We start from the raw sequence: 57,022 nt of genomic DNA, 5'->3' as shown, positions 1-57,022 counted from the left end.
AAGTTATCTTCCATGTGAATAAGGAAGAAAAAGACACTCTATAAGACCAAACCACCGACATTGTGAAGAATTTTTCGAAGGTCCATGGACGTACCATTATGGCTCACAACTGGGGATTTTTAACGCACAGAGGGTCCACCCGGAACAAACCTGTGGACAGGAAACAATATAGCACCCAGACAGTTTCTAGTACTATTTGGGTTTGTCATTAAAAAAATTGGACAAATATTTAAACTTTTTTTTTAAAAGATAATTAGGGTTGTTTTGAATAGTTTGTGCATAACATACGTTGTCTCTCATGAACAATGTTCCCTGTCCATGAAATTGAACATAAATTTTTTACTTGCCAAGTATGGGTCCACCAACTTACCAAGATGGATGATCAATCAGCAGATTATGCTTGAGCGCCTCAAAACCTGTGACCCAATTTAAGGAATTAAGAAACAAGTCGTTCTAAACTGACAACACTGCATTGACGTAGAGGTCTTGAGAGAACCACAGATTTTTTCATCTAGATACAAGGAGGAAAATCTATGGTCTTCCCAACAGTGCCACATCAGCAGTGTCGAAGGAAGACAGTTAAGCAATTTCCTTACGAAATCGGGTTAATTTCTCTCATAATTCAATGGAAAGACTTGGCTACTCTCTTTTTTTTTTTTCCTTTTTTCAAGCCAATTAGTAGAATCTTTTCAAACACGTTAACCATGTTCTTTTTAGCTGCCTCAATTGCTTTCTCCAGATGGTTTACTTTTTTGACTCCAAACCAAAAAAGGGAACCCATGTTAAACAACTTAAATTGAGGCATGGGTGGGCATTATTATAAGGTGAATGCATCATTAAGACGGATAGCATCACATTCTAAGTAATAGATTCTGTATTCTCCAATATTCTTAGAACATCAAATAAACTAAAATAAAGAAAAGTATAGTTTGTACTTGTACATACACTTCTCGATATCTAGGCAGTTCAGGTTTCTCATAAAAGATAGTCACAGATGTTAAATAATACACTACTTAGAAATATATAAGGCCCAAGTCAAAATTTTGTTAAAATTATAGAATGAAAAAACGTTACAGAGATCAATCAGCTCCTCCATCTCTGAATTTTATGTTTTTGTCTACTTTGGCCACTGAACCAAATATCTTTGTTTTTTGTTCAATTTAATTTATCTTATATAGGTCAAAAATACAATAATCTCCTTCAAACAATCAAAAGGAGTTTATTCAGGATACCTCCTCTTACATAAATTCAGGGCAGAAACCTTGAAAACAGCTCGCTGGAATCTGTCACTACTCACATGGAGCGAAGTGCATGGAATTACCTCAAGTTAAGCTGCTTGAGCCACACTTTCGGACACATTGGAAGTTTCCGTCCTGCAGATTACCACAATCTTCAGAATAATATAGCATTAACGTCAAACCTTATGCCTGAGATATTACTATATTAGTAATGCAACCTTTGAGAATTCGAACTTCACCTCCCACCGCCAGCTGGCGAGATAAAGAAATAAAAAGAATATTTACATGGTGGTCCATAAAAACTGGATTTGCCAAAATGTCCAAACATTTCTGTGAAAAAATTATGTAGTGAGGGGTTCATTATTGTAGGAATTAGTATGATATAGTGTCCCTAAATAGATCAAATAACATGACACAATCTGATTTATGTATGAGATGCCAGAAAAAAAGGGCTTGTTTTTCTCCATAGCTCATATCTATGTGATCCACAAGAGAGTTCAATGTAGGTATGGAAATGAGCAACATACCATGAAGTGTGCCCATTGCAACCACAAAACCTAGAAATTAATATTGGGGAGACCAAGATGATCATGTCGTAAGCAACAAACTGTCTCTTAGAGAACACAACGAAATGAGGAAGCTTTTATTGAGTTGGCATAAGTACCGTGACTGTACTGTCAGGGTTTTGTGTTCTGCAATTTTCAACTCCGGAGCAAGGAATGTCTCTTCTAATGAAGTACAAGAAGTAATGTATCCATTTTCCATGGAAAATGATTCAGATAAAGAGATTGATTAAAAAATGATCAATTTAACTGTGTTTTGCTGGTATAATGGTAGTACTGGTGACAGGTGCTACAAGATATTCACATGTAGGAGGTAGGAATCATCAGAAGTCACAGCTCATTGAAATATTACAGTTTTTTAAGAGCAACAGAGAACAACGGAGGTCTCTCAAATTCAGTATTTCAAATACCATACCACTGGATAGTATTAGTAAAGAGTGAATTAAATCATATGCTTACCTTTGAATTCCTTCTCCAACTTCCATCCTGAAAAATTTGCCAATCTTTACAGGCGAGCCCACTTCCTTTGATAGATCATTTAACAGTGACTGCAGAAGTTTCACAGAGTCAACAATCTATAACTGCATTTCTTAAAAAAGGGTCTGTTTGGATCCCAGTTTCTAAACTTGTAAACATTTACGACTTTTTTGGGCAAAAATATTTTTCAGACAAAAAAGCTACTCAAACAGACCCTTAAAATATGTAAAGAGGATTATAGGATGATGGTGGTCACTGTAGATGGGACCCATAGCCCACCTACTTGTCAACCACGGTCATCCACTCTATTGCCAACCTTCAACATTTTTTTTCTTTTTTTGATAAGTGCCAACCTTCAACATATGGACTTTTTAGCTTTCCAAGTTATGTCTTTTGCTCAGATTTCAGATCGGATGATGAGGTGTGACTTTTGGGTGAGTCACCACCATAGAAAGGCTCAAAGCCCTGGTTAATAAGCCAGCCAGCCAGGGAACCATAATCCATTGTGCAACATGACGCTGATCACGGGGTTTCCCCCATCATATATGTCCTCAAATTTAAATAAGCTAAATTTCACTAACTTTTTATACAAATCAACAATGCAGTGGTTTGATTGGCAGGTTATGGAGGAAGGAAAAAAAACAAATAAGAAATCCAATCACAAGAGGAAACTGCCACCTCGCATACCTTGACATTAATAGCGTCATTCACAACAAATTTTTGCTCCATGAGAACTACTTCCTCCAAGTATTTCCGCAAACGACCTTCCACCATTTTTTCTATGGCCATCTGAGGCTTCCCTGAAGTTTCTGCCTGGCAGAGAAAACCAAATGAACACAACTCAAACAGCAAGCATCAGCAACACTGCTAGAAGGGGTCATTTTATTAGAACGAGCAATTAATTTCCTTCTACCAAAAGAACTGACGAGTCAAAACTGACCCATACAATGATACAATCATCTTTTAACATATAGTATTCTAATGTAGCCTATACTATTCTTAATAGCTAGCATTCTTGTGCTTCTTTCATCATGAATGATTGTGGATGACACATCTTGGGTCTCGTACTACGTAATGTAAAGTGTCATATGTACACCTATTTAGGGTACTGAAACATGATTCAGATGGCCGCATGAACCATTGAATCAAACAACTCGATGAACAATAGAAGGTGCTACATATGATGATATAATATTACCTGTATATAAATCGAGTCCATTTGCTCCATACATGATATATACTCTACACGTGATTGGTCACATTGCATACCATGCATTCTCTCATATCATAAGTTTTGCTAGCTTAGAAACTTGTGAGAAGAGAGCAATCGATACATGAGATAAGAAAGTGGGCAAGTATAATTTGATGGCTGGGAAGGAGACAAAAGAGCACCTTAATAATATTGCAAGATGTATTTTGCCACCAAAAAAATTATTCATGCGAAAAAGCTCACAGGGAAGGAGCAGATGAGCATTTAGATTTTGGAAAACTAGGCTAATACATTTACCACATGTCACCCCATTATGGTACATGTCAATGCCAATTATGTTAGTTATAATGAACCACCAAAGACACTATTGTTAATACCATGCTTAAATATCCATTCATCAGCTAAGCTGTCAAGATATGGATACCACAGGCGAGTAGAGACGTCGTACAATTAAGGCTATGGTTTTTTTATCTCTTAAATTCCAAGGCATAAATACAAATACTACATGATGTCCAATAAGTTGATACCATGCTTTAACTTTTATTTCGTTTTTTAAGATAATCATCATTTGTATGTACCTCATACAAAATAAATTGGATATTCCTTTCCGTACTCAAACCCTCGTTTTTGTTCCTCACATTCCCACCAGAAACTCCTCTCCCCAAACCTCCATAACCATCTCCCCAATAGTACCACATTTATTTCTTTGAACTTAAGGATACTCAAACCTCTTTGCTCTTTTTGGGTTTACAAATAACTTTTCACTTCGCCGAGTGGAACTTACTTTCTGGCAAGCGTGACCAAGAATCCAATCAAGTTCTTTTAAAGACCCTCAAGCAGTCAACTAAAGAAGTGGGAATCATGAGGAATCTAATTCATGAATCATTTCAAATTTAGATTTGAGTACCTGAGATTTGAGTATGTCACGTTCACCTTCTAGTGCTTCAAAAGAAACTAGTTCCTTCGATAAGAACAATGGCTTTGCAGCCACTATGTGCATTGCCAATTGTGAGCCAACTAGCTGGAGAGAATCCATTGGAGCATTATCATCCTCTACCTCTAGAGTTAGAATTCCAGTGAGACGACCCAAACCTGCATTCATAAAAATGTAAAAATGACAAATCTTGCCGAATATAAGAATTTGGATAGAAACTTGAAAAGGAAAACATTTTTCATGCTTTATAGTATATGTACAAATTTCTTCCAAAATGGAAACTCACTTATCTACACAAACATAAAAAAATAGTTCAGAATGGCACTATTACAGGACCTGGTCGGGGACTCATATGAAGGTAGGAAGAGATAACGCCATGTGAAGATTTTGACACTGCAAAACCCCTTCGGAGCTTTACATTTTCCCCCACCATAGCGGCAACTTCAGCAATTGCACTTTTTACCGTTGTTTCCCCACTTAGTTTTGGATGATCTAAATTTATCTTCAACTCCTATTGAAGAAATTTTCAAAATGAATTAGTATAGGCTTGTAGATCCGAAAAGGATAGGTCTCTACTTCAAAAACAAGTAAGACATAGTTAGCATAAAAATTTGAAGACCTGAAACTTATTTTAGCATCATTGTGGTCCTCCCACTTTGTCCAATCCCATATAGATGATTGTTGCAACAAGGAACCAAAAACAGCTTATTTGTAATTAGTTTGAGGATATGGCTCATATATTCAGTCAAGATTCAGGAACCATGTTTGAAGGTATTGAAAATAAAAATCAGCATGCACTAGGATTGATAATTGATCCTGCAATTTCTACAAAAAATAGCATCTAAGAGGAAAGAGGTTAAATGCATCCTAGTCACAGTACAGGTGCAAAGAGCAATCTGTGAGGTCTTGCGTAATACAAGCACTGAATTAGATCCCCTCAGCTATCGTTTGAAATTAGAATATAAAGAAACACTGAGAGAAGGAAATTAAAGAAAAGGTTTCGTAAGGATAGAAGTTTCTGATGCATGATCTACTGCTTTGTTGACAATTATGGAAAAATAATTACCAATACATAAAGTGAATGACCAAAGATACTCAAATAATGTATCTTGATTCTGTAATGCAAAGAATTTGAAATTATTGGGCATTTATTTAACACAAAGATACTTGCATTTGTATCGGATGCCTCACCTGCAAGTATTCCGGGCTAAGAGGAACGGCTGTAGAAATCTGCTCGGCTGAACTTTCAACTGACAAAGCTATCTTGGCCAAAGATAAGGCCTGCAGGAATAATAATTGATGAAACATAAGTCAAACCAATTTTTTCTATCATTGGAAAAGATACTAGGAAGTCTTCACTTATAAAACAAAGGCAGCAAGAAGGCGGCATAGAACTGCATGTTATAATTACCAAGTTACAAAGAGAAATATAGTTATACAAAGTATCAAACTGAACTAGGATGCTAAACCTGACACCTTGACTGCTTAAAGGATGAGCACCAAGAATATTGATTATCTTTGTTGATTAGATTGCATGACCTCAAGATTTGCAATTGCCAACAGAGATAACTTGTAACTTTTCCTAGTACTCCATAAAAGGGTTAAGCTTAAGACTCTTGCATTAGGGAAACAAAAAAAACCTCTTCCTACCTGTCGTCACCATATCTTGACAGCCCTCTACATATAATTCAGTTAAAATTTCCCTAATCAGAATTTCACTACAGTTAAATTCGTAGAAATCCAACACACCAACTGATTTAGTATATAATATTACCAGAATCCAAAGGAAATAGTACCATATACTAACCAAGCACTGAAATATCTCATTCCTTGCAACAAAGTCTGTCTCACAGTTAAGTTCAACAACAGCAGCCTTGTTTTCATTTTGTGCTAGTGCAAGCAAACCCTCGGCGGCAGTTCTTGATGACTTTTTCGATGCTAGAACCACACCTCTTTTCCTCAGGTCCTTCTGTGCAGCCTCTACATTAAGCAAAGATGAATGAATATCTACCAACAAAATACACAAAAATACAATGAACTGGGAAAACAACATACACGGGCTTACCAATGTCCCAGTTGCAATCAACGAGAGAAGATTTGACATCCTTTATGGGTGCACTTGTTCTTTCTCTCAATTGCTTGATGAGATTCATCTGTTCTGAAGAGGAAACTTCAACACTAAATGATCTCAAAAATGTTTGCCTTGTAGAAGAAAAATGAGAATAGTCATGACTTGAAGCAAATGAGCTTCTGATTTCTCTAATTTCTGCTATGGGTGGCTGTCTATATGCCCAAGAAGAATAACTATGCCCGAACTGCCTAAGAGTAATCAATCGGTTGAAAAGGAACTCAATAGGGCGCTTTGTTCCTTGACAGAAAGCCATTCTAATTTGCAATTATTAATCTGCAAAAACAAAAAAGAAATATAAAACTAAAAATAATCTTTAATCTTCCACCTTTCTTCTATATTGTATCAACATAAACATCAATTTCTCTGCCACTAAAAATATATATCTATCACATATCTTTACTATTATAATGAGAAAAGGCAGAGCAGAAACCAAAATTTTAAATTTCAAAAGTGCCTGCACGATACATTCAAACTTACTAATTATCAGAGTATTTCTTTGTCAAAACAAACAAAATTACAAACTCAGGAATCTTTTAACCACGTTATTTAAATTACAAAAATATCCTTTTAATCTTCACTATTATAATGAGATAAGGGTCTGATGCAAAATCAAAATTACCTTAATTAATATTTTAAAAGACAAAAATGTCTTTATAATGTAGTAAATAATAACTTCTGATATGAAATTAGATCATCTATTTGAAAATTTTTAAATAATCAATTTAAATATTATATAAATCCTAATATTTGTAATACATGTGTGTCGCACACATTACCAACTAGTAACTTATGATAATATCTCTATTTTACCTTTGAGATATATAAGATTTAATTTAAAACATACACAAATTGGTATAAATTTTAGTTCAATGATTTATTCAAAATGCATTCTTCGACATCTCATTCTCTAATTAAGTTTGAATCACAGACAACAATGATTCGGGTTTTAAGTGGCAGCTAAATACAAAATAAATAACTAAAAATTATGCCCTAAACAATGTGTAGAAAAAAAATCTGAGAATTGGATGTGGCTGATCCAAACAGAACATGTAATTTATACCTAAAATCTCACATCCAATTCCTATAACCAAATCATTAAATTTTCTGAATAAAATCTAAGAAAGAACATTTCTCCACAAATCGCCAAAATCAAGTTAAATTTTTTTTTATCGAAACTCCATTGGAACACTTAAAAGTGGAAAAATAAAGTTAAAAAAATATGATAAATCGGAGAAATGTTGCGAATGTTTAACCTAATTACAACAAAAATAAGTAAAGAAATTAAAGGGATTTAGTGAGTCCATTAACTAATCACGCATAGATTACAGCAACAGGAGAAAAAGGAAGAAGAAAGAAACAAAAACTTCGGGCGAAGAAAAATGAAAATCAAGAATTAGAGAAAGAGTAGAAGAACTCACACACTCTTCTTGAAAGAGAAGATCTGAATGGTCTGCGAGTTTCCACCAGTTTGAGAATATCGCCAGCAATTCTTTATGTGAGAACTGAGAACCTCAAAACCCTGGCGAAGCCGTAAGGGGTTGACGGAGGTTTTAGGTATAAAAGGGTGCGTATTATGCACTCATTGACACATCGGTTTGACACGTACATGTAGAGTTACTTAGTGTGTTTAGCGTGTGTTTGGTAATCCAACTTTAAAATTCAGACTTCAAAAATTTTAATTCTATCTGTTTTAGTTTAGATTTCAAATTTCAGAATCGAAATTCAAAAGTTTTGAATCAGTAATGGGGTATGTTGGATGACACTTTTCAATTTTAATTTCTAATTTCTAGACTTCAGAAGTGTTACCAAACATAACCTTATACTGCATTTGAAAAGAAAAGATGATTTATAATTGCTCTTGTGTTTTAACCAATATTAGAGATATCCTCGTTTTTTCAAAATATGCTTGTTAACCTAGGTTTTGTTCGAGACACTAACAAAAAATGACCTAATTTCCATCATCTTCAACATCAAACCAAAAACTTTGAATTTCTCTTTAGGAAAATATTTTATTTTCAATTTATTATGAATAAAATACATTTAGAGTATGTATGATTGCACTTGAAAAATAAAGTGAAAAATCATTTTCCATATGTTTGATTTCACTTATTAGAATTTCATCCAACTCACATCCATGGAAAAATGGAATTCATCCAGATTTTCTATCCCCAAATCAAAATTATAATTTCATCTCTTCTTCTTCTTCTCCACCATCACCATCATCATATTCACCTTCTTCGTCGTTGGTCACCTTTCTCTCTCCTCTTTTTAGATTTTTTTTCTAATGAAATCAAACAATAGAATTTAATCTTCCAACCCTACCTATTTTTCACCACTGTATTTTTTTATTTTATAGATTTCAAATTTCATAAAAATCACTTTCCATGCAATTAAACATACCCTTAGAAAATTGAACAACTTAGTGTTGACAGGCATCAAACCCACGCCTTAGGCATTGTTACCTACTAAAACTTTTTTGACTTGGCATTCATCTCAATCAAATAATCTTAGAGTGATTTTCTGACATCCCTCTAACATATCCTCTTATATGCTCCCTGATATGGCATGGATCAAATCATAGATTTCATCGGGATACACAATTATACATTCCTGTAAACATTTATAATTATGTATCCCAAGCAAAAAAATCTATGGTTCTAGCACATGCCACGCCAAGGAACGAATGCTAGAGGGGGTGTCAAAAATCCTTATTCAAATCTTCTAATTTATATTAGATTACATACATATAAATCATTAAAAATTATAAAACTAAATTGATTCCAAATGATATACACTTTGATGAATTTGCTTAATTTGACAAGTAATATGGTTTATTGTGCCATATCACCGAAATCTACTAAAAGTATGCACATCGATGCTCATTCCTTGTAAGCATCAGTCCACCACCCTTAGTAGAATCATAATTCTATATTAATTGGGTCTTGTTAGGGCGCACTTTAAGGTGCAATAAATACACCTTGCAATTGAATTTTGAGAGAAAACGCCCTTAAAAATAACTTTTTTGCACTTTAACTGTGCCCCAAGGGCACACCTTAACAAATCCATATTAATTTATAAAATGAAGCTCGGTCCCACCATTATGTTTATCTGATTATCCATTCTCTTAGCCAGTTAGCCTATGTAGCAGTGGAATCGCACGTGTGAATGTCTACAAAAGACGAAAGAAATGAGATTATACAGAGAGAGCTCAAAAACACAATGAATGCTACTCTCTGCCATTCCTCTCTCTCTACCAAAACCTTCCCCTCCTCTCTTCTTCCCCCTAGTCTCTCTTTCCGCTTCAGAAGCCCCAGCCGTTCCTCCTCTCGATCACTCGTAATTGAGACCAACGAAGGCGAAATAGCCGAAGAAACTGCAAAAAAATCGGTTTCTCGTCGTCTGATTCTGCTTCGTCACGCTAAGAGTTCATGGGAAGATCGTTCACTAAGAGGTACAGAGTCAGAGAACCTAGATTGATTCCATTCGAGTCTCTCAGTAAAAATGGGAACAAAATCGTTTTTTTTTTTTTAATGTTTGAATTGGCTGTGGAGATCTATGATTATGTAGCATTTGATGTGGTCATATTCTTAGACTTTGATTTCTGAAACTTTATTTGAGTGTAATTGTGTTTTATAATGTATTTCTTGATAAATCTGATGGGATTTCAGTTTGATTTCATGCAAAGGGACGACTGATTTGGTGGATGTTTGGTTAGAATTTTATTTTAGGCTTGTTTCATGCAAAAGTAGAGGAATTCATCATCATTAACGCCTTAACTAAAAAAATTAACCAATCTTATTCATCCATTCTATTTTGTATAAAACCATCTCTTCTGTTAGTTCTAATGTGAACATATCCACTCTCATTGTGTGCACATTCCTTCTAATGTACATTTTTTTAATATTTTGTATAGATCATGATCGTCCTCTAAGTAAAGGTGGACGCACTGATGCTATAAATGTTTCTCGCAAACTTCAACAGCTGGATTGGGTACCTCAGCTTATATTATGTAGGTCAGGTTTCAACTCCATTTGTTTTTTTCTTGATTTTACTTGGGCGTTATTCTTTAAGTTTGGTTCACTAATTTGCTGATGCTTTAATTGGGCATGTATGGTGCAGCAATGCAGCTCGAACAAGGGAAACACTTAAAATTATGCAGGAGCAAGTGCGAATCTTTTCGGAAGCTGAGGTGTATTTCATTTCAAGCTTCTATTCCATTGCAGCAATGGATGGGCAAACTGCGGAGCATCTTCAAAAGGCAATCTGTGAATATTCGAGAGATGAGATACTTACAGTGATGTGAGTCACTTCTATCGGTTTTCGTTACTTCTCTTGTTGTTTCTTTGCACTACCGAAGGACATGAATCCCCTGCTATAAATAGTTGGACTTGGTGATTACTTGAGCCCACTCAAAATTCTGTTAAGTATTCGAACAAGGTTTAAGTTTGCAAAGCTTGAATTGTTCAACTTTCAGGCTTTTAGTAGTGATGGTCTAGAATTGGATCCAGAAACTAACAAATGGTCTATAAATAGCATAGGTGTGCATCTTGGGGACTGGGTTATAGCATTCCATGGGTTCCGACTGTAAAATCTCTCATGAAAAAGTATACTTGATTGGATCAACATAGGCATCCAATTTATAGCATTTTTTTATGGACAAAGAACCATGGTGAAAGGGTCCAAAATAATTCAATCAAATCATGAATGGTGTGTCCCTCCTCGCATGAAGATGTGCTGTATTCACATGTTAGGTTTGAGCTAGAAACGGAGTGAAATGAAGCATTTTTGAAGGACTTAATTAGTATGTAAGAGTAGTAAATAAAAAGGAAAGCGAAAGAATGTGGAATCCACGTTGGCATGGGAATTGGATGGCAATTCACATGCCTGGTCTGATACCATGACGTTTACTCAAGTTTCATGAATCTTCATAGATCCTAAACCAATTTTTGGGCATAGCTTTTTAGTATAATGCTATTAAGGATGCTACACAAGTTGTTGGATAAAAATTTAAGTATCAGACGTGTGTCGTTGCTTGTTAGACTAGAATGCTCTCTCTGTTCTGATTTGAATGCCGTAAAATGGCAGATATGATCATCAGCGCAGAATGTCCATATATTAGATCACATTAGATTATCCTCTGCCCAATTCACAACATTTAGATGTTTCAAGCCATTCAATTTGTCCAGTAGATGGGACAGTAAGGATAACCACTTGAAGGGTGGCACAACATTTGGGACATTTTCAATAGATAACCTTAAAAAACTTCTGCTCATTGATTTGGATTTTAATATTTAATTTTAAGTGACGTCTCTTGACTGGACCTCAACAGTTCTTTGTGTTTATAAGTAGGAGTTACCTCAAATATGAGGGTGGGAAACACGAGTCCCTTTCCTTCATTCAACTCTTATCTTGAGCCATATCTTCAATCTAGGCACGTGTCTTCGTATCTTTCTTGGTAAATCAATCCACTTCATTTCGGCCTTACTCCCACCCTTTCAAGTCTTCAATTTGACTTGCATTGAGGCTCTCCTGATGGTGTTGTTATTGGTCTTTGTTGTGTATACCCAAACTATTGCAATCAACTTTTCTTTTTCCGACTAAAGCTATTCCTTAATTCTCAGAATACTCATTTCCAATTTTGTTTTTCCTCCCTCTTAAGAGACACTGCCTATATCAAAAACCAACTTGATTGAATTATATACTTCTCCAATCCTAGCATTTTATTTTGTATACTTATATTTTTTAGAATCAAAGAGGATGTGATAGATTGGATGGCTGTTATCATCCAATCAAGTTGATCTTGATCTACTAGGTCTACCTGGTGGGTCCCAATCCTCCTTTGTGCACCCCACATGCCTTCATATACCTAATGAAATACACTATTATCATATTGGTTTGCATATTTATGGAGAGTGAACACTGCCAAATGTATGTCAAGAAAATGCAATTCTTAAATGCTTCAATCTATGGGCATCCTGAACTCCCAGTATGTGCTTATTTGCCAAACAATAATATAATTGGAATACTTCCAGATAATCGGTGCAATGGTACAGGTGTATGGGACATAACAGGGGCTGGGAGGAGGCAGCCTCAATGTTTTCTGGTGCCTCAATAGAATTGAAGACATGCAACGCTGCGTTGCTTGAAGCTAGTGGGAAATCTTGGGGCGAGGTTAGGCATCTATTACTCTACCATAAATACTTTGATATAGTTATATAGCATCCATTCTGTGTGTATTTTAGACATAGACATGCTGGTGGAAATGACAACCAGATGTTGACTTGTCCACATTGCCGGTCATCTCGACCACCTTATTGAAATGATATTTTACCTATCAAAAAAAAAAAAAAACACACCAATTCATATCAAAAGTATTGTACAAGCGGATAGATCCCAATGAGAGTTTTATATTATCGCAGTAAATTTTATAACTAGAGGTGGGCCATATTCCATACAGCACTCCTTGGTCATCTAGGTTGAGAGAGGGCATGATGTTCAACTGAAACATTTCTAAACTTGTCACATTAAAATATCCTTGTAAATCACGGAATTGGTTCATTATTTCTAAAATTGTTCTGTTTTTTCTGGACAGATGAGCTTTGAAAGGAGTCTTGCTATCTGTGACTTTAAAAAAAAAAACACATAGTTCACTCTTACAAAAACTGGTTCACATAGGCGGTGATAACTAAATGAATAATATGCAGAGATCAATGTATAGTTAAATGCAGTAAAAGATCCTTATAACCGGGTATGTGTGTCATGACTTGCAGGCATTTGCTTTGGCAGGATTCGGTGGGTGGAAGCTTCATGGCATAGTGAAACCCAATAACAGTCTGTAGTAATTGTCTTCTCACATTCTAGCTGTAATAACCATGACCCCTTCAATCCTTTTAATATTTCTTTCAGATGTTTCTGTTTTTGAGTCTTCTTTAGGATGCCTTCAATGATTGTTATATGCTAATCCTCAAGCCTTTGTTTTTTTCCATCTTCATAAAACCAGGCCTTGAGATTCAATGTGTTCGAAGTCAAAAGTCTCTGGACTGCGAAGAAGAGATGTTTCCCTCACTTTGGGGTAAGCTGAAGTTGAATCTCGTCAATAATAGTGTTGACTAGAGATCATGAAAATGCTCTTAAGGACTGGGTTTGTGCGCTCCTGGCACACCACATTGAACAATCTCATATACATCTCAATCCAACGGAGGATATTCTTGCAATTGCCAAAATGAAGAAAGATAGGATACCAGGTGCTTTCTTTTGATAGTTTGTAAAAGAGTAGCTGTACGTGCTGTGGACGAATCTTTAATTCCATGTTGAAGACACATGCATCTTTTGCTTGGTTCCTTTCATAGATCAGTATAGCGGACACCCACATACATGTAGCTTATCAAACTGCACTTCACTTTATCAGACTTAACAAAAGAAATATTTAGAGCATTTCATAGGTTTCACTGTTCTAAAATGTGTTTGTTTATATTTCATGGATGGCTTTGATGCCCAGGCTAAGGCGAAATTCTCACCAAGTACTTTCTGAATAGCTGCAAGAGTAGTATTTTAGGGGAAGCTTTCTGATCGCTTTATCATAACCATTTTTTTTTTCTCCTGCAGCCTAGGGAGTTTGCATTCCCTGTTAATCTGTTGGATGAACAGTGTGCAGCCATGTGTATATGATTAATATTTTTCTCATAATCTTACTTGGGAGTGTCTACTTGCACACCACCTTGAATTGATTGCACTACATCACTTAAAAACCATCCTTGCATCCTATTGGTAAGATTGCACTCCTTCCCTAAACAAAAATACAGAGAGAGAAAGCGAAAGAGGAGTGCAACTAGTAGGAATTTAAAAATAAAAAAAAAATAGGTTTTTTAAAGTTTGGGGGTGGAGCATTTTGCTATCTTCAAGTGTTTGTTCCCTTTTATTTGAATAATGATAAATTGACTCGAAAAAAAAAAAATACTCAAATATACTCAACTGACGCAAATTTGCATAGAACCATAGATTTTTTCCGTGTGGTTTTTGGAAAATCTATGGTTATGTGCATATGCCACATAAGTTGAGTATGAGTATGATTTTTTTGAGTCCGTCTATCACAACTCCTTGTATTGTATCCCATTAATTTTAGAAACATGATAACGGGACACACTAAATAGTATATGGCAAGGGTGGTATACACAAGGAAAAGATCAATGGTTCCCTGCCATTGCCAAGTCAGCCTTGTACTATTTAGCGCGTCAATTTATCATTAGTCTTAATTTTAATATTTTCAATCCTCTCCTCCACATTTGAGGTTTTTTCCCCAAATATAGAGGGCTGCTATTGGCACACCAGTTTGAATGTGTTATAATGCTGAAGTAATAACTGAACTTTTGTAGTGTTTGAATGGTGTATATTAATCTTTAATTAGGGAGTGATAAATAATTTAAGAAATTGGGTGTAATAAGTTAAAGTTGGGGATATCGATAAGGAAAAAAAAAAAATAGTAATAAAAATCTACGGATGGTATAGAACATGTATAGAAAAAAGTCAGAGCTCCTCCTAACACATGCCCCATCCACCGTTTTAAAATTATTTCTAATCTCATGTTGTTGGCATACAACTCTTTAAGGTAGGTAGAGGTGTTGAGTGTATTTTCAGTGAACATTCTATGACAAAAGCAAGCGTATGATCATCAAGTAGGTTTCTCCTAATTTCTTTGAGAACAAGTCTTCTTTGTTTTTGAAGAAAAATGAAATGGAGGATTCCGAAGTGACGAAGCCGAGGAGAATTTTAGACCAAAATTTCAATCGTTTGCCATAGGAAAAGAACCAATTCTTATTTGAAAAATGATAAGCTGACTTTTTACAACACTGTGCAGATGTGGCAGTGAGTTCAGTCCCAGTCGATACTTTCCTCGAGATACAAGTGTTATACAGTCAATGCTAGAAAGTCAATAAAGCACGGCTCTTATTATTCTCGTGCACTCTCTTGTGGTGAGAAGATAATAAGAGTCCACCAAGGGATGTACATTTTACTCAAAGCCCATTAATCAGACTGAACTCGATCGGGTTTAGATCAAATCGAAACTGAGAAAATTTGGTTTGAGTCTAGGTTGAACTCTCCAAAATTGGACCAAATCAGTTACAATGATCAAAAATCGATTTATTATAATAGGTTCATTTTTATAAGTTTTAGCACAAATGCTATCTTGACGAGTTTGTAAGACATGATTCTGTCACCTAAAATCTACTTTTTCAAAAAATATTTCAAATTCAAATATTTGAGTTTTGATTCTACCTGAATCTTGAAAATACCTGAAGCTTTTGATTCGATCCCGATTTGATTTTGACCTTTCGAATTTGAACTCGAACCAAATTGAACCCAAGATTTTTGGGTTGATCTTGATTTTAGTCAAACATGGACCGAATCCAAAAAATAGATTCAGTCTAATTTAGATTTATTCAAAATACATCCCTAAGTACACCCAAGTGGAAGAAGCACTTAATATTATCTATTGTATGGCAACCAATAGTACTAAAATAATGCTTGAATCGAATTCCACAAATAAATCAATCTGTAACATATAAAAAAGTGGAAAAAAAATCATTAAAGTTGCAAAATGACAAAACCAAAGTGGAGAGAGAGAGAGAGAGAGGCAACAAAAAGTTAGTGGTACTAGGGTTTGGATCGAAGGTTTTTAAATTCTCTCTTACACCACCAAAGCCAAAGTCCCAACTAATTTTCAATCAAGTAAGCGTTGAAAATTGCAACGACTAGTGCCACTTACGCGCTCTTTTGTTTTGAAAGCACCCAAAAATCTTATGAGTACATTTATCGATTCTTGTTATAATATAGGGTAGGAATTGTTCTTCAAGTTATTATAAAGAAATTTTCTCTTTCACTAATTACTTTAAAAAAATTGTCTATGTGCAAGAGTTTTAATTTGCCCATAATAAGAATAAGAAAGATAAGTGATTAATTCTCGTAGGTTGTGAGTTCGATATTTAATATGAGCATTAATTTCTCAGGGGCACCCACAATGACGCACTCTTACTTACTTGATGCGTGTGATGTGCAGGCATTATACATGCCTCGAGAATAGTCCTTGGACAAGATTACAATTTATGGACTGGGCAAAACCCATTTATGTACCCGATCCATTGTGGATACCAAAAATAAAAATAAAAATAATAAGAAAGATCAGTCAAATAGGATCAAGATCCAACATTTAATTTAACATGTTTTGTAAATTGGCGTTAAATTTTTTTGAATGAACTGATTTTGGTGAGGAGATCATCCTTATCAAAAATCAGCTCATTTCGAAATTTCTAAACCCAACTTACAAAACATGTTTTCGATTTTGATTTGTCCAAGAAAAAAATACATGTATGCATGATCTTTAATAAGTTTAACTCAAAACGTCCAATATTAAGAAGAAAAAAAATAAGTGATTTTTTACTCAACCAAACATCTGTTGGACATATGGCACATATGACAAAAGTAATTAGAGAGAAAATTTCTCTCTCCTACCCACAGTGAAAAAATGAATTTTTTTATTATTAGTCTTTTGAAACTCAAAAACATGAATCAATACCACAATATTGTAAAGGAAGAAATTCAATGAATTATATATATATATATATATTAAAGATAGTTATTTTTTACTATTAAATTTGCGTACTCATAACTGTCTAATTTCAACACTTTACATCAAGTTCAAAAAATCTTATTTTTCTTTTAATCATAAATGTTAAAGAAATATAAAAGGCTGTGGTGTTGGATTTTCAATATGCATTACCATACGAGCGCACGATAGTATTTAAAAGTTGAATCTTAAATAGAAAATTTCCCTTTAAATAGAAAATTTCTCATTATTACGTACGTCATCCTCGCCACATGTCAATCTGTTGTTGGGTTGTGAGAAACAAAATCACTGTGGAAAAAGGATTTGTCTTTCTCAAGAAAATGCGTTTGTCCGTGCATGATTATGATCACATGTGGGCGCAAGTGGTTACGTAATTACGGGTCTGCCACGTGCTATACCTTTTGGGTTTTGTGAATTTGTGGTCCCCACAAACAACTCACCAACGAGTGCTTTTTATGATAATCCTGACACGTGGATAACAGTTGAGCTGTTAAAAAGACCTGGTTGTTACACTGTACGATTAGAATCCACTGAGATGTTTCCATCAACAGTGTTTGACACGTCAACTTGCCCTCCAAGAACTGACTCAAGCTTATAATACCAATGTTAATTACTATATTACCCTCTGTGTAGTAGGCCACTAGACCATATATATCACCTAGTTCATCAATGGTGGGGCCCTTGCAGGCTTGCTAAATAAGAAAAAGTTGGGTAGCTTCGTAAATTACATGAATTCGTGGGTAAAGAAATAATGAGTTTACATTTATCTATAATCAACTTTACTTTTAATGTAATGGTGCTAGGGGTGCAACAGTCACATTGGAATAAAATCGACATAAGTCAGTTCTACTAAATAAGAATCAGAATTCAAATTCCATTAAAATCAAATTAACTCAAATCGAATTAAGGTTGGTTTGGTTCGGTTCCATGGGTTTTCAATATTCTATAAATTGTAAATAATATTTTTTAATAAAAAAAATAAATATAAAATTTCATAAAATAAATTACTAATATATTCATAGAAAATCATAAGTTTATCCATAAAAGATCATTAATGTAGGTCCTAATTCTTAAAATAATTCATAATAATTATTATATACATATATATATATATATATATATATATTTATTTATTATCGATTCTATACAAATTTGATCCAAGAATCGAACCAAATTGATTTGCATTTTTGTAACTCAGAACCAAATCGCAACTTGTTCCAAACTGAGCCAAACTATCCCAAAACTATTGGTTTGATTCAATTCTTGGTTTGAACCTAATCAAGTTGCACCACTAAATGGAACGTGAATGCTGTATTTAAAATCAATATTTCTCACATCTACTTTCATCTTAACATCCGTACATCGAGATCTTGATCATTAATGGTCAATCCCAATGTACATGAACGAAGAACCACGATAAGAGAAGAGAAGAGAAACACAGAGAGAGAAATGGAATTGATATATAATTGAAAGAAAATTACCTAATAGACTTTTATTTGAGATTTTTCTCCCTAAATATCCCCAGTATTTAGACCATAACTTAACAATATAGTTAGTAAATTTCTATGACTAAATGCTCCTCACCTTAATAAAAGTTTTAAAGTATTTAAAATATCTTTTTTTTTTAATCTTTTTAAATTTACTAAAGTATTTCAACGATGATTGTGATTCATTCCGACAGCTTATAACTTAATGCTCCCCATCGAATTGTTGATTTCATTATTTTTATATGTAATTTGAGTATTTCATGAAAATCTATTCAAAGGCAAATTCATCGCTTTATAAACAGTATATATAATGACAAGTTCACCATTAGATGTTTTGGATGCTTTAAATTTTTTTGTTAAAATTACCAGAAGATAAAATGTGAAAAAGCAAATATATTAAAAGGATTTATCTATAATTTAAAATATTAATTAAAGATATTTTTTCTATAATTAGGAAAGCTAAGCAACGTGATTTTACGATAGTAACGTGCAATTTTCTTGATTTTTGACAAAAATAATTCAATTATATTAAATTTAAATATCAAAGTGGGTCATCTATGGCCAGTCAAATTTTTTTTCTGTCCTTGTAATAGTACAGATGAGACATGTAGTTAGAAAAAAAAAAAAAATACCACCTTGGATTGTTAAGTGACAGTCCAAAGCTTGGCAGGTGTTTAGAAGCAAAACCATTGCAATTTTTATTTTATTTTATGAACCATCAAGAATTTTAAAATGATTCTAGATTTTGTTTAAAATCCCTCTTCAATCAATTTAGTGTGTTATAACATATATTAGTAAGAGTCAAATTTGAAGCGAGCAGCCCACATCAAAATTTGAAAGAACCTTCCTCGTTATAATACACGTGGCGTTTTGAATTTATTTCATGCCTCTACATTTCCTCCAAAATTTGAAAGATCTCCTTGAAATTATCACGTGTGATCCAACTGAGAGGGTTGTCGGCTTCAAAGGGTTTTTTTTATTAATAAAGGGTAATACACCTAGGAAAAAAGCATTTGGGGTTATTTTAGTAAAAATAAATATATTTGAGGGCTTGACGTTAACAAAACCACAATGGTGGGCGCTCAAATGCGTGGACTGTTAATACACCCCTAATTGTCAAACCCACAAAGATGTTAATGCATCCTTATGATGGCAGTAAAGCGATTTATTACGTGCCTGACTTTAACTTTTTTTTTTTTTAATAAATAAATAAATAAAACACTTCTTTTATTCCTAATAGTAAGGAAAACGCTGAAATGACATAAACGAAAATACGAAGGTGACAAAAATGATGTGGTGGCACACACATAACTGTTGATGCTTTTTACTCGTATCTTACGGAAAAGCATCTATGGTAATGTGCATGACATCATGATTTTTTGCCACCCTTATATCTCCCTTTGTGTCATCCCAGCACGACTTAATTAGTAAAAATATTTTAAAAGTTTTAGTCCAAGTTATTGAGTAGATCTATTATTAGAGGAAGAGTTAGTCTATTATGTTGAAATTTCTTTTATATTTTGCTGGTAACAAACGTTAGATACCACTATAATAAATACTTATATAAAGTAAGAAAATTTATGAATAAAAAGCAAGTGCTATCATTATCCTCTATACTATGTTCCTCAGTTAAACTAAGTTATTTCATTTGTTTTTTATACTATTTCTTTGATTATACAATAGGTACCACCAAACAGAAGAGGAAGACCCCTTAGTACGCATCACGACTTTACTTTTGTAATCATATTGACATTGAACGACTAACTTCTCTTTTATGGACTTGTGAAGTATCATCTTCAAGCAACCATGTCTTGTATCCCTCTAGTCCTGCCTTTCTTTTTTTTTTTTTCTCTTTTTTAGGGTGGCCCACCTCAAAAAAGCTCATTTAAAATTTGAATTAGTTGAAACACATTTTGGTAAATATTTGAGTTACTTTCGTAATGATCTAAGTGCCCTCAACCCCAATGGCTAGCAAAGGTCAACGTCTTTTCACCAAAAAATCCATCGTCTTCAATCACTTTTGTAAAAGTTATATTTCACCCTTATCTTCAACCTTAAATCTTTAGATTCTATCCACTTCAAATGTGAAGGTAAGAAAGAAAATTTTGAAAAATATGTGAAAATATCAAATGTATAAAAGACTAAGACATGATTGAAAATGATGAATTAAAAATAAGATCGAATAAAGTTTAAAAAAAATTATTGTAAACATTGAAGAACTTGAAGATGACGCCACTTGCGAGGTCGCAATGTCACTTACCAAGTGTGTGATATGTGCGAGCGTGACACGTACCCAAGAGAGAGACCCATATGCCTTGGCTCTTCGATCACCCTAGTCTAATGTAAGTTCGAGCACCCCCGTCATAAAAAAAAAGTCCTCAAAGACAATGGATTTTTTGATAAAAAATTCAAGGTTTTTTCTTAATACCAAGAGTTGGAAAAGAGGGTTTGTAGGTTTGTAAGTCATTTCTTTATGAAAAGAATCTATAAGAAAAGACCCAAGTTAAGGAAATGACTCCCCCGAATGCGATGACTCCAACTTTGAAGCGGAAGAAATTTTGAAGAAACCTTCTGCTTACTACAACATGTGGGTTTTTATTTTATTTAATTCACATCCCTACTCTTTCATCAATATATGGGATACCTCCTTGAAAATGTCACATGTCATAGTACGAAGAGGGTCTTAAAATTTGGAGTCGTGGTCTTGGTAATTGGTTGGATACACAGATGACATGACAAAGGCACAAAATCATAAATCGTTTTCATCGGGATACACAAGGAAAAGATGTACGGTTCTATGCCCTTGCCACATCAGCTGCGTGCATTCATCATAATTCTACGAATAATCGGAACGCCAAGTGTCATTTGATCTTGCGCCAACTCTATAGAATGGGCTGCAACTAGTAACTGCCATACATTTGAAAACAGCAAAGACTCACGATATCCCGTTCTTATAAATAGGAGCTGTGTCTATGTGGCAGGCTTTAGATGGAGTTTAAAACACGTCGGGCTCCTAATCAAGCTGTACATGCATCTCAATGTGTATACTGACCAATCAAAATGTGCCACCTAGTCAACATTCCTATTTATTGCAACGGAACACCGTACTGGATCGTAACTCAACACCAAATATGTTGGCATTATTAGATTATGATGATAGTGGGATATAATAATAGTCTACAAGGATATTTTGGTCCATGTAAAATACCAGTTGATTTTTAGTTTGTTTTCTTGCATACGTTGGCATTAGAACCTGAGTGGTTCGTTTGGTTCGTTTCTGGGACGATGACACAAGAAGCTCTAAATAAACAGCTAATATTCATAAATGGGATTTTCTTTATGTGGCGTTGAAGCTCAGGTTTAGCTCTCTGTCCTCCTTTCTCCTGCGGTAAGAGCTAAAAAAACCCTAATTTTCATAATTGTATTTTTTTCCCTCTCTGAAACTCGATTTTCCAAAGAGAGCCATTAAATTCGCGAAACTTTTCACTTCGCATTTCGTTTGCATCACTTGAATTTTCGATTCTGCTTTTTTAAAGTTTGCTTTTCATAGTTTCGTTGCTTAACTATTTATCTTAGATTTTTTTAGGGTTTTCTTGAAGTAGTTTGAGCTTCGGAGGGTTGGTGGAGTTTTTCCAAGTTCGAGATCTGAAAACTGGAGAAGGATTGAGAGGAGATCTTATGAATTTGGTTTTATTGCGTTTCTGAAGTCATTATCGAGGCGTTTCACGACGATTTTTGGTAGTGGAGTGGAAATTTGATGAATTTGGTTTGATTTCTTGATGTTACATCTTGCAATGAAGGGAAATTATGTGGAAGAGTAGGGATTTGTTTCAGATTGATGGTCTGTACTTGATGATCTGGAACTACTATTTTGGTTATTAGATAGGCAATTGAGGGACTCCTTTTCGACAACGTCTGCTTTTCTTGACACCTGTGGAGCATCTGCGGTTGCAGATCTGGAAATGGTGAAGGGGAATGCATTTGTGTGTAGAAGATCATCAAGTTTTAAGTTTTTTTCCTTCAAGAGTTTTGTTCATTGGTAGAGTTATTACGGGAGTTTGGGAGGGGGTTCAGATATGAAAATGGTGGAATATTGAATTTGAGGTTCCTGGAGGTTCCGCTTCGCTTCTTGGTGTTAGTATTTAAAGGAGGATAGACTTTGAGCGGTATTTGTGAGGAAGATGATCGATCAATTTATCAATTTCGTTATTCGGCCACCCAGGTATGTGGCTCCGAGCTTTGCAATAGTTGATTATTCAAATCTTCTTCAGTTATGTTTTCACCTGAAAGACCGCACAAATCTTGCATTTTCTATGATTTGTTTTGCTGCTTAATTTGTTAAAGGAAATGCAGTTCATGTCTATTGAAGGGATCTTACCAGATTTCTTGAGCTGTTTGTTTGTTTGGTTTGATATGTGAATGCCTATGTTTTTAATAAGAAGATAGTATTTAAATTGCACATTTCTTACTGAATCGTTGATGTTGCACTGAAAATTTTGAAAAAAATAAATAAGGGTTATATTTATCTTGCAATATAGGGCACACTGTGGCTGATGCTCAGACCTTTTGAAGTAATATAGACCAACAGATTCCTTTGTGTCTTCTTCGGACTTCAATGTTCAGGATTATTAATGGGGAACATTTAAGGTTGGTGTCTAACAAGTAGGTCAGGTCTTAGTTGGGTTTTGGAGACCTAAAAAGATGGGACCAGTTCTCAAACAAGGAGCTGAACAAAATTATGGGCAGCTGATTTAGAAGGTTTTAGTAAAGGTATTTTAGGTTGGAGGTCAAAAAGGATGTGGATTAAGATTATGAGAGTAGACTTTTAAGACACTTGATTGAATACAAGACATGGCTTTAGATGGAGATGAATGGAGGAAGAAGATTCATTCAATTGACTCTAGAATTTTGGATATGGCTTTGAAATGATGATATTATTCTAGGATCTAATAGGGATGAAATTGCGACAAATGTATAAGACTGAACATGGGAATGTTGTGGGAACAAATTGCAAAAGAGTTAGGGTTTGGTTCATAGAAAAATGGATGAAAAGTTCGGGTTCCGTGGGTGGTTGAATGAACAAATAAATAGATGGTGAAGAATAGTTTCTTCGCCTATGCCTTACCCCGGACACTACAAATGGCAATATGAATCCTATTTTGACATTCTAATCTACCTTGAGCCATATTTTTAGTTACGGCATTTGTCCACGTATCTTTTTGACAAAGAAAAAGGATTAAATGAGTAAACTAGTGAAAGCTGGGAGATAACAGAAAGTATGATCTCACCACTTCGTAGGATGCACCAAAATAAAACCACCCCACTCTTACATGACCTCACTTTTAGATGTGGTCAATCCACCGATTCTTGGAATTCACAGGCAGGACCGCAGCGTTGCAACTATAAAATAAAAGAACTTCAATTATTTTATCTTCTTCAGTATACACCATCTATAGATGCATAGAGATCAGCATTAGAGAACTTCTAGTTCTATTATATCTACAAAAACCTAAATAGAAACTAACTTAAAACTTCTAGAACTTTGACCCAATGAATTTCCTATTTCTAATTCATTAATTTCCAATTTAGAAGTCTATTACAAAAATCAACTAAGATGGAAATCAGATGAAGGTGCTTGCTTGGTAAGTACTGAGGTCTGGGAATGGTAAAGGTAAAATAGCAGTGCTAGGTTCAATACCCTTCTTCACTCGCTTGGCTATTTTATTTTAATTGTCAAGAAATAGACTGGAATTTGCTGGAGCCAAATTAGTTTCTTATGTAGACTTTCTCGAACCAAAAATAGGGACTAATAACGGTAAATTTTGACATTCAAGGTCCTATATGCGACATGCCTTAGTGGCTAAGCATGTTGGCTGAAATCTCAATTTGCAAGTGGGGTTTTTCTATGGTTTGTTGACTTGGTAATGGGCCTCCAATGAGGATGGTTTTGTCTTTTGGGCTTAACAACAGTTCTGGATTGTCATCCACACTCCAGCGTCATGTTGGATAGGCATGATGAATAGGAATTGTGTATGGAATTTACGTGCTTTTACGTCACATAAAATTTAAACTATACCCATTTTATCCAGAAGTATGCCGAGTGTTCTGGAACGATCTCATCTTTTCGGTACTCCCTCAATATCACTTCCGTCCACATTTAAAGAAGTTGATGGGATTCCAACCTTTTACCAAGAGGGGGGATTTATAAACACTTCCTAATGTCTGGGAATTCCTTTTCCTGTTTGTAACTTTTAATATTGTTGATTCTTCTCCTTATAATTATACATATACTATTTATGTTAGACCTTTCTCTGCTGCATCGTCATGCAGTGCAACACATTCTGGTATTCTTGATTTGAATCTGAACTGGTGATATATACAGGGCGGAGTATAATCCTGACCAGTATTTATGGGAAGCAGATTTCACTCTTGCAGGCAGGAAATATAAAAGACAAGACTTGGAGGCAAGTACAGAGATCAGTTATCAATGCTTTTCTGTCTATTGTATTCATTACTAATTTGCTACACAATTGGTGCACACATCCTTCTAACGTTTGCTAAACTAGGCTATTCTTCAATATTAGCAGCTCACAAATGGAAGGGGCCATACCTTGCAGTGCAGTCATTATGTGCCCTCGGTTTTCCCAGAAGACACTCCTTTTCCTTGTGTTATTTACTGCCATGGGAACAGGTATACTGTGGGTTTTTTAGGATGTCTTCTTTCCAGGAATTTGAATTGGTTTCTGGCCATATATGACTTCACATACACGCATACATGTTACTTTATAAGAAAGCATTTGTTACATATGTATTGGAGCAATGAGCTTACTGAACCTATCTTTGATAAAAGTAGTTTAGATGTTCTTTACATTTATAAGGTCGAGAGTATTTTGTGTATGGAGAAGCTAGCACTAGCTCATTTCATTCCTTTTAATTGATGCAGTGGATGTAGAGCTGATGCAAATGAGGCTGCTGTAATCCTTCTCCCTTCAAATATTACTCTCTTCACTCTTGATTTTTCGGGTTCTGGTTTATCCGGTGGTGATTATGTCAGCCTTGGTTGGCATGAGGTTTGTTGGTCCTTGTTTTTTCCCGTGATAATTGTGTTTTGTCGATCTTTCTATTTTATGGATTTCCAATTCTAAGCCTGCAAATTTTCTTACTGTTTGATGTGGTTGTTCATCTACCTGTCAGAAAGACGACCTTAAAATTGTGGTGTCTTATCTAAGAAGCAACAAACAAATTTCATGCATAGGACTTTGGGGACGATCAATGGGTGCGGTCACAAGGTAAACATCTTGTAGTCATAGAATAGTTTCTTAGTCTTGTTTGTCTCAGATTTTCCTCCTAGAAAATCGTCATATTCATGTATCTTCCTTATATTTTCCCTTTTTCTCCATTATTTCGTGGAGAATTTGGATCAAAGATAAACCTTATAAGCAATCATCTTTTTAAAAAATCCATGCTCCAATTTCTGCACTAAACTGTGGAGCATGTTTTGGTTAAAATTGCTGGTAGAGCTCTTCATTTTATTGATATTGCCTGTGCAATGGAATCTGTCTGTGAAAGGCTTAAATGCCCTTGTTGATTATGGTCAATGTGAAGAGGAGAAATATACGATTTTTCATTACACTTGACTGTTAAGAATCTGGACAGATCTGAATTTTCACTTGATTAACATTTAGAATTTCATTATAAATAGCAAGTAATTCTGTTGTGAACTGATATCTACAGAACCTCTTTATATTGTCATCCCTTTGCTCTTTCAAATATAATGCAGCCTTCTTTATGGAGCAGAAGACCCCTCAATAGCTGGAATGGTGTTGGATAGTGCCTTCTCTAATTTATTTGATTTGATGATGGAACTTGTGGATGTGTACAAAATCCGGCTTCCAAAATTCACTGTAAGAATCTTCATCCTCTCTATCTCTCTCATTGTGTTCAACACGATGATAAAGTGGACAATTCTTAAGTGATATTACTCTTATTCTTTATAGAGTAATAATATGTTCTTACTTCAGCATTAAAGAATTAGCTGGCATGGTGCATAGCCATTTACTTTAAATCAGTATATATTTGAGCATTAACAATATGATAAAAATGCTTTCTAAGGTTTTATTTTATTAGTGTTGTGAATCTGATCATATGGTGATTTAATCCTAAGGTTTCCTCAATCTTGGTTTCCCTCCCTTGGTTGTTTTTGGAAGCTTGATTTGATGATGATAAGAGGGTAAACTCGAATTGATTGATCTTTATCTATTTGTTAACTGTGAACCAGCTCCAGTCCTCGTTAAATCCACCAGCAACAATACATCAGTAGCTTCTAGATGTCACTAGCAGCATATCAAGATTGAAAACCCGTATGAAGTAAAGGGTATCTCACCATGTATGCTCCAAGGCTTTCCATAAATTGACTTGTGTGTTTGCTAAGCAGCAATGTTATTATTTTTGAAATGCAAGGACCTGGCTGGAACTTATCATCCACTGTTTCATACTTTACAAGTTAACTGATATTTCTAATTTATGGTTACCGCAACATCAGTCTATTTTTAATCTGTTAAATCCTTGCACCTGTTGATTATCTTATTTCTTGAGTGTATATATTACTAAATTTAGTTGATTTAAGCTGGTGTGATTAATGCTTGGTTAAGTAGGTTTTTGGGTGTTTCAATTTCTTAATCACATTGAGACTTATTTCCTTCTGATCAGGTTAAAATGGCTGTGCAATACATGCGTCGTGTCATCCAGAAAAAGGCAAAATTTGACATTAAGGACCTTAATTGCTTGCAGGTTTGTGTGTGTGACATTGAGTTTATTTGTCTCCCCCTTCATTGTTCAGCAACTTGTTATGGTACTTTAGTCAGTGCCTTCCCCAGCATATTATTTGGTTTTCAATTTGTATTAGGTCCCATTGGACATGGACCTCATCGATTCCACCATCCATTCTTACTAATGATCTGGACGTCGAAATAATGGGAATTTTTTTTTCTCATAATTTTGGAGAGTTTGGGTGGTCCACTCTTTGGATAGTCCAATGGCCAGGATTTAGACAAGCATTAGATCCCCACTTTGTAGAGCTGCCTCTGTTCCATTATCGAACTTGAGCTCGAGCTTGAGCTCCACTCCCTTCCCAACTTCATTCACTTCAATTTATTTGATTTCCACATTTCTAGACCAAAGATTGATGGTGCTCTTTTTGCTCCATTCCCTGCTTATAGTTAAACATTTAACACAACACTATTTACAATATGTCAATGATCTGTCACACCTGCAGGTTGCACCCAGAACTTTTATTCCGGCTTTATTTGGACATGCTTCTGAGGATATATTCATTCAACCGCACCACTCTGATCTCATCTTCAAGTCTTATGCGGTATTATATTATTCATTTCAGATGATGCATTGCGTACATTGGTTAACATTTGCCAATAAATACTCTATACAGCATTGCATTGCATTTGACCCTTGGCTAAACACATATTAAGAGTACATAGTGCGTAATTAATTCATATAGGTTTTATTGGATTTATGTGAAGAACGTGACAGTTCATTTCTGATCTTTGAACTTTGTGCAGGGAGATAAAAATATTATTAAATTTGATGGCGATCACAACTCCTCAAGGCCACAATTTTATTATGATTCAGTCTCCATTTTCTTCTACAATGTCCTTCACCCGCCCCAATTTTCTTCTTCACTTTCGAGTAAGCTTGAGAAATATTATGATTTGGGGAACCTGAAGGTTGGTGCTGGTATGGATGAGGTAATTTCCATCTAATCATTTAGGGTCCTTGCAAATCTAAGTACTGATAATGCGTCTTTATGAAGTGATTCACTTTCTATTAAAGTGATTTTTTTTTTTTTGGATCCTTAATATCTAAAAGAGGAACAGTACTAAACGTAATGTGATAGTAGCATGTTTTATGATATAATTTCTGTCATGATATCTTAACCATTTGAACTAATATAGAGTTACTCTCCGTTGTATTAGAGTCTGTTGTATGAGATCGTCACTGGTCTTCGTACTGCGAGTGCTGATGCTGCAAGCTCATCGTCAGCTCCTCCTAGCATTTCAACTGCAAAATCTGTAGATGGTCTTCTTTCTGAAATTGCACCAATTACAAATGTCCTTGTACGTTTCGTAGTTTCTGGTTTCACTTTTTTCCCCAGCCAGTTGGTTTATTAACATCTTTCTTCAATTTTCTTAATTTATAATTGCAGGATTCCCTTCTTGATCAAGATAATACTAATACTGATTTGGATGAGAACATTGGTGATGATCTGCCTCAATTGCAGGTAATCTTATTTGATCTGTCTCTGAGATCTAAAACTGAATTTGGTTGGTAATTTCCCTCTCATGAATTGATTTCCCAACTCCCAACTCTCAATATAAATACATGCTTTAACATTCTTTTTTATGGCTTCCGTGGATGTTTTTTTTTTGTTTGAGAACCCCTTACGTGTCTTCAATATGACACATGTTTCTTAATCAAGGACTTCAAGGCCAATAATCTCAAAATTATCCCTCTGGACAACCGACCCTTAACCATGCTAACAATCTGAAACTTTAGTTGCTAAAAGCCTAAAAGTTGGTTCCATTCTGGCATAGCTAACTGGTATTGTGTGGATTTAGCTACTTGTCTGAAATGGGTTACTGCTTACTTGGTCCTGCAATTGGTTACTTTACAGGATAAGGCAAACGGGCAGAGTGCGGAATGCTGCTCGTATTCAAGCTCAAATCGAGAGAGTTGGGGAAGATGCTCCTCTCTAGGAGGCAGCGATGAAGAGTCTTCTTCCACAGATTGGACGAAGACTGCTAACAACAGTCATCAGGTCTCTTCCTTTTTTCTATAGCCTTGAGGATTTATGCCACCACAAATCCTCAGAGGTGTGGACAAGGCACTTCAAATACCTAAAGCAAGACACAGGTCTCACAAAAAGTGCCTTTATAATGGCTACCAAATAATAAGATAAACTCAATAAAAAGGAGGATAAATATTGGAAATCATGAAAAAAGAAATCAATCCATCTATATTGTACCACTCTGGTGGTTGTGGGTGGGGGTAATTTCCCTTCTGAAGATCATAATCAGCATGGTTTTGACCCACTTTTTGGAACTCTTAGAATAAAATGATCCAGTTATTATTGTTATCCTGGGACAGACCATGTCACAATGTTCATCGGTGTTTAAATTGTGTTCAGCACTATAGTTCACTACTTTGTGTAAGATTTTGCGTCATTTATTTTCTCTCTTTGTTTCTTTTCTTTGAATTGATTGCAGATGACATTAAAGGCCCTTGCAACCCCTCTTAGAAGGATGCAACGGAAATCATCAGACCTACCACCAAAGGAGGAGAAGATAACTCCAACCCATCCGAAAAAGCCCAAGCGTGAAAAGTTTGAGAAATTAGAATCATTAAGACAGCGTCTACGCCTTTGCATTCTGAAGCGAGTGAACCACCATAGGAGACATCGGTCTTCATGATTGCTGTTGTACCATATGTGTTTTGTAACAGTAGTTTTTCTTCTCCATTGTTCATTTACAGTTTCTGTTTTCCTTTGCAGTAGGGAGTGACAGGCATAGGCATTGGTTTTGATTTTATTTAAAATGGCTTCTCTGTATTGTATGCGCTTTCAATTCTGAATGTGGGTTTTGTTTAGGATTATTTTGGCCTTTTTATGTCATCAGTGAGCAAATTAAACACACAACTGTTTGAACTTTTCATAGTTAGCCCTGAGAATGTGGCTGGGTTGCCATATGATGTAATCGGAAGCCCCAGCTGAGGGTGTTTTGGAGATCCATTTGTCCCCTCTAATTTTCTAGGTAAAGGATGCAGGACCAGGACCACTTTTGAGCCTTCTAAATTGGTTTTCAATACCATTTCAAGGGCGATCAACTTATCAGGCCAAATCCAAATTATTAATTCCTCACTAAATTATTTATTACACCTTAATTTAATGGTACGTCCACTGGTTTTAGATATAGGGTTTGTGTCTTGTGATACAGAGATGGCTCTAGCAAAGTCATCTCAGTCTCAGATGATTTTAGATCAATTTCAGATTTTATGAATTGGGAGAAAGGAACAGAAATGTAGAAGAGATGGAAGAAGAGGAATCCCAGGAGTTGGAAGAAGAGGAACTCAGTTTTGGCGTCTCGTTCACAAATAATAATGAGGTGATTTTCCGATCTTTAAAACAAGGGTACACCAGAATCTGTTTGCAATTACAATTTAAAGAGATTCGTTCGATTGCGACAGCAACTTTTAATAAGGGCACACCAATTCACATGTATCAAGGAAGAATCAGCGTATATCTTGGTGTGCTCTTAGTAAGTGTTGGTGTAGCAATAGAAGCTCTCAAATTTTAATAATATTCGATTGGAGGTCCACACATTTTCAACGAAGATGTCGATTACAATAGTAATGATTATTAGAGAGAAAATGCAACGAAGATGTCGATTACAATAGTAATGATTATTAGAGAGAAAATGCAAGTTAAAGATTATAAAAGAAAGAAAAAGAAGAGAGAACAATTCAAAAGAATGTGAATTATTTATAAATTAAAAAAAATGTGAATTATATTATTGATTAAAGTAAGCTCTAGAGTGATTGCGTACATATGTCTGTACGGCGTGAAAGAAAGTCGGATTACGTGGTGGACGCAGCGCCAATATTGGTTGAGAAACCCATAGAAATCTGAGATAACTCAACGAACTCCCCCTTCCATCTCTCCCAACTCCCAAGTTTAGTAAAGTTCCCTTGCGACCTCATCATCATCTCCTCTTTCTCTTCTTCTCTCCTCTTTTCTGCGTTAACAAAGCTCTCACAGATTTTCAAAGTAATCTCTAAATCTCTCTCTCTCTCTCTCTCTCTCTAAATTGGTATCTTTTAATGGTTATGATCTTCTTGCAGATTGCCATACGAAGATTCAGTAAAAGAAGACTAGACAAGCCCAGGTGAGTCTGTAAGCTGTATCTGTGTTTGATTAGTTTACTTGAACTTAGATTCTTTTTCTCTCTCTCTCTGTATCTCTTGTTTTTGTTAAATTTTTTTGGTTTCTCTTATTAGCTAATTAGACTTGAGTTTGTTTCCTCTATTTTGTAAATTGCTGTTAATTTAATTCTTAAGAGGTAGTCTTGGCTCTAAGCAAATTTCTTTATTCTCTTTATTTAGTTATTTATATGATGCAAGCTTTTTTTGAAACAAAAATCCTATTTCATCATATTGATGTTCTTTTGCCATTATTAGATCCAATTATTATATCTTAGGTTCGACAAAATTAGGGTGTAAGATTAAAAAATTTTGCAGAATGGGAATAAGAGGAAAACAAGAGTCTAAATGGTGATTGATTCGATCCGTGTGGTTACTTGGTTTGGATAGAGGTCATGAAATTGAAGTCAGATTTGAGGGATATCTAAATAAGAATCTTACTAAGTGATCATTGATTTGGAGAGCTTCATAAAAATAACAAGAAGTTTCGAATTAAGAAGTGGCGAACAGAGCCATTGATCATATTTGTAGTTCTAAGTAAAAATTGAATCATATAGATTTACAGAGTGGGATGGAGGACAACAAATTAAGAGTAGATACTGAAATCTGAAGTTTCCATTATTAGGATACCAAAATCGACAACTGGCTTTGTTACCGATAACATCTTTTAGTCCATCTATGATCTATCTATATCCCTTGCATCCCTACCACATGTGCGACATTTAGTTCTCAAAGGATTTCATCTCTAAAGTGAAACGCAACACAAACAAGCATACCATACCAAGATAGCAGGTTTCCATGTGCTAATTAAGCGATCACAGGTTTCTTAAGGTCACAACCAGGCGGAGTGAACTTTTATTAACACACTTACATTTGATATGCCTCGCCTGTAACTTTTTCCTTCATGGGCAAGAAAGGGCTTACTTAAAGAGCTCACTCCCTATGAATGAGATACAAATTGATTACCCTCCAACGGAAGTTTAATTAAGTCCTGAACCATGTGCAATTCTTTGATGATTTACATTGGAATTGGTGTGGCATTAACAAAAGTTGGTGTGGAAATAGAAGCCCTCTAGATTAATCAAGAAAAAAAAAGGTGTTGGGGGTGGGGGGAGTACTGGAATATATTGATTTCTTTACTATACTTGCAAAATACATCTGCTTGATAAAAAGTACATGGCTCTCATTCCTATCATTTTCATAGTCTTCCAATTATGGTATAGTCTGATTCTTCTTTTTCTCCTTGTAAGCTCTTCAAAGTAGTAGATAAGAGAATTCATGGCTTGCATCTGAACTCCTTTAGGCATGTTTGATCTTTTGAAACATCTCTTTATCTCATCACATATAATGATAGCTTGGACTGGAGGAAACATTTATTCATTTGTTTACCTTATATACTTGAAGGAATCAGGCACAACATTTCTGATTTCTCAATTAATTGATATTTTGATTGAAGATACATACATTCCTTAACTGACGATATAGCTCAAGATAGAGTTGAATGGAAAAGTAAAATCCATATGATTGTCCCCAATTTTTGGGATATTGTGATGAGGATGAATGTTCTCAAATAATTATTTTCTTTTTCTTTTTTTTTTAGCTCATTTTTGGCAAACCACATAGATCTGATATTTACTAACTCCATTCTATTGAAGTCCAGGCACATATTTGGTCTGTTTTGTGCATGCTATTTTTTCTTACTGGGCTGCAATGGGAGGTGTACTGGGAAAGGGTGAATCACCTAGAAAGAATTGTATCCCGGAAACAAAGCTCGAGGCAAAGATGGTTGAAGCAATGCAACGGAGGTCATCAGAAGGAAGCTCCATGAAATCATTCAACAGCTTAATCCTGAAATTCCCGAAAATTGATGAGAGCTTGCGTAACTGCAAGACCATATTTGAGCAATTTGGTAAGTACTTTTTTTTGGGTGGTCAGTTGATATACTTCAAGTGCTAGGAGATTATTCCTTTTGGAAATCAGTTAGAAAATAAAAACTGGTGCTGTGCTTCTTGAAATCATAACATATTGCCACATTTCCATCATGTTCAAATGGAATTTTTTAAGATTTTAGTCTGCTCTTTCCTGAATTATGAGAGAAAAAAAAAAAAGGAGAGGAGGGAATCCTGTTGCCTGAATATAATTTTTTTTTATAGCCAACTTGAGATATGAGACAGTTTTTTGAATTGAAGTGATGCATGGTTTTTCTGAGGTTCAGTCTCAGTTTACCCTACCAAAAAAGAAGAATGAGAGATGATTGTCATTTCTATTTTTTTTTTCTTAGTATCAGCTAACTTTGAGATCTTTCCCTTTTCTTCATAGATACGGATTCAAATGGGGCAATAGATCCAGAAGAGCTGAAGCATTGCTTCCATAAACTAGAGATCGCTTTCTCGGAGGAGGAGATTAGCGATCTCTTTGAGGCATGCGATATCAATGAGAATATGGGTATGAAGTTCAATGAGTTCATCGTTCTCCTCTGCCTCGTTTATCTTCTCAAGGAGGATCCAGCTGCCCTTCATGCTGTATCCGAAATATAATACCTTTTTTATATTATTTTTTTTTCAGCTAGTTTTTGTTGCTTGTGTGTGTGTGTGTGCTTCTTCCAGTTTTTGTTGCTTTATTCTGACAGATACCTTTGAGGTTGTGAATGGGTTCAAGAGCAGCTTACCCTTTCTTTTAGACACTTTTTTTTTTTTGTATGTGATAAGTATTTATGTGATAGTTGTTTTAATTTTGTTGGAGTGTCCTGCACGCTGGGTAGTATTAGCTATTCTTATCATTCAAATTACAAGTTCAGTATTTTTAACGCCTTTTAGTTTCTGCGGACTTGGCGATTCTTTCCAAACACAAGATAAGTGCGTCATTTGAGTGATGCAGAAGCAGAACCACTCATCAGTCTATTCCCTGAAGGCCTTTCGTTTTGGACTTGTGTGAGTTCTTCTAGTGTTGCTGTTCTGACTATGTTTGAGCTCTATGGTCGAGTCAGGGCAGAGCTTTGGGAAGAAAATTCTTCCCTCACTGTTATTTACGCAGCATACTTCAGAGGGGACGGGACTCCTTGTTCTATATGGCCACAAGATCTCCTAGATAATATGTTTTGATTATATGTTCCTACCTTCCTCTATTTCCTTGATCACCCAGAAGTTCTATTTATTGGGTCATTAGGATAGTGAACCTAGAAGAGCACTAGGTGAGACACCATAATTGTGTTTTCAACCTACTTGCGTGTGAGATAAGTGGATGGTACAGGTTGGGAGTACATGACATCATTCTCCTGTCTTTTGTTTAACAACAGTGAGAAGCTTTGATATCTCTGGGTTTCCATGACCAAATTGTTAGAAATCACGGATGGGGTTACCAAATTTGGAGGCAACATTTGAAACTTTGGTGGATGCATTCGCTTTCTTGGACAAGAATAAGGATGGGTATGTGAGCAAGAACGAGATGGTTGAGGCCATAAACGAAACTACTTCAGGCGAACGCTCTTCTGGACGAATAGCCATGAAAAGATTCGGTCAGCTCTCTCGCTCTCTTTCTCTTTCTTTCTATAGATATACACCAGTGTGAATCTCCATGTATTGAGTCCAAACTCCCCCATAGAAAATCATCCAAGCTGAAGATATGTTCAAATGATTTTCCTTGAATTAATTAGCTTTTAACAGGGTGGCCCTATTTGAATTACAAAACAAAAGTCCTATTTCAAATTCGAGCCATTTTCTGTATGTCAGTACTCCATTTGTATTGATACTCTGTTGTTTGTGATCATCAGCATCATCATCATCTAAAGCTTTATCCCAATTATCTGGGGTCAGCTGAACTAATTTCCTCCATTCAATTCTTTTTAAAGTCATATCCTCCATTAACACAGTTTCATTTGATACATTAGGTGAAGCATGTGACATTTTCAAATTGCTTCTTCGAATTAACAACCGTGGTGTCCAATATATCAAAATGTTTATCTGATTCTGTGTTGCGATACTTTATTCAGAACTATTATTTCATATTTGTTAACTCACATCTTCATGTACTTGGTCTTTTGTTGTCACAGAAGAAATGGACTGGGACAAAAATGGGATGGTGACCTTCAAGGAATTTCTTTTTGCGTTCACTCGTTGGATTGGGATTGATGAAATTGAAGAGGAAGAAGGCGGGGATGAAAAAGTTTAATTTTGCATATGATGTGTTCGTACCATCTCTCGGACCCTCTGCCCTACACTTGTGGGGATGCAAGCTAAGCTTTACTGAATTCAAGTTCCCATGTAAGATTTGCTTTGCTTTTCCAATAAGGGCTGAGTAGAGATTAATGTCTAATATTCCCATCAATCCTCTTTGGTATCCAAATTTGTGGTATACATAGCCTGAACCAAACTAAGGAACTCGATGCAGTTCTAATAAGACAAACAAAGCTTCTTTCATAGTTAAAATGTTTACATGGTGTGATGTTGTATGTCATTGTTACACCACAGCCTTGCAAGGTAGTTTCGATGGTGCAAATTTGCAACCCCTCTGAAAAAACTGTCAGAGGATGAATAATAGCATCGCAAACAAGAAATTTGTTATACCTTTATCTGCAGCCCATTGCTTGCACATTAGCAACATGGACGTCCCAGTTGACAGTTTGGAGGGATATTAAGCCCAAGGGGGCTCGTAAGGCAGTGATATATTTTATTTTTGATCGGGGCAATAAATACTCGGTCAATGACAACCATTTTACTGAATGTTTCTAGTTTATTTTCGTGATGTAAAAAACTAATTTCATAAGCCGGTCTAGCAACTATGCTGCTCACAGCTTCACGTCACAAGCAGCAAAGTTGATAGCCCTAAAGGCCAAGGGTGGTGGGAAGAATCACCAAGGGTTTAAATTCTGTAGCTACTCATGTCCAAGGTATTATCTCATAAGGAAAGTTCCAATCGATGGACGTTCCATTCAATTTATAAATATGATGGGTCCCTTGAGCAGCAATTTAAATCTTAATTAAAATTGAGGTCATACGTTAATTGGCATTGTAGTACGGTGAAGTTAATTTTTAATCTATGATTCACCCTCAAGCAATGGTTGTGGCCGTCCTAGTTCCAACTTTTTCTTGGTTCATCAAACCCACAACAGTGACTATGTGGCTGAGTTCCACGTCGATGAAGGTCCAAGCAGGGGTAGCCTCCGCACAAAGAGAGTCTACATAAGAATGGAGACAAATTCATGTATGCCCACGCAACTCTATAAACATTTGATCATAAAGAGAGTTGCAAGGAGAGAAATGACTGAACACCAGGGGATGTCTATTAGAACAGGACCCAAGCATCTTGTGAGTTGTGAGACATTCAAAAGCTACACGAGTTCATCTACTTAATATTATCTAATGATTTTTAAAAGCTCCATAAATGGAAAAAAAAAAAAGAGAAAATGAAAGGTTATGAAATGTCAACAGCTAAGTGTACACTAAATCATAGATTGTGTCCTGCAGTATTTTCAGACCGATCTTCAATACCCATGGAAGTACCCAACGAGGTATAGAACTGCTCCCTGACTGGAAAACCTGAAGATGGCCTCTGAAAACCTGTGCCCGAACTTGACTCCAGTATCTGGTGTGTGAGCATGATCTCTGGTTGTGTGTGTGTAGTTCCCATGCTCACTTGTCGCTTCTTAACTGACCTCTCAGCTTTTGGGCTTTCGGCTGAGGTACCAATATGGCAACCAGAATCTGGAGTCAGAGGCTCGTGGCGGGACGAGAAAGACTCATCCAGTGATAAACTCTTGGTCAGGTCACGTTCCTTACCAGCCTTATCTTGGAAGGAGGGCTCTGAAGTCGGAGCAGGAGTTGATGGGTCAGTCTTGTTGTCAGATTCCAGGCAGTTATCACCAGGGGTGGGGGCAGGGGTGCCTGTACTAGGTGCTTCATTGAGAACACCACTGATCCGATGCTGCTCTTCGATGATCTTCTTAAGGTACTGTCCTTGGGCTTCTATACGTAACTGTAGCTGCCTTTGGACCTGTTTTATTTCAAACCATTTGAAACAAGTATTAGGTGTATTCTGCTCATATCTAGACCATGTCACCACTCAAATTGCTGGAAAAAAGAAGAAACAAATATGCATCCCAGATCCTTCTTTAACTTGACACATGTTTAGCCATGGCAGCATGGATTCAAGTGTCCAACCGGCTAACACAGTGTTGGATAGTAAACCTAATCATTACATGTTAGGCACATAGAGGAGTAAGCATATTGAAGTGGATTTTACATTTTAAGTATCCGATAGTTGACATACTCATTAGGATGATATAAAAGATAATCCAATAGAGTAAGGACCATTTAAGTGGATTCTCCCTCGTAAATATTAATGAACAATAGGCAGGATCTTGGATGTGATGCTTGCAATAACTAGAGAACAAGATCACTCAGGTTTCAAGTTAAGATTATTGGCTTCTATGGTACAATCTGTAGGAGAGGCAATGATTTACCCTGTACGGGATGTTAATGGATTCCGCTTATCTCAAGGTCATGAACTTATCCGCTACAAAGGTATATATGAAAGCACCCAATTTTTCCAATTCGGCAGTTTGAGATGCTACCGAGCATTCTCCAAAAAAGATTATATGTTAATTAGTACAATGACATGTTAAAATTTGGTTCTCTGTTTTTCTTATGAAGCAAGGACATCATCTGTTATCTTAGAAGTGTGATTTTGTAGATAACATAATGAAAAAGATATTTGTAGAATTTTAAGAAGTTATGATTCGTGGGATTGAATTTTTAAAAGTTTAAGATAACCGAAATCAAAGAAAATACGTTAAAAGCTCTCTTCTTCCCTGATTTTTATTGTGTACCATTCTCTAAATAGATTTTTGTTAGATAGTTTTTTATGAATATTTTCACTTATCTAGGAACATTTTCTCAATATTTTGATATTACAAATTTATATTTATATTTATATTTATAATAATACAAAGTCTCAGGGTCTTCACTGGCTACTCAGGTTATGTTCACAATATTTATACAAAAAATTATTTGCAAAGGTCTTCTTCTTCTGGCGTTTTGTATCCATTGTTTGTTCTCTTTTTTAAAATGGCATTATAATATTTTCCCCTTGGACTCATGAATATGAGGTTAAAGGAGACAAATGAAAGCAATTTAGTTCTTTGAATTTTGAAAAATCACTTGTAAGAATTGTACAGAGAAAAGCTTACCTCCAATTGTTCATGCAGGCGCTTTTGCACCTCCATCTGCAGCTTGAGTGCCTCCGTTATTTGCATCCCACTGCAAACATAAACATCATGTAGGCCTCAGATCAAGTTTCATAAATACAGAAAAATACATCCTAATATGATAATAATGATTGTGCGACTTTTCTCTCAATTGTTCATTATCATCCAAAAGAATGTGACTGATTGGATGTTAATGCCATCCAATCTAGCTGTGGATTTGTGTGAGTGGGACATCTGTCTAGTCAGAATCTTCTAATGGTACATCCACCACAGATTCATAATCGTACAACTGTGCGTCCAACAATGCCATTGCTTAGATCTCACAATCTTATTCCACAGAAGTTTAATGAATGTTGTGGGTAATTTGCTTATTTGAATACCAAACCCCAAATTACACAAGGCAATAAAAGGAATCCCTACTTACGATGAACCATCCAAGCTGGACAATGAGTCCCCTGATTCTTTTTTGTCAGCCATTTTACCTACATTTGAAAAGAAGTATCAATAAAATCACTCTTCTGGAGAATATATATTTAACAAATGCCTTGACTAAAAAAAAGTAAAAAAGAAAACTGCCATAGTTCCCTATGCAGTCATTTAAAGAATAAATATAGTAGATTATAGACACACTCTGTGATGCAAATCAGATATGCATACCATCAGATGTAGACTCCGGGAGGTATTTTGCAAGCCGATATTTCTGGATTGAACCACCAGAAATGAAATTAATCACTAACATACCAATTTTTAAAGAAAAAAACACACACACACACACACAAAAACAATGATTGTGATAACAAAAGAAACCCCAAAGAAAGTTTTAGGTTTTTCCAGATACTTACCTGTAAGTGGCTTTTGATATGGTATATAGTTAAGCCTTGTACACCCATAACTCTAAGGACACCTTTAGGGGTTGCCCCTGCAAGAGTGGAAAAGAAAACCTTGAGCATGTAAATTAACTATAATATATATTTCAATTACAGAAGCTTGGTGGACTGCTCAGTTAAAATTTTCCAATTTTCATGCACTGAGTTCAGTTTTGATGCACTTGATTAAATTCTTCATGCATTTGATCAAGTTAGGTACTAAACCAAGTCTTTTTGGGTTCCAAACAAACCAAGTTTTCCCCTTGACCTCAAAATCCAAATAATGATCAAATCAAGTTGACACAACGATATTTCGAGTTTCAAGAAACTAACTCTTTCATAAAATGAGTTTCTTGTGTGAGGGTATTTCATTGCGATTTTTGCATGTCGTAAAAGTTTTATGTGCTCAATAAAAAATAAACATTATTTTGCTTGATTTTATAATATCACAAATCCCACTAAGCATGATCAACTGTTCCATTATTTGCAATTAATTAAGAAAATCAAAACAGTAGTACTGAGTTTGAGAGAACTTACTATCTGGCCCACCAAGTTGTGCTACAGCATCTACAAAGCGTTCATGGAGTTCATGTGTCCAACGCAACCGTTGCCTTGAGGCCAAACTAGGATTGTTGTTGAGGCTGTTCCCACAACTGCTGGGGTCCATTGTGCCAACACCGCTTTCTAAGTGCCAGCTATGAACAAATGACTCGTTGCAAACTAAACTTGAACTTGGGGCGGTCTTTGATTGATATGTTGTTTACCTATTACAAGGAACAAAGATGCATCAAGTCCATATTGCTAGGAACATTCTTTCTGAGATTAACTCGGACTCCAGATTGTGATGTTCATATATAGCAAAAAATCTCAGATAAGTGAATTCCGTTCATACAATGGTGTAGATGCCAATCCTCTAGAACAGCAATGAAAGGATAGTCTACCTTGAAAGCTTATAGAAAAGCAATCCAAGCCCTATCAAATGCAAATGCAGTGAAAGATCACATTCTCCTAGAGTTTCAAAGCAACATAATTCCACAGTTCCAATGCAACATGAACATATCTAAACAAGTAAAAAAAGAAAACATCACTCTAGGAAGCAAGAAGAAAAACAATTACACTGCCATGAATTTGGGGTTTGTGAATGCCTGCACTAGCAGGCCAAGTCCAAAGGTTTCCTTTGCACTATCTGTTTATCATCAAAGACTCCAATATCCAAACTTGATAGACTAAGCTGACAATTTTTACAGCTATACATGCCAGAAAATAAGCTAGCATATGTGCGTAAAACAACCTTAATACCTCTGTGATTTAAGAATCTAGATTAGAGTTCAAGCATCAACAAAATATCCCATAAGCTTATCTGTAATCCATGCCCCAAACCTAGCAGAATGAAGCACATATTTGTTTTCTTTTTATGGTAAGCACGTAATAAGAGGCAAGTCAAACCCCAGAAATAAGTTAAAGATCCATCTTCACTTCAATGAAATTCAAATATATGCTACCATTATTGTGCCCATCCAAGTAAAGTGTTCTTTTGAGATGATCTTTTTCATCCATGACCACAAAAGGTCTAATCCCTATTTGGGTACGTAGGTAGCCTCTTCAAGGTGCGGCACAAAATTGTAGATGACACATGCAATCATTTCATATTATGGGTAACTATTTCACTTGTGAGACATGAGCATCCTGAAGCAAAATTGTGGATGACTTTGGGCCATGGTAAGTCTATGGAGTAAACTCAAATGCATTGGATCTATATAAACCTCAAATTTTTAACAAGGCTACAGGAAATGACATTGGGACAACTTATTTTTTGTGACCCTCACATGCACAATGATGCTTTTTATCGGTTCAAATTTTTCCATCAAGGGCAGGATTCTCCCATCAGTAAGTAAGTATGCATTGTCATATATTTGAGAATTGTGAAGAAGATCCTTTCAGTTTTCTCCCATTAGATATGTGATTCGTCACATGGCATACCAACCTCATTGAATGAGGCTTAGGATGATATTTTGTGCATATTAACATTTCATCCTTTGATGAGAATCATATGGGATTCTATGGGCTTTAATTATGATCACTCGATCCATCAAAAGCTTGAGGTTATAATCGACTAATATACTAGGCATTTTAGGAATCTAGTTGAACTTGTGAGAGTGTCATGATGATGTCAATATGGGATTTCATAGGATGGACATATCTACAAATTTTCACATCTCAAATCACTTTAATATTTGGACTAACAACTAAAATATTGGCTGGTGATAATTGAATAACGTGAAAGGATCGCAATGTGATTACATGTGTGGATTGATTTATTTTTTCAATACATAATGTGTCGGTTATGGGAAGAAGTACGATGGTACTTTCATTATAGCACTAGCTACATACCCTCAACCTATGGAGATTCCACTTCAAAGCCCATTCTCATTAACACGTGGGAATCTTCCTAAAAGGAAGAACCATATAATATAAGTTACTAAATATATACATTTGATTTTTATATTTTTTTCATGGGTAAGTTGGACTTGTACCCACGACCTCATATTTGTTTTGCTATGGGTCTAAGCCCTTAATTGAGCTTGAAAGCTACGTATAAAACAAAGAAATGTGTTTTTTCCCCAAAAAACGAGACCTCATGCATTAGGGATCTTTTCCCCATAAACATGAAACCACATGCATGCAATTACATGAGGAGAACTCGTATAAGAAACCAAATGTTTTCCTTATAAATACGAAACCACACGCATGTCCCTTATCAAAATTCGGAGCCACATAGGTTTACTATAAATGTAAAAAACCACTCCATCTCATGCATGCATGTGAAATCCCTATTAAATGAAACAACCTATTTTTTAATTTTTTTTTATGAATATAACAACATAAATTTTATTTTCTCATAAATATGAAATAAAATGCATTTGTATAAAGGTCCCTTCATTTTTTAATAATAAAAGGATAACTTCTAAGATTTTTTTATAAAACCATGTATATGCACGAATATGAGGGATTCCCTCATTAATCAAATTAGCTTAAAGATGTTTCTTCATCTCTACTTAATGTGCATGTCTCCATTGAGAAATTTCTCTCATTAATTGATGTGGCTTAAAGTTTTTCATTAATGTGAAACCAGATTTTCCATACACAAGCATGTAAGGGGCTTCCCCCATTAAATGCAAAAGTCAGTTTATAGTAATACAATTCTTACATAAATGTGAAAGTTATCTTCATCCCATGTGTAACATAAATATAGGACTTACCTTTTTGAAAAACACAACAGTTTGTTCACAAATTCTTGTTCAAAACAATATATGTAGTTATTTTGGTTTTGAGTACACCCACAAGTACTCAGAGCGTTGAAATTTGGGATGTCTGACGTGAAAATCTAGGAGTCAAAGATGGCAAAAAAGATTGTGGTTGTCGTACCTTTCTTCACCATTTTTAAATAGTTGATTATCAATAGAGGTAATTTATTTTATAATATTAATGTGAATTGAGAATCTTCAATTTGACGAAAACCATAGTTTCTAAAATCCCAAAAGAATTGAGAATGACAAGTTCACAGAATCTCAGAATTTTATAGTGCATGATTATCATCCAAAAGACAAAACGGGCCATTCAAACACTCAAAGAACTTGTAGAACTACCAGGATCTAATAGCCAAAATCTAACAAGTGGAATACAAAATACCATAGAAAGACTGTTCTACTATTATATCTAAGTTTACATGGAAACCAAGTTTTTCCCATTTAGTACAAGAAGTTAAACAAAATGAGTCGTGCTGGAGTGAACTCAAGCTGGAACCTCATATCGCACTTCTTGACATGAAAATGGATAGGAACCATATATGCTTTGCACTTGTATCTCAATGAAAAGCATCCATGGTTCCCATACACTTTCATGTCAAGAAGTGCAATATGAGGTTCCAGCCTGAGGTCACTTCAGCATTAACCAAACAAAAATACACTACACAAAAGGTCAAACAAGAATCAAAACACCTCTCTACTGGAGAATACAGGAGAAGATGGTTTCAGCTGGATTTTAGGACTCTATTGACTTCATACTACTTGAATATGGGTTTGATTTTTTTATCTTTAACAAAACTAAAAGCGAATATAAAGAAAAAGACCCATTATTGAAAAATCTAAGGGCATGTTTGAATCCCTATATTTTGCCCCAAACAAATTTTATTTATTTATTTTTTTTGACAAATAGAAAACTCTTCTTAGGCGCAAAAATGGAGGCCAAAACAGCTTTAGAAAACATCAAATAAAGGGTACCCATATCTCCCGATTACGCGTGATTTCTTTACTTAACATGGGTTTTAATCCTTTTAGGGGAACCAATTATAAATAAGAAGATCATTCAGGGAAGATTCTGGTTTTCTGATCCTGAATGGAGGTCTAATTATTCCCATCACACAAACAGGAAAGATTAAAAGTTAAAATTAAAAATAAAAATAAAAATAAAAACATCAAAGTAATCTCAAAATTTCCAGAAGTAGAAGAAAACTATGGTCAACCTAGATCTGATCTCCCCATATCTTTCAGTTGAAAACAACCAAGACCCATTGAACTAACAGTAGAAACCAATGATTTTAATTGATGTAATTAGGCCACCCTAAACAAACCCTGGAAACCTATAAACACTTACCAAATATATACATACAGGATTTCCAGCTAAAATCCATAACAAAATTTAAAATTTAACACAATTGAAGTACACTCTGTCTCCATTAAGATGAATTGAAGCTAAAATGCCAAATACAACATATTAAGAACAAATTGATAACATGAGAAAGACAGATGAAGAAACATACCCAGATCGATATTCCTGTAATTCTTCAACTTCAAAGCTGCCCAGAGAATCAAAAACTTCAAAGTTTACTTTTGCTGAAAAGGTCGCTGAGATTCATCATAGCCAGGAAATGGGTGATTTAGACATGTCCCTATACATTTTGGACAATATTACAAATAACCGTGTGTTTTTTACATGACCCTTGATCTAGGTCTTTTTTCAGAGACTAAAGTAAATGACATAAATGTTGTGTATGTGAACATCCTGTGAAACTCACTTAGTAATTTGGTCAAACATTTACTAGGTACTTAATCAAATTCTTTATACGATACACCTTTCAAGACCTTATTTGATAATGGTAATGAAGGATAATTCAATTAATAGTAACAAATATAAAGAAGATAAACAACTACACAAAGAAAAGAGTAAGATCACAGTACCCACACTACGAGATTTTACGTGATTCACCCAAATGTTACGTCCACGGATGTATGAGCATTAGAGTTCGATTTCACTATGAAAAAAATGGATAAAATGATATAAGAACTCTCTTTATCATTTAGATTCACTTTCGTTTAGATCTCAATCTTCCCAAACCTCTCAACCTCTAATCTCTTGAGTTTCTTTCTTTCTCTACTTTCTTCTTTAGAGAAGACGTAGACTTGAAATTTAGACTTCTTACAACAAAAGAACAAAACCTTTTTTGAGAAGCACTTACATAAGTTATAAATTCAACTCAAATTACCTTGGACCGACCTAACAATACGCACACTTGAACAGACCTAATTGATTTTTGAATCATACTTCAATAATAAATGCCCTCATCTTCAATCTCAAGCTCAATTTCCTTCTAAAAAATAGTCAATCTTTCAACCTTAAGATTTTATCTTCAACACCCTTAAACTTATAACAAAATAGGAATTTTGGAAAAGTAAAGAACGATCCCAATATCAATCTTACTTAATCTCTTAGGTAAAATCTTTCACCTTCATTTTACTATCTCAATGCACAAATTTCAAGAATAAGATAGGATTTTTAAGGAATTATAAAAATAATTACAGATTTTAAATTAAAAAGTCAAGGGTTTTCTACAAGATGTTAAGGTGGGGTTGAAAACGATAGACTAAAGGCATTGATGAATATGATAATTGTAGTAGTAATTAAAGAGCTTGGAGATAATGGATTTTTCAGAGATTAACCAAGGGTCATTGGTTAATAGTTTTGAAGATTATGACTTTTCTTGAGAAATTGAATCAAGGGATTTTGACAAGAGCTTGAATATAAGATTATTTTGATCATTTTACATTAGTCTCTCTAGTTAACTCTATGTCAAGAGGGTATGTCATCACTTTGTAAACACAAGGGTATCTCTAATATTACTAAGTCACCCAAGGATATTGCAAAATAGTGATAAGTTATATTGCCAAGAACATTTTATTATTGTCAGGCTTAAATTCAAAAGTGTTGAAAGGTCAAACGATAAGGGATTTAGAGAGTTGCTATTGCCACATCATTTTTTACTAACACCACACATTTTGTGTGAAATTTTTTGAGTGATTTATATATGAATTGGTGTGGCAATAGTAGCTCTCATGATTTAATGCCCCTAAATCTTAAAAATATGAGAAAATTACTTAAAGAACCATGGTAGATGGATTTATTTCTAAATAGCCCTTAAGTTTGTGAGGACTTAAGTTTTGTATTTCTTAATGGTTTTTCATTATCGACGAATTCATTATTATTTATTTATTTATTGTCAAGTTCACCACTTTTTATTTATTGTCAATAAAAAGTGGTGAACTCAACTCTGGAAAAATCCACTCATTTTTAATTTTCAAGTTTTTTCGACTAAAACACATAGGAACATCTACTAAAACTTGAGATAACGACTTGTTTAAATGATTTTAACCTAAAAGAACTATTCTTGATTGATTTTCATTTATATTAAGAAAAAAAAATTAAAAAAACCCTAATTTTTTACACATATCTTTCAAATATTTAAAAAAATTATTGAAAATGATTTCTTCTTCCTTCTTTAATGTTTTTCGATAGAGTGAAGTCTCTGAAACTTTATTGAAATGTTAAAAAATTAATTATTATTATTTTATATATATATAAAAATGATGAGTTCAAATGATTAGGACATTCAATCACGATAAATGTGAGAGATGGGTGTAGAGACAGACTCTTAAGAAACAAAAAAGTATACTAAATAGATTATTAAGAGACTGTCCAAATTTAGGGGAAAATGTCCCTCCATCAGGGTCTTCTAAGTAATTTTCCCTAAAAACAAACCTCGAATGTGACTACCACAATACATTTATTTAAAATTATCTTAATTGTGAAATTCACATGAAATCAACAACCAGTCAAAAATTGTGACTTTGGTCTTCAACTTCTCAAACACGGAAAACTAATGAATTTAGAGCTGCCCGCGGTCAGATATTCGGACTGCCCGTTCAATGCAATCGGAAGCATTACAAGGGCCGGTTTGACGGAATCGTCTGAGAATATTCTGTCTAGATCCTATTTAGCAAAAGTAAACTTGGATTACTTGCCCTTAACAGAGTTTTTTTATTCAGTAGTTGGAATTAACGAACTAAGCAGCTTCCTTGTAAAATGTCAAAAATACCCTCAACTTTGGGAGATGAAATACCATACCAGCCCCAATAGCTCCTCACACGCCCATCTCCAGTTTTGAATCTCGATTGGGAGAGGAAAACTTCCATTTTGAAAGATAAATAATGGCATTGTTTATTATTTTTAATATGATTAATGCTGGAGTGACCTCAACGGAAGATACACAGGGGACATCTTGATGTGGTGGGGCACGCATGTCTGTAGATGCATTTTCCTCAAAGGTCACTCCAGCACGACTCTATTAATAAATGTTTTAAGAATAATAAGAATTATTAAAATAAAAAGTAATAGAATTGAAAAGAAAACAAAAACAAAAAAAAAAAAACCTACTGGATGCATAAAAGAATTCTATGAATTTCTTTCTTAAATTTGTCCTTTGTTTTTAATGTAAATCATGGGGGGAATGCACCTTCACACACTGAATTTCTTTTTTTTTTTCAAATTTTTAAAAACTCTCTTGCTTGATTAGAAGAAATAAATAAATAAATATTATATATATATATATATATATTTACAATATCTTAATATTTAACTAAAATATATAGAAACAAGAGCTTTTCAACTCACATTAGACTTTAAAAAAAAAAATTCTAAACATCTTTACTATAATAATGGGAGAGCGGAGTAGAAGTGGATCTAAATTTGAATGGCACAAATGCCCCACCTTCACATTTAAATTTAATGCAAGGTCATTTTGATTATAAATCAAGAAAATGGCAATTCCATAGTCTTATTATAATCACAGAAAATTTTCAAAATTATAAAAAAAAAAAAAAAAAAATTTGAACTACTTTAAATTATATTTAAATTTAATGCAAGGTCAAATTTTCTTTTTATCTTAAAAAAATAAATATTGCTATTAAGCCCTTTGATACATGTGCCTTTTGCGCATGCCACCCTCTAGTAAATAATAAAGACAATAACAGACTAATAGTTATAAGTTGCATAATTATCTTAAGATAACAGCTGAAAGGTGAGCATTACATTCATCAAAGCTCCCTCCCCAAAGTTGTTTTTAGAAAGAAAAATAATAATAAAAAGAGGCTTCTCTCCACGTTTTGAGGGCTACACGTCCTCTCTCTCTCTCTCTCCATGTCTTCCTCCTCTCTTCTCTATCTGTAAAGGGTATTTTAGTGATAGGTTCTATAGGAACTGGACGATCATATTTGGTCAAATACCTAGCGACAAACTCCTATGTTCCTTTCATTACGGTATTTCCGAACAAGTTCCTGGATGACAAGCCTAAAGGTTATCTTATTAATGATATCGATATTGACGATATTGATGATAGTGGCGATAGCGATGATGACCTTGATACGGAGCTGCTAACTATGACGAATGCGCTAACTATGTATATGTATATGACGCCGAAAATAGACCGATTTGATATCACCCTTCAATTCGAATTAGCAAAAGCAATGTCTCCTTGCATAATATGGATTCCAAACATTCATGATCTGTATGTGAATGAGTCAAATTACTTATCCCTATAAATTTTCTATTACCTTGAGATTTCTTAACGTAGGCTAGGCTGATCTTTATCTTCAACTATTCTCCTAAAAATAATAAAAAGAATAAACAAAAAAAAAAAAACAAAAAAAAAAAACAAAAAAAAAAAAAAAAAACACAAGAAGAAAGAAAATGAAGGAAGAAAAAGAAGAAGAAGAGTAGCATAAAAGAACAAGGAACTCACCTTCTCCTTCTCTTTTCTAACACCTCTGTTGAAACAGCCAGCATGGTTTTCTTCTATCTTTGACTCTCCAAACATCATTTTCTCATCTCTATTTGACATCTCTCTAACCAACAAAATTCGCCACAGCAAGCTTCCATTTTCATCTCCCTCATACTCGTCTTAATCATTCTCGCGAATTACCATTGAGTTGAGTCTGAAGGAATTACGTCGCAACGACCTTTTCGAGGTGAGTTTAATTTTGTTATTTTATTTTAATTTTTTTCTTTCATCTTTTCCCATGTTTTATTTTCTTTTTATTTGATAATCCTATTGCTTTTCATTATCATTGGTCATTTTTTATGTTTTTTTATTATTCTTGAATTACAATTACAATGTAACCTATAGTAAAGAAAGTTTTTTTTTTTTTTTTTTTCTCATTTTCTTTCTATTTCTTATACTAATGAAATTATTGTTTATATTTTTTTTGTAAAAAAATTCATGATCATCATGGTCAAGTCGATAATTTTTATATGTTAAAATTGAAGTTGATTGAATTTTTTTTGTGACTATAAAAACTTTAATCACCTTAGAAATTATTCATGTTTAGGGATAAATAATGTTCGATTCAATGAATCTTAATATGTGATGTGGTTTGTCGATTTGGAAAGTTCATATTCATAATTTTCTAGTTTGAAAATTTCATATGTTCATAATTTTTTGATTTAGAAATTTTATATTTATATGTAATCCTTTAATTTGAAAATTTTGTGTTATTTGTAATTTTCTAATTTTGCAATTTTTCTATTTGAGAATTTACCATGTGATCATAATTTTCTAATTTAGAAATTTCATATTTATTCATAATTTTCTGATTTGGAAAGTTTGTGTTATTCGTAACTTTCTAGTTTGTAAATTTTATGTTTAGTTCATAATTTTCTGATTTGGGCATTTACCATATGATCATAATTTTTCAATTTAGAAGTTTTATATTTATTCATATTCCTTGATTTGAAGTTTTGTGTTATTTGTAACTTCTAGTTTGAGAATTTTATGTTTAGTACATAATTTTCTGATTTGGGGATTTATCACATGATCATAATTTTTAAATTTAGATGCTTCACATTTTTGCATAATTCTTTGATTTTGAAATTTTGTGTTATTAGTAACTTTCTGATTTGGGAATTTTGCATGGTTTATCACTTTCTAACTTAGAAATTCGGAATTCTCTAATTTAAAAATCTTGCATTGTCAATTTGGAGATTAGGAGTTATATGTCCCATTTTTGTCGATATGGTGATCTTGCTCAAATCAATGTTTTTTCAATTTAGAAATTTTTTACAAATTCTATTTTTGTCGATTTGGTGAATTTGCTCAAATCAATATTTTTTTTCAATTTAGAAAATTCATGCAAATTCCTATTTTTACTGATTTGGTAATTTTGCTAAAGCCAATGATTTTCAAGTTGGAAAGTTCACATGCATGTAGTTGTTCTCGATTTAGCAATCTTCTTGATTCAAAGCATTTACATATCTTACCAATTTGGCACCATTTTTTATTGATTCGTATTTTACCAATCTGGTAATTAAGAGTGATATGGATCTCATTGATTCAAAATCCTTACACATGCATAGCTTCCATTTGTTCGATTTTATTTTTTTTGCACATAATTATATTAATCTAGAAAATTTTCATATATGGGGAATATTTCTTAAGTTTGGAATTGTTCATGCATGTGCAGAATTTAGTCGATTTGGAAAATATACATCCATGTTGACTCTTTAATTGAAATATATTGCTACGTGAACTTTCGAACATGGGATAAAATTGAGATTTTTTTTTACAATTTTTTTTTTTTTTTTTTTTTGTGCAAAATTGAAGGAATCATATAATGTTTTAAGGGATTTTAACTATGGATTCATCTAACAAATCTGATATAAATTGATGATGATTAGACCCTAGCTTCACCTTAATCTTTGATCATACGATGATTTTGGATCGTAATATAGACCGACCACTTCGATCGGGTGGGTTCGATGCCTAAAACCTTGCGAAATCCGTAATCTAATTTATTATCCATTTATCTTACCAGTGAATTGATCCGGATCCGCTTTAGAGTTATTTTGGTTCCTAGACTAAATTAGATGATAACTCCCGATACTCAAAAAAATCTCCAATTTACCAATCAGATACCTTTTTGCTATTTAGTGAAAATGGGTTGAGGCAATTTCACATTTTCATGAAGATTAACATTAAGTTGTTATCACTTTTTGAAAAAAAATAAAACAAAAAACAGTTCAGTCTTGATAGTGAATGTTAATCAAACTCGGCTTTAGAAGGTCTTGTATTTAGCCATTGGACTTGTGCAACTCTAGTTATTATCGGTAAGATTCCATAATTTGCATTTTAGCACATCTAAAAAAATCTTCACATTGGGTGTCACATTTAAGTTGATGGATCAGAGTATCAATAACTGCATATATTTGTACAATTTGGATGTTAGCATACGGTATATTTGTATATCTTGGCCTCATAATTGTATATTGTGTTGATGAAAAAAATTCAAACTTAGAAACAGTTTAGAAGAGATAACAAGTAAATTTGATATTTTAAAGAGAGGTGAACCATTTGACAGTTAACAACTAGTAGCCATGAATTTACAGATTGAAAAAGCTAGTATCTTTTTTCCTACCTGGCACCATTACAACACCATTTAGAATGAAGTTGGTAAAAAAAAAAAAAAAAATACTGAAATCCTAGGTGGAGATGCTATAATCAGATTAAAGCTATAACAAGGTGACGTTGTTTTGGAAGGTTTGGGATCGTCGGGGAGGCCAGTGCTTACGTCTCATATTTTTTTGAACCCATCATATCCAGTGAGTCCATGGGTATTCATGCAGTCCAACTCGGCTTCTTGGGTTCTTGTTTCAGCCTCACCCCAAATCAGAGAATCAGTTGTGGAGTCCATGTTTCGAACCCTTTTCTTCCTTCCTGACGGAGACATTTCCAAAGACAATGCTGCGAGATTACCGGGTGAAGTTAGGCAGCTTTCGGTGGAACAATCAGCCCTCTGAGGGTGTTGTAAGCTACGAGGCTCCTCTTCAGGGACATGTACTCTGACTGCTTCGGTTGGACTTACAGAATAGAAGCCCATAGGATCATTGGCGGAGATTGTTGCCGATGCCTTAGTTGCTAATGCAAGAAGGTCTTGGCCCTCTGTGACTGCAACTGCATCTCCCATGGTTTGATCAGCAAGTATCTTACATGCTCTCTCGAGCATGGAATCCACATATCTTCGTTCTGCATCCTTGCGAATTTGCACATGCTTCTCAACCTTCACACACACACACACACACACACACAAAATGCAAAATAGATTAGCAGAATATCGTGTAGACTTGGTACTCAAGGCCTGCATCAATTGAGTTTGACTCATGGGGTTCCCACTCCAATGATGATATTATTTTAAATAGGATAATTTAGAAGCACCCCCTGTAAAATTGGTGATATTAGGTTTACTCCCTTACAAAATGCAAGATTAGCCTTACCACCCTTGACTGTGAGTCCAGGTTGAGTTTTGTTGATGATTTTACGCTATAGTTTTGATTCTTTTTAAAATGCTCTTCAAATACTTAAATTACTAAATCAAAATTTGGAAAATTTTAAAATTTCACTGTTAAATCAACGAGAAAAAACAACCTTGACTTACAGTCAAGGGGGATAAAACTAATGTTGCATTTTGCAAGGGGGTAAACCTAATATCACAATTTTACATGGGGGTATTTCTAAATTATCCTTTTAAATATAACTATTTTTTTAACCAAGGTATCCGGGCCTCTTAGAATACCCAACTGATCCTCGGGGCACGTGCAGGCCCCTCCCACCACACACACCAGGTAATTTCTGGGGATAAATCCGTGAGGGTGGCCCCTAAGGTGGGATTCGAAATATAAGTAACTATTTTCCCTCTGTGGAATCTTGTTTTTTTCTTGAAGAGCAGTAACTGCAGAAAAAGGTAGGTTTAGAACCACCAAGTGTTTCCCATCTTAACCTTCCTTACTGCATTCGAAGTTACCTGACTAAACACAGTTTCCATGGCTCGGTACTAAAGCCTACTTAACGAGAAAACAAGAAAAATCGATGACCAAGAGAGAGAATTCTCTAAATGGGAAAATTTTAACTCACTTCAACTTGAAGATGTAGTTTTCTCTGGACTTCCATTTGGGCTCTCAACGCCTCCTTGACTTCATAACCCCTAAATATGACAGTTCCCATCACATTGCAAATTAAAAATGAATAATTACCACAAACCAAAAGCTTGAATATCCAAGCATGCATTACATGGGCTTTGCCAAAAAGAAAGATTGAACTTTATCTTACTCATTCGTATCGGAAGTTGGCAAGCTTGCAGATGACGTACCCGTCCCTGGGCTATCCAAAAGGTATGAAACTGAGCCTTTATTTCAGAAGGCAAAAGTAAGTCAGCTTACTGGTGAAGATTATTCTCCGGAATTACTCTTTTTAAGTGGTGAAACTTTGATTCACACTCTACTAATTGTTAATGTGTGAATGAAACAAATATTTGAGCTTGATATTTCCTAAAAAGTTGACTCCAATAGGTCAGATGCATGGCTGTACATTTTTTTTAAGAAAACGTATTTATGAAGAAAAGGAAATGTTAACTAGGCACTACGAACGTAGTCAAGTCAAATCAACTAAGCAGTGTTTTAACAGGATCAGACTTCAGAAAGTTTATAAGCAGTTCAACAGACATCTATATCTCCCAAGGTCATTAGAAAGTACATACAGAATAGGAAAAAATGCATAATGCAATGATACAAAGAGAAAAAGAGTTAAACCAAACCATACCATCTTTAGGTGCTTCAGTGAAATCCTTCCCTGATTGCTTACCAAGTCTGTATTTCTGTTATGTAGCAAGAAACGTCATTTAGTTAAGCAAGAAGACGAAGTTTCAACTTTCACTGGGACCTCCAAAGTGTTGGATCATTACATAGATCAAGAACTAAAGAATCTTGAAAGAGACCTGAAGATGACTTTTTAAGTGAAAAAGTGTAAGTCCTTTCACACCCATTGTCCTCATGATAGCCTTTGGTGTTGCTTCTGCAATTCAAATTCGTGGCATGAAGTGCATTGAAATACTAGAATTATGATCATACGAGCACTTCATTATTGAAAGCAACTAAACGTCTAAATCAACCAAACGATCATCGAAGGAGATTATCTTTTAAATGAAATATCATGAACACGTACCAGATTTTTTTTCCTACTTGAGCAGTGGATGCTAAAAAAGTAATGGCAACCACCAAGATATGGAAGAAATTTGTGGCTCGAACCTTAACAGGGTAAAATTGAAACCTACTTGGTTTTGTAAATAAAGATCAAAAGCTTAATACAACCAAATAATTTTGCTTTTTCATTGTTCTGTCAAAATAAAGAAGCTCCATCGTATTTATGACCACAACCCTTCCTAGCACACTTTTCTATCTATATTCTTCCTTCTTATAAAGAAGGAAAGAAATACCAAAGGATAAAAAGAAACAGTTCCAGACTTGCCGCACACCCGCAACACAGGTCACTTTGATCTCCTCCTGTTTTGTTCTTCTTTTTTAAATAAAATTCCATAAAATTAAAATTAAAATTAAAAAAAAATGTAGACTTTTCAATCTCAGAAAACATGGATACAAGAAGAAAAAAAAAAAAAGGCGAAAGAAAAGGGAACACCGTTAGGGTGACCAAGAATGACAAAATATCATCAACAAATTGTGAGGAAATGTGGAATTTTCTCAATGTGCCATCAAATCAAAACTATGAGGACATGAAAATTCCAAAAGGAGAACTCAGTAATAAGAGACATATCATCTATCTGGTAATCTAATTATGTGAAAGGAAATCCCCATAAATGACGCAATCGACAAGCCTAAAGGAAAATGACAAATTCATTCGAGAATACTGTAGAACAGGAAAAATACAAATTCAGGTTAAGATTATCTAAATGAAACCTACATGAAACTTTCCAAAATTGCGTCAACTCAATAGAAAACTAACCCATCCTAAACCCTTGAAACTAACTAAAAACAACAGCATTTAAACTTATAATTAGCCTAGAAATAGATACATAATATAAAAGGGAGCAATACTAAGTCGTATCATCCTTCTACTAATCTAATAATATAAAAGAAAATCCCAATTGGCACAATCAACAAGCCCCGACAGAAAAAATGACCCATCTCAACAACAACAATAAAATTATAAAAATAAAAAAAACCCTTGAATCTAACTAAAAAACAACCCACGTTCAAACATCTAATTAGCATAAAAATAGATATATCCCCACAACATTGTAGGATTAACGGTATCAAGAACTAATAGTATAGACAAAGCTGGGACTGAACATACAAGCTTATGGACTGTGCATGGCAGTTTCTACTTGAAAATGCATAAAATTTTCCAAACAGCCATCAAACAATTCCTCTGGAAACAACTCAGAACCTAATAAAAAAAGATCATAAGTATTACGAAATGAAATAGAAACTACCTCGCAAACATATATTAAATTAAAATAACTAAAAAAAAAAAATACATACACTGCCTCGCATACACACCAAATATTTAGAGGAGACAAACAACAATGTCACAAAAATGACATTAAATAACCCATTAAACAGTAAAACAAAAAATACCCATATAAAAAAACACCCAATTCAGCAGACTTGTATAGCAAGAATTTCAGAACTAAGAGAAATTAGAACAAAACCCATTACAAAAAATATATATTTATATACTAACTATCGGGTCCTCCGAGCTGAGTAACAGCATCAACAAATCGGTCATGAAGTTCTGTAGTCCATCGAAGACGAGGTTTGGGATCTGAAGTAAGTACCACACAAGGGTCTCCCCAGTGATTCGGACCCTGCATCTCTTCCTGAGAAATAATGGATTCATGAGGAGGAATCAAACGAGGGAACATCCTCTCTCCTGAAATCTCAACAAGCAACACAAGTAGAAAAAAAAAAAAAAAACCCACTTGAGTGAAGTAAAGATCAAAGTTTTTATTATTATTTTGGGTAGAAATGAAATGAGATTGATTCAGCAGAGATTAAAGGTGATAATAAAGCTGAAAGAGAGGTAAAAAGGGGTGTTTATATGGCGGACTTTTGTGAGCTATTTGTGGTTATCTCTCTATTTGTTGTTCTCATCGAGCAAAACGTGGGAGATTTTCTTTGGGTCTGGAGTTTCAGAGTCTCATTTTTTTTTTCCTTTTTCAATAATTACCTTTTTATTTTGATTTGATTACTGACCAAACATTTAGTTGAAAAAAAAAAAAAAAAAAAAAAAAGAAAAATAAATGAAAAAAGTGTATGATGGACATCCTCATCAGGAACTTGTAATCTTATTTGTCATACGGTCATCATGTCTCATCTTCCCACTTCATTTCCTAGCCTGTCAACGCATGATGCAGTTTTTTTTTTAATTGATTCATAATAAATGGGTCCCACTCTAGTGGGGTCATGATGTTGATTGGTTGCTGACCGCATACGTTTGCTACAGCAGAAGTGATAGTAGCGAATTCAGGTTTTGCCGTTTTTTCTTTCCGTAGATGTTTTGAAGAGGAGAACGCTGGAATAACTTTAAAATTGACATCGTTTCACGCATTGATTACGCGGATGTGTATGGAACTATAGATGTTTTTCATCGAGATACAATTGAAATATTTTTTGATTATGTGCATAGGCACAATATCTTGACGTAGCGAAGTATATGAATCAATAGATTCGATAGAAATTAATATATTATGTTTAATGGAATTCTCAAAATCAATTTGAATCAATTGATAAATAAATAATTACTTAAAAAAATAAAAAATAATTAAGAGAGAAAAAATAATTGAATTTATTGATTATTATTATTTTTTGGATTTGAAGTTCCTTATATAAATAATTTCATCATAACAACTTAAAATCCTATTAAAATATTAAAAATTAATATTATTAATTTACCTATAATATAAGAGATTTTTTTAATTCTATTATAAGTCAATTTGACATTTCTAAAGATTTCTAATTATAGTCTAAATAATAAAAACAAATTGAAAACTAATACACATTTATAATCTTAAAATAACTATGAAATATAAATCCTACTAAAACTAAAAAATAGAAACAAATCAAACAAGAATTAAG

At 34.5% G+C, this 57,022-nt stretch overlaps 6 protein-coding genes across 9 annotated transcripts; 3 read left to right on the top strand and 3 right to left on the bottom strand.

The window, feature by feature from the left end:
- Window positions 1-1,024: 1,024 nt before the first annotated feature.
- LOC147411836 (translation elongation factor Ts (EF-Ts)) lies at window positions 1,025-8,128 on the bottom strand. The gene is made up of 9 exons (XM_086452962.1): window positions 7,972-8,128; window positions 6,488-6,826; window positions 6,230-6,402; window positions 5,614-5,703; window positions 4,759-4,933; window positions 4,396-4,580; window positions 2,966-3,091; window positions 2,261-2,349; window positions 1,025-1,373 (listed from the first exon to the last, which is right to left on the bottom strand). Exons 2-9 carry the CDS (start codon window positions 6,804-6,806, stop codon window positions 1,328-1,330), a joined length of 1,203 nt encoding a protein of 400 aa, XP_086309088.1. The 5' UTR covers window positions 6,807-6,826; window positions 7,972-8,128; the 3' UTR covers window positions 1,025-1,327.
- A 1,575-nt stretch (window positions 8,129-9,703) lies between these two features.
- Window positions 9,704-13,987, top strand: LOC147411835 (Phosphoglycerate mutase family protein). 2 transcript variants are annotated; one of them, XM_086452942.1, is made up of 6 exons: window positions 9,719-10,004; window positions 10,467-10,566; window positions 10,673-10,852; window positions 12,607-12,724; window positions 13,324-13,416; window positions 13,554-13,987. In XM_086452942.1, exons 1-5 carry the CDS (start codon window positions 9,719-9,721, stop codon window positions 13,390-13,392), a joined length of 753 nt encoding a protein of 250 aa, XP_086309068.1. In that variant the 3' UTR covers window positions 13,393-13,416; window positions 13,554-13,987. The 2 variants fall into 2 exon arrangements, with proteins under 2 accessions (XP_086309076.1, XP_086309068.1); XM_086452950.1 differs by lacking the exons at window positions 13,324-13,416; window positions 13,554-13,987 and adding an exon at window positions 13,146-13,312 and having other exon boundaries at window positions 9,704-10,004.
- A 7,904-nt stretch (window positions 13,988-21,891) lies between these two features.
- On the top strand, window positions 21,892-30,344 carry LOC147411834 (alpha/beta-Hydrolases superfamily protein). 3 transcript variants are annotated; one of them, XM_086452899.1, is made up of 14 exons: window positions 21,892-22,049; window positions 22,248-22,883; window positions 25,044-25,125; window positions 25,249-25,352; window positions 25,605-25,731; window positions 25,856-25,950; window positions 26,442-26,565; window positions 27,371-27,451; window positions 27,936-28,034; window positions 28,237-28,422; window positions 28,651-28,791; window positions 28,881-28,955; window positions 29,349-29,492; window positions 29,941-30,344. In XM_086452899.1, the coding sequence occupies exons 2-14, from the start codon at window positions 22,843-22,845 to the stop codon at window positions 30,142-30,144; spliced, it is 1,503 nt and encodes a 500-aa protein (XP_086309025.1). In that variant the 5' UTR covers window positions 21,892-22,049; window positions 22,248-22,842; the 3' UTR covers window positions 30,145-30,344. The 3 variants fall into 3 exon arrangements, with proteins under 3 accessions (XP_086309025.1, XP_086309035.1, XP_086309031.1); XM_086452905.1 differs by having other exon boundaries at window positions 21,899-22,049; window positions 22,238-22,883; XM_086452909.1 differs by lacking the exon at window positions 29,349-29,492.
- An 898-nt stretch (window positions 30,345-31,242) lies between these two features.
- LOC147411833 (Calcium-binding EF-hand family protein) lies at window positions 31,243-36,072 on the top strand. Its single transcript, XM_086452932.1, has 6 exons — window positions 31,243-31,496; window positions 31,571-31,614; window positions 33,309-33,557; window positions 33,968-34,170; window positions 34,988-35,162; window positions 35,697-36,072. The coding sequence occupies exons 3-6, from the start codon at window positions 33,359-33,361 to the stop codon at window positions 35,813-35,815; spliced, it is 696 nt and encodes a 231-aa protein (XP_086309058.1). The 5' UTR covers window positions 31,243-31,496; window positions 31,571-31,614; window positions 33,309-33,358; the 3' UTR covers window positions 35,816-36,072.
- Window positions 36,073-36,904: 832 nt separating this feature from the next.
- Window positions 36,905-44,685, bottom strand: LOC147411832 (myb-like HTH transcriptional regulator family protein). The gene is made up of 7 exons (XM_086452920.1): window positions 44,535-44,685; window positions 40,253-40,479; window positions 39,692-39,768; window positions 39,507-39,549; window positions 39,274-39,331; window positions 38,832-38,901; window positions 36,905-37,636 (listed from the first exon to the last, which is right to left on the bottom strand). Exons 2-7 carry the CDS (start codon window positions 40,380-40,382, stop codon window positions 37,091-37,093), a joined length of 924 nt encoding a protein of 307 aa, XP_086309046.1. The 5' UTR covers window positions 40,383-40,479; window positions 44,535-44,685; the 3' UTR covers window positions 36,905-37,090.
- Window positions 44,686-51,400: 6,715 nt separating this feature from the next.
- LOC147411831 (protein PHR1-LIKE 3-like) lies at window positions 51,401-56,099 on the bottom strand. Its single transcript, XM_086452884.1, has 6 exons — window positions 55,629-56,099; window positions 53,866-53,942; window positions 53,691-53,745; window positions 53,202-53,277; window positions 53,007-53,076; window positions 51,401-52,155 (listed from the first exon to the last, which is right to left on the bottom strand). The coding sequence occupies exons 1-6, from the start codon at window positions 55,807-55,809 to the stop codon at window positions 51,670-51,672; spliced, it is 945 nt and encodes a 314-aa protein (XP_086309010.1). The 5' UTR covers window positions 55,810-56,099; the 3' UTR covers window positions 51,401-51,669.
- Between the last annotated feature and the right edge of the window lie 923 nt (window positions 56,100-57,022).

Source organism: Akebia trifoliata, chromosome 1, assembly GCF_017979445.1.
Source record: "Akebia trifoliata isolate Shusen 1 chromosome 1, ASM1797944v1, whole genome shotgun sequence".
Taxonomy (NCBI): Eukaryota; Viridiplantae; Streptophyta; class Magnoliopsida; order Ranunculales; family Lardizabalaceae; genus Akebia; species Akebia trifoliata.
Note: the sequence above shows the minus strand (reverse complement) of the source record. Positions and strands in the feature narration are given on the sequence as shown.

Bases quoted from the DNA above. Each gene is read 5' to 3' on its own strand.
- LOC147411836 (XM_086452962.1), bottom strand. From the start codon at position 6,806: ATGGCTTTCTGTCAAGGAACAAAGCGCCCTATTGAGTTCCTTTTCAAC. The intron at 5,704-6,229 runs GTTAGTATATGG...TTATTCCTGCAG, and splicing joins ATGAGATATTTCAGTGCTTG to GCCTTATCTTTGGCCAAGAT. The intron at 3,092-4,395 runs GTACTCAAATCT...TTTCTCTGCCAG, and splicing joins GTGACATACTCAAATCTCAG to GCAGAAACTTCAGGGAAGCC.
- LOC147411835 (XM_086452942.1), top strand. From the start codon at position 9,719: ATGTCTACAAAAGACGAAAGAAATGAGATTATACAGAGAGAGCTCAAA. The intron at 10,853-12,606 runs GTGAGTCACTTC...GCAATGGTACAG, and splicing joins GATGAGATACTTACAGTGAT to GTGTATGGGACATAACAGGG. The intron at 12,725-13,323 runs GTTAGGCATCTA...CATGACTTGCAG, and splicing joins GTGGGAAATCTTGGGGCGAG to GCATTTGCTTTGGCAGGATT.
- LOC147411834 (XM_086452899.1), top strand. From the start codon at position 22,843: ATGATCGATCAATTTATCAATTTCGTTATTCGGCCACCCAG. The intron at 25,951-26,441 runs GTAAACATCTTG...AATATAATGCAG, and splicing joins TCAATGGGTGCGGTCACAAG to CCTTCTTTATGGAGCAGAAG. The intron at 28,423-28,650 runs GTAATTTCCATC...CCGTTGTATTAG, and splicing joins TTGGTGCTGGTATGGATGAG to AGTCTGTTGTATGAGATCGT.
- LOC147411833 (XM_086452932.1), top strand. From the start codon at position 33,359: ATGGGAGGTGTACTGGGAAAGGGTGAATCACCTAGAAAGAATTGTATC. The intron at 34,171-34,987 runs GTATCCGAAATA...CCAAATTGTTAG, and splicing joins ATCCAGCTGCCCTTCATGCT to AAATCACGGATGGGGTTACC. The intron at 35,163-35,696 runs GTCAGCTCTCTC...TTGTTGTCACAG, and splicing joins AATAGCCATGAAAAGATTCG to AAGAAATGGACTGGGACAAA.
- LOC147411832 (XM_086452920.1), bottom strand. From the start codon at position 40,382: ATGGACCCCAGCAGTTGTGGGAACAGCCTCAACAACAATCCTAGTTTG. The intron at 39,550-39,691 runs GTAAGTATCTGG...GGTTCAATCCAG, and splicing joins ATATCAAAAGCCACTTACAG to AAATATCGGCTTGCAAAATA. The intron at 38,902-39,273 runs GTAAGTAGGGAT...TTATGTTTGCAG, and splicing joins TCCAGCTTGGATGGTTCATC to TGGGATGCAAATAACGGAGG.
- LOC147411831 (XM_086452884.1), bottom strand. From the start codon at position 55,809: ATGTTCCCTCGTTTGATTCCTCCTCATGAATCCATTATTTCTCAGGAA. The intron at 53,943-55,628 runs GTTAGTATATAA...TTTGAATTGCAG, and splicing joins TCAGCTCGGAGGACCCGATA to AAGCAACACCAAAGGCTATC. The intron at 52,156-53,006 runs GTGAGTTAAAAT...GTGTGTGTGAAG, and splicing joins AACTACATCTTCAAGTTGAA to GTTGAGAAGCATGTGCAAAT.